This window comes from Dipteris shenzhenensis, chromosome 18 (genome assembly GCF_047967505.1).
Source record: "Dipteris shenzhenensis isolate YYH24624 ecotype China chromosome 18, Dip_SZ_1.0, whole genome shotgun sequence".
NCBI lineage: Eukaryota > Viridiplantae > Streptophyta > Polypodiopsida > Gleicheniales > Dipteridaceae > Dipteris > Dipteris shenzhenensis.
The window spans coordinates 32,642,984-32,706,248 of record NC_141613.1 but is presented as its reverse complement, the minus strand read 5'-3'; the positions used below and the strand labels follow the sequence as shown (position 1 = coordinate 32,706,248).

The 63,265-nt window shown below is 40.8% G+C and overlaps 1 protein-coding gene across 2 annotated transcripts; it reads right to left on the bottom strand.

Moving 5' to 3' along the window:
- Nucleotides 1–5,926: 5,926 nt before the first annotated feature.
- Nucleotides 5,927–16,789, bottom strand: TAF15B (TBP-associated factor 15B). 2 transcript variants are annotated; one of them, XR_015542582.1, is made up of 7 exons: nucleotides 16,424–16,789; nucleotides 16,227–16,323; nucleotides 15,483–16,128; nucleotides 8,910–8,941; nucleotides 7,667–7,817; nucleotides 7,501–7,585; nucleotides 5,927–6,416 (listed from the first exon to the last, which is right to left on the bottom strand). XR_015542582.1 is itself a non-coding variant. In XM_087389339.1 (6 exons), the coding sequence occupies exons 1-6, from the start codon at nucleotides 16,533–16,535 to the stop codon at nucleotides 6,323–6,325; spliced, it is 1,185 nt and encodes a 394-aa protein (XP_087245465.1). In that variant the 5' UTR covers nucleotides 16,536–16,784; the 3' UTR covers nucleotides 5,927–6,322. The 2 variants fall into 2 exon arrangements, 1 of the variants encoding a protein (XP_087245465.1); XM_087389339.1 differs by lacking the exon at nucleotides 8,910–8,941 and having other exon boundaries at nucleotides 16,424–16,784.
- Nucleotides 16,790–63,265: the final 46,476 nt, after the last annotated feature.

Sequence of the window (63,265 nt, the reverse complement as noted above, 5' to 3'; positions counted from 1 at the left end):
TTCATTTCACGTGCTTATCAATTCTCCAAATTAAGTATTTAAATTGTCTAATTAATCATTTCATTACTAAGTGCTTTGCTTGTTCCTTTATGATTTCATTGTTATTTTTCCTATGTGCAAGTTATGTTTTGGTTCAATCATTTATTTTTTCAAATTGTTTTGACCTTAAATTTCCCAATCATGGGTGTGGATTACCCTCCATCATCATTCAATAAAAATAAAGAGACATTTTGCTTTTCCACAAAGATGTGGCCCCCCTTGTCTTTTTTCAATAAAGAGGTGGAACATCCCTTGGTTCTCGTTAAATTGGTAATAATTGTTCGCATATCGTCTCACACACTTTGGTGGCAGGGTGATGATGGAATTGTGACACTGATTGTACATATAACATGGTATTTGCAAAACATTGATATTTGTGAATCTAGATGGATGTCTTTGTTCCTAGGTATAAAGATCATGATGTCTCCTCCTACGAGGGTTCCTACAAGGGTTTCCATACTCGTCGGACATGCGACATGATCCCATGTCTAATTTGGGGGGATTGGACAAACGTAGACACAAACACGAAAACAAAAAACAAGAGCGGGTAAGAAGTGGAAAGCATACGAGGGAAAGCATATGCATAAGAGAAGGAGAAGCATAAGAAAAGGAAAAAACATATGCATAAGAGAAAAAGAGAGAAAGCATATGTTTGAAAGAGGGGAAAAGAGATAGAAAGAGGAAAAAAATAGATTGAAAGAGGGGAAAAAGAAGAGGTGAAAAGAAGAGAAGGAAGAGGGGAAAAAGAGATTGAAAGAGGGGAAAAAGAAGAGGGGAAAGCATAGGCATAGGCATAAGAGAAGGAAGAGGGAAAAAGAGCATAGGCATAAGAGAAGGAAGAGGGAAAAAGAGCATAAGAATAAAAGAGAAAAAGAAAGAAAGCATATGCTTATGCTTATGCATGAGCATATGAGCATAATAGAAAAATAGAGAGCATAAGCTTGTGCTTATGCATGAGCATATGGTCATGCATGGTCATGCATAAGCATAAGCATAGGCAAATACATATGCTTATGAAAAGAGATTGAAAGAGGGGAAAAGAATCAAATATGCATAAGAGAAGAAAAGAGAGAAAGCATATGCATAAGAGAAAAAGAGAGAAAGCTTATGCTTATGCTTATGCATCAGCATATGTGCATATGCTCATGCATAAGCATAGGCATAGGCATAGGCATAGGCTTATGAAAAGAAGACAAGGGAAGGAGAAGGAGAAGCAGACATATGCTCATGCATAAGCATAAGCATAAAAGAAGAAAAAACATATGCATATACGAAAAAGAAAGAAAGCATATGTTTGAAAGAGGGGAAAAGAGATTGAAAGAGAGGAAAAAGAAGAGGGGAAAAGAAGAGAAGGAAGAGGGGAAAAGAGATTGAAAGAGGGGAAAAAGAAGAGGGGAAAAGAGCATAGGCATAAGAGAAAGAAGAGGGAAAAAGAGCATAAGCATAAGAGAAAAAGAAAGAAAGCATATGCTTATGCTTATGCATGAGCATATGAGCATAAGAGAAAAATAGAGAAAGCATAAGCTTGTGCTTATGCATGAGCATATGCTCATGCATAAGCATAAGCATAGGCATAGGCATATGCTTATGAAAAGAGATTGAAAGAGGGGAAAAGATCCAAATATGCATAAGAGAAGAAAAGAGAGAAAGCATATGCATAAGAGAAAAAGAGAGAAAGCTTATGCTTATGCTTATGCATAAGCATATGAGCATATGCTCATGCATAAGCATAGGCATAGGCATAGGCATAGGCATAAGCTTATGAAAAGAAGAGAAAAAGAGAGGAAAAAAGAAGAGAAGGGAAGGAGAAGGAGAAGCACACATATGCTCATGCATAAGCATAAGCATAAAAGAAGAAAAAACATATGCATATACGAAAAAGAAAGAAAGCATATGTTTGAAAAATAGAGAAAGCAATAACACGCCAGGGAATACATGCATTACCTGTCTACCCAATTGAAACTATAATGTTCTAACATCTAGTTTTTCTTGGATGGTGGGAGATAAGTGGACCCTAATGTTGGAGCCTAGGCTACTTGACGGATTCAACACTTTTGTAGCAACTTTTACTTTATGTACACCCATATATTAATACACTGTTTTATCCACCCTTATTTGAGCTTCGTGTGCCATGTTATTAAAAGGTTTTATTTTTTAAACACACACTTCCTATCCAATGGTGCATCAGCACACTATCTGGTAATTCTTGGAAGGACTGCAAGTCTGGACACCAATGAACATCCTCAGGAGGAGACCTTGGTGGGGATGGTGGAGCTTCGTCATCGGCAAGCGGCATTGGCTCTATCTCTTGGGGGCCTGCAAGAGTCGCAGCGTCGATGCTTTGTACAAAATGGGTTGCTTTGAGCAGCATGTTGAAGGCTTCGTCGAGGAGGTCGACCGGAGCATTGGAGGTGATGGACTAGGAGGGTCCATGCTGTGCAGTGGTGGTGTTGGAGGCATTGGACGAGTACTCAGGCAGTGTCGTCCGAGCTTTGCAGCATGTTTGATATTTCCAAACAAACAAAGGTTTCAAAACACAAATGATACAAAATTTTCATGCCATAGTGTAATAAGATGCTTTGATTTTGATAACTTGTAGTAAGAGCTCTCTAATTAGAGTTGTTGAAGTTAAAACATTCTACCAAACTTGGCTCCTTTAGCAATGATGGCGCTAGATTGTATAGCTCTCTAATTGTTCACTGAAGACTAATTCAATATATCATTTAGCCAACTTATAAGAGACTATGTGCCATTGCTAGAACATAGAAATCATCTCCATTGTTGCAAGCAATATCTTCATTTTTGTGAAATGGCCTAGTTCTAATGGCTTCAATGTGATGTACAGTGTTGTCACCTATGATCACATTCTCTTTTATATTTTGGTTTGGATGCAATCTCAAAAGACCATTATTTATCATGGGTCATTTTGAACTCACACTAGAGTGAAATCTCCAAACACATTCATCATTGTTTTGTTGTATTGGAGTTTTTGTTGTTGCATACTAATAAAGAGCTTGATGTTAAACTTGCTTTGATCATTGGCATATTGCATTAATTACCTTTGTTAATTTTGCTTTTGCCTGTGCTAACTCTATTGTACTAGCCATTTGAAATGTTCTTTCGTTTCTTTCTACATTCAAGCTCCCAATGACACAAAATTAGCTATTCTTTTTCCCTTGAATGGTCATTTGATAAACTCTCCATTGGAATTAGCTCCATTGATAAACTCCTCCATTGGAATGACCTCTACCACTAACGTTTCATGTAGTCCTCTAAAATGTAGAAACTTGATGACAAAGATGACCTAGAAAGATTGGTAACCATTGCCAAGGCTATGAGAATAATTTTCTTTGGCTTGTTGATTGTCTCTTCCACTTAGATTGTGCTTACTTTCATGGATGTCTCTTTGTGAACCTCTTCCTTTATTATTGAGAATGTCTGCTCTTGTTTTTTTTAAGTCAATATTGGTTCCCCTTCTCAATTGCTCTAACATAATTTCAAAGGCAGGTGGCCCTTGGTAACCATAGTCCTTCCTAGCTCTTAACAAGTTTTATAACTTTCAAATTCCTGACCAATCAATGTCAATGTTAGCTAGCCTGCAATGTCTTTTAGCTTGATCAAATAATCTAGAGATGCCTTTATTGTTTTATACCAATTTTCTAGCATTATGATCCACAACATGTTTACATTTCATCTACAACTATTTTCTTGCTTTGTCAATCAAAATATTGCCATTTGCCATATTAAAATTAAATGTCATACCTTGTTCACCTCAAGTATGCTATTTTTCTTTTAGTTCTTTCATATCATGAACTATCAAGTTGGTGTTTAAAGTTTATGCTAATTTTTATACTCTTGTTTTTTAATCAAAATATCCCATAGCTTCTTTGAGTAGCTCAAATAATCAATTGCTAAATTTATCAAGAACCATGAAACCACTATGCTTTGACATCTTGAACCAAATTAAAAATGAATAAATTGATTCTTTAAAATGTGGTAGAACAAATAGTTGAGAGCTTGAAAAAATGAAATTTAATGTACTACATGACAAAGCTAATCTACTCATGGCCTTTTGAATATGCAAGAGAAAACAAGTGCAAACAATCATTGAAGAACTAAGAATTTTACAAAATCGATCAAAATATTAGCAAAAGATTAATAAATATTTTATTAGCTATTATACACAAAATTGTATGAAGTCTTGTAGGGATTTTTAACAAGATGCAAATCGACCACCTATATGTAGGGATTTTTAACAAGATGCAAATCAACCACCTATATGGTTTAGAATGAGAAGCAACCAAGCATTTCATTCAAAAAAGTTGATGCTTAAATAACCACAATTTTTGTTGTAAGATTTTCTTGTAAAAACTTCTTAAGAATTTTATCTTTCAAAATTGACCACTAGTTATATTTGGTGTTGATGTCGCAAAGATACCTACACAACCTACAAACTTGGACACTTGAAATTGACCATTAACATGATTCAACAACATATAACATAGGATCGAAGCAAATGTAGTGATTCACTAAATGGATAAGATGTCAACCATCATCATGATTGTTGATTATGTGAGACATGCAAGTGTAATTCATTTGATGATGTGACAATGGTGGTAATCAAGCACCTCTATACCACTTCAAAAGACAATCTTTGATTGACAATACAATAGACGCCACACTCCATCACAAACACAAATGATGAAGTGACATTTTCATGATGAGATGTGAAATGTCAGTTGCCATTATTTTTTAAATGCATGCCGTAATTTCGGTGCCACATGTTAGCTATGGAGCTTATACAAAGTGGGAATTAGAGAAGAAAGAAAATACAAAGGCAGCTTGTGGGAATTAGAGAAGAAAGAAGCATACCAACAAGACATCAACCAGCCATAGCAAAGGCATTAGAGCACGTGGGGTTTCAATGGTGAAATGCAAATCCTGTCTTCCAAATATAATATGCTTCTTAAGATCCAGTTATGACTCATAATTTTAAGGCAAAACCTCTGCACCCTATTTCCACAGCAATTCACGCTGAAAAGCCTTAGAAACTTGTAAACCATCCAAGGCTGGTTAGCATGTAGTCAGAGCATGATTTACACTCACAACATACGGGTCTACAGTCCAACTTATCAAGAACCTATCCATTTTGTTTGTAGTACCAATGATGCTTCTTAGCTTGGGTAAATTACAGTTGACATATTTAGCACATCCTTAAATAAATGACACAAATAATCATTTTAACTGATGAGACAATCTTTTGTATCATAGTTCATCAGTCAGATCAGTCAGACAGCTAGAGACCACTTTCTTTTCACGCTTCAATAGGGAGGCAGGTACGATGACCTTGTAAAGCTCTTTCGCATCTCTAGTGTTCTTTCTAGTTGGTTGAATTGTTCACGGCCTCCATGTAGATGCAAAAGAGCAATACAAATATCAAGTGCTCTCTTGCCAAAGGGATCGCAATTTAGAATCCATGCGTTAGGAGCAAGCTCAACAACCAAAACACAAACCAAGGATGCAACTTAACGAATCCCTGCATGCATTCAATCGAAACCCAGTTCCTCGCCACATGCCATCTATTGCCTCAGGCTGTGACACTAGTCTTCCAAATTTCACTCAAAAGAAACCTCTGTAAAAACTACTTTTAAGCCCCAACTTAGTCCCTTGAAAGTACAGAGTCTCCTAGGGAACTCGACAAATCTAGTCTCAAACATATATTATAAAAAACAGATCATTTGTTGAAAAGGCATGATAAATCAATGAACTTCACATAAAGCACTACTTGCTTTCACAATCCACCAGCTGGCATTGTCCATCTTTGATCATACAATGCACCAGAGACATTCAAACAAACAATCAATATAACTGAATGATAGTTCTCACATGAAGCTAACTTTCAATCGCATACAAGATTCCAGAGATCTGATTACATGCAAACATCTACTGCAGAAACTACCAAGGTATTCCCCACCTTAAATGAGAACACCCTGACTTCCACATCAACTTCTAGGTTAATAGTATTCAGTTATTTTATCTACAATGCTGATTAAAATATGACCCGGAACTTCCTATCCCAGCGGCTAAAACATGTCTGAGAACGTAACAAACCATAACAGATTACCCTGCCACTCAGTTCTAGCTTCCACCGTTGATCCGAGTCTCCCAAAGAGTAAAATTGTCCAAAAACCTAGAAACTAGTATATCACTTAGATTCCGCCTCTACCCTGAAAAGATCCAGGAAAACTTCAATTTTATTGCAATGAAACCATCAATAAAAATTTTAGTATGGCCGGGAGCGATGTCCACCGCCAAAGCGCCGATCTGGACCGCCACTATTTTGGCCTCCATAGCCACCACCTCGATCTCCCCCAGACCTGGAGAACACACATTCTTAGTCCAGTTCGAACAGAAATCTTGCCACCTTCTCGACCACCATTTTACTTCCCTTTTTACTCTGCCAGAAGTTTAACTTCTACACTGAGAAATAGGATTGTCAACTTCAATGATAGTAGTTTTAAAATCAAAACAGATGTGCGGATCAGCCTTAATGGCAGAGATTATTTTCAGCTAGCCGATAAACAGTTTTTGCCTTACTATATCAAATAAAACATTAAAGTCTTAGTGTTCCAGTGCAAAGCAGCAAGCACCAGCACCACCAAAAGACCAGATCAAATCAAACACTATCAATATTCAGTATTTCCCTGCTGCCTACGGGCCTCTTACTGGCAGCAACCAACAGATGATGCAAGGTCTTACTACGGAATTTCTGGAGCTAAAAGACACCCGCTCATGATGAAGGCCATGAAGAATCAGAACTTGCTCACATTCTCACTAAGCTAGGGTGACTACTTCACAAAGACAACACTGTTCCATTTAAGCAACTCCTAAACAAACAGCAGTTAGTAAAAAAGGCTTAGAAAAGTTACTGATAGGACCAAAAAATCACACACTTCAAAATATACAAACAGTACAGCTACAAGGTGAAATGTACTCGATGTCCAATATGGTAAGAGAATACATTGAAAATGCACAATGTGTTCACCCCCAAGAGCCCCTGAATTTGGACTCTAGCATTGTGTTTGTAAGCAACTGTTTGAGCACTTCACCAGTCAATGGGAACACCGATTGTGATCTGTGCCTAGCAATACAGGATAACCAAGAACATGCAAGTTTGACGTCATGGGAGCATCTGCCTGCACCACACAAACAGCAACAAGCACTTGACAGTCGACCACACACACACGGACACAGACATGCACGCACAAATGCAAGACGTTCGGATTGATTCATGCTGTTGCTGCATGCTAGCACGAAAGACGAATGTTAAACCCAATATGCCACAAGGGTAAGGGGCAACCGACAGATATTAGCTTGACATGTGCAGCAACTGTGCAGGCAATGTCCCAGTTGGCAGGAGTTCAAAATTTGCTAGGAGAAAATAACATTTGAGAAGCTTACCCCTGACCATAACCTCCAGCGCTGGGCCTTGGAGCAGACTTCTCTGCCATTGACACTTTAATCTTGTGACCTCTCATCGTATACTCTGTCACAAAATTCAATGAAAGAAGTTAGAGCCACTGTTTTTAAGAAGGTACCCCTCTTTTTTCCAAGAAAGAATATATACCATTGAAAAATCCACCAGCAGAATGTGCTGCAGACGGATCTTCGTATGAAAGGACTGCATCCCCTTTGGTTTTCCCTGCATCGTCCCTGTAAATCTTGATGTTCCATGGCCATTGATCTTTGTACCCACGCTTCTGCTTAATTCTTGCAACCTATAATCAAGAAAAGCAACAATGCCAAGCCCTGCATCTTTCAGAGGAGCAAGCAACTCAAGAGAAAGACAAAAAAATCAAAAACCTGGCATCATTGCAAGCAAAAATTAGCATATCAGACAACAGAGGATCAATCCAGGACAGTGTGATTATAATTGAAGGGCAATAACTAGTCTGCATTCCACAACAGTACAAAACAAAGCACCACACATGCATGCTGCTAACAAATAAGTATTTCTTCCAAACAAAACCGAAGATGCTCATAATCTAGCCGTCTTGATTAATCCTCCTTTTTTGCAAGAGCATAACCAACCTTTTCTTGCACGGACCACCGTGTACAATACAAAAAGGAAAACAAAATACTGAAAAAAAGAAAATATACTATACTAATCCTCCTTTCAAAGTGAGAGGAAACGTACTTTTTATAATCCACAAGGAACAAAGCCACTTCCTAACAGACCACAGATTTGCCATGTATCAAACTGGACATTGCATTAGAGTCTAGACAGATGCATACTGGAATAATAGTCAGAACTTAAATGCCCCGTGTTGCAAAAATATTGCGAGTGATGAGAGATGCGGGAACCATTTCAAGCCAAAACATTGCCAGTGATGAGAGAAGCAGAGCCAAATAATCGTCACATGGATCTACCACTTCCATGCGTTTTCTTTCCCACTGCAATGCAAATAGGGGAAATTTTGACTCACCTACCTTCATCACTCACCTACATGGTGATGACACTTCTGAGAACAAACCGTAGCATCACCGGCATTGAGCGCACGCACACAGGCAATCAAAGATAACATGCCAAACTCCTGCAAGTGAAACAATTTCGACTGAACCAGGGATAGGCATTGTAAGCGGAAGCACAAAGCAAACCAGTAAAAATCTTGTACCTTGTCTCAAAACAGACAAGGTAAATTATAACTTAACACACGTGAATTGGAGGTAAAGAAACGCCCTCTTCAAAACCCAACATTAAGCCATAATGACTGTATACAGGGCTCAGGTAGTCCCCACCATACATAAATGCATTGCTTCACCAATGCACAGATCAAAGGTTGCGGTTTCTACCAACCTGAATCACTTACATTTGCCTTATCCAGAAGCAGGATGCAAAAATCTGCGAGGTCATGAGCAGAGGTCAATCATAATAAGGTGTTCCAGAAACCAACCATAAGCAACACCATGTAAGTAATTTGAACAACCCGCGCTTTATGATGCAATGAATGCGGAGAAAAGAGAATGTCACATTTAGAATTTATCATTTCCCATGTCAAAGGATCCAATCATCAACTCAACATGTTTATAAAGATATAAATTTTCAGAGGCAAACGAAGGAGAGCAATTATGTATTGGCACATAAACTGCTAGCAGTTCTGGTAATGTGATGCATATGCTTTGACAAATGAAGAAAACCATTGTATATGCCCATGACCTCAGTCGCAGCGCATTCATAAAAGAGGCAAGCTGAGCCTACAAAACTGGACCAAATATTGAAGCACAATATGCAGTGGAAGCTCCATTGTAAAAGAGAGCTTTCCTACTAAGATTCATAAAACTTAACCCTGCTTAGCTTCTTCCCCTATATGTAAGCCTTTTTGTGAAGGGTATGGGAAATAGTTATCACATGATCGTGGAACATAAGTCTCACCCAGGGCACATGCAAGCTCGTGCATACATGAACATGCAGTTACAAAGAGGCATACACGCTGACTTTCTGTCAGAGGTCCAAAGTTAGATGGACTATGTCATCATCAGCCTCAAACATAGAGAGAAGGATAAAAGAGACTGCACTTCATTTTGGTCTTTTATACAACAAATTGTTTCATTTGAATGCCTTCCAATGGAATACAACTTTTTAGAAAAGGTGTTTAATAGAAAAAACATAGCTGATAAATCATAATAGAAAGAACCATCAAGATATCAAGCACCAGGTACTTTGACAGACATTTATACTGATAAAAAACCCGTAGCCCGAATGCTGGTGTCTGTTATTTCTCTGAAAGCACAGGCGAGCCATGAGTTGATATCAACATGAAAAAATCACAGCAGATGATCGATCAATCATGTGATCACAAATTCTAAGGACAAAAGCTGTCACATCCTTGACATTCAACCAACAGCCAAACAACTAGGACTCAAATAAGACAACTTTGTGAAAACATGAAATCCGTGGCTCTTCACAGGTTGATACATAGGGAAGTAAGCCCTCTTGCTAGATTATCATCAAGAAACAATCAAGAAGAGAACCGAATAAAAAGTGTCAGTAAGGAAAATTGAAAGGAAATCTAATAAAAGAGTGTCGTCAATTGTAGCACTAATGAGAAGCTGCAGCAGCACAAAAAGATGATTATAAGTCAGAAACAACTGAGTGAGCAGCAGCGTGCAATATGAGAAAAATGGGAAGAAGCCGCCTAGGTAGGAGCGTACATAAGTTATTACACCCAAATGATACGAAGATCCACAGTGGGCATAGTATATCCCCAAAGCGACACATGCAACAGGACTGTACACAAAAGCTCATACCTCAACAGTACAATGCATGAGCTGAATGTGAGCCATTGTAAAATTATCAGCTCTACTAAGCCTGGTCAAGATGATAGGGCACTTATTGAGCATCTTGCTTCAAAGAGCTATCTTCAAGAAGCCCAATCACACCACTGGAAATCTCAAACTAATATGTTACTTCCCCAACTTTGCCAATTATCCTAAAGGGGAAATCTGTTCTTGTGGAATAATAAGACGGCAAATCTGTTCTTGTGGAATAATAAGACGGCAAATCTGTTCTTGTGGAATAATAAGTAGACGATACCTCCTATGATCATTTGCATACTTCATTTACTTTATTGGTGTCAGAATAAAAATGCGAACTTAAACCTAGACTTAACAAGCTTGATGTAGTATTTAAGAGATTCCTTGGGGTAACAGTGAGCTTTAGGGGGAGAGTGTATGACAAAGGTAATGAATTTGGGAAAAATATGGAGAAAAAAAGAAGAGATATGCAAGAAAAAAAAGGGTTTAATGAAATCAATAAGATGGTATGTGGAAAATTATGAGAATTGGATTTTGGAGAAGGATGGGGTAGAAAGCTTATAGACTTTGCTTCTTGTCCTCTAAGACACGTAGCAAATGGTCATCTTAGCCAAGGACAGCCATTGCAACCGCTATCCCCATGGTAGCATCACCACCACAAACATGGGAAGCCCATCTTCAGGTGAGTAAAGTGATATCTCTTGAAATGCATGCCAATTTGTTCCATTTGTGCGAATAATTGCTATATCGATGATCATGTCCTCATTAGCCATGTTTTGCGTCGTGTATTTTCTATGACTTCTAGTGAGCTATTTATGAATGCGCAAGAAGGTGCATAGGGGGGTGAGGGTGCAATGGGGGTGACAGTGCAGAGGGCCCAGATCCAGCACCGAAAGATTCAGCAAGGGAAGATCTCACTTTTCCCAGCATCATAGTTTGTGATGCTATGTTTGAATATCGACGAGTAGTGAGAGAACAAATGGCTTCTTGTTGAAATTAATCACCTAAATGCATCGCTCCAATAATCTAGACATAGGCAAGACATCAAAAATGTGTAGGAGGAGCAATGCCAAATTTTAGCTGCACATTATCAGCAAGCACGAGATGCACATGCTGCACTTCAACATATTGAAGAAGAAGTCTGTGTTTGTAACTCGGATCCAAATTTTGTGGGCCTGGATGTTAGAAAATTGGTCATCTTGCATGTTCTTTTTAGCTAATTGCAAAACAGTACCCATCTTCTCCAGCTCATCTCAAGATTGTTGATTTTTCAAAGCCAAATTTGCCACTGAGAAAGGCATTTAAACTTTGCATCTATGTAGACATATACCTAATAAGACTAGAGTTTTCTATAAAACGAGCAAAAGAACAAGAGAAATAAGAGACAAGGAAAGAAGGGGGTTTGTAAGAGACATCAAATAAAAATTAAGAGTAAAAGAGGAAAAAAAATAAGAATAATTTAGGACCTATTCCCATTACTAGCTAAAAAGGACTAGTTAAGGATTTTAACGGAAGTGTGCATTCCAATTCATTTCAAAGGGGGTCTAGTTATATTAGATCCCTTAACGGCATGGCCAAGATGCTTAAAAATTTTAGCCCCAAGAAATATGTACTTTAAGGACCTTTTGTGAAGGGATACAAGTTGAAATATGGAAAATAAGGGTTAACTATGGACACTCGGAATGCTACTTTACTTAAGATTTTGTTAAGTATTTTCAAGGATCGAGAGCAAACCAAAACTTTACAACATGAGCATTTGCTTGAAAGCTCTTGAAAAAAAAGAAACATAACACAAGGTAGCAATAGATAAGCCAACATAAATAAAAGAAAACAAACGAAACACCAACAAAAACTTAAGGAAACAAGTAAAATAATAATTGACTTTAAAGAATAATAAATTTAAAAAAAGAGGGCGTTGGACGCGTAGCAATCCAAAACAGTACATTGCAAAAATAGTAAAACCTTGAGCAAATGGGCTTTGAAGACCTCTGATCATACCTAAAGCCGAAATTCCAAAACATAATGACCACATTGTAGGAATCGAGTTTTTACATTAATAATCTTGTATTATAGCCCTTTCGAGCGATTAATACGATTAATTACTGAAGTGGGAGATAAATCCCTCTTAATGTGAGACATTCGTATGATATTCAACATAGAATACTCAAGATGTCATTGGTTATAGATATCAACTTCTAAATCTAAAGAAGATTGAGTAAATAGTTGTACAATTAAGTTCACAAAGCTCATGAGGATAAATTCTTCCATCGAAACGTATTGAAACATTGTACATAAGAACGATTGGACAAGTCTCAAAAGCAATCAATACTTGCATAAACTCCAATTCCACAGTAAAAAGGTAGAAGTTTGTGAAGAAAACAGCCCATGGGAATATAAATTGTTTGAATAAAGAGTCATCTAGAGTTATGAACAAGGCCTTTCATTCTTATATTTCAAGCAACAAAAATATGCAAGGCTGATTTTTCCATCTACATTTTTCACATTTGTAATGTTAAAATCTTGGGAAACAAGCTTTCTTGTTTGTGACTTCAAATCTTCTTAGTATAAAAAGTAGCACAATCAAAATTCCAATAAGATTGGAGTACACCTCTTCTACACTTCATGAGGAGAGAAAAACATTATTACTAGTAAATTCCCAGTAAACATTCAAAATCTACTGGAACGGAACGTCAATAGGTTTCTCTGAAGCACATAGACCATGGGTATCATGGCCTTAAAGCATACCTCAAACCAAATTGAGACATGTTAGAGAAGTGCTACAAGCACTTACAACAAATCTAGGTTTCCTAAAGCTTTTATGAATAAGCACTTGTGGAAATGGGAGCCAATGTAAAATTACAAGGGGTTTGTTCAAGAAGGATCATTAGATCTAGAGTTTAGCACTTGGCCCTTCACTTAAACTTCAACTAAAAATCAGTTCTTCTAGTTTAGTCACATGAGAACCAAGTTCCCTTAGTTTGGTTACATTGTAACCAATGCTATTTAGTTTCATTACATCATAACCAAGTTGTAACCAAGACCATCCAAGTCAATTACATTATAACCAAGGTTACATTATAACCACAACTACATTGTAACTAAGACCATCTAGTTTGCTTACATTGTAGCCAAGATTGTCCACTTCAATTACATTATAACCAAGACCATCCAATTCACTTACATTGCAACCAAGGCCATCCAATTTGTTACTAAGACAATTCGGTTACTCTAAAACCATGGTTTTACAAAACAATGTTCCCAAACCATAAGAACCAAACCTATGAAGTACGACGGAAATGTGAGCAGAAACTAAGAGCAGAACGAGCGAACTGAAACAACAAGGGGATAAGAATGGAGACAGATGGAAATGCGCGAGAGATGTCAGGGAAAACTCAGCATTGACTACTGAGAAAAACTTCAAATACAAGACAGTAGGGATGGCGAGAAGACACCCCCCCAAATGGGTGGGTTTATATAGCGCACTAGGTCCATCAATCTCGCTGACCAGTCTATGGCTTTATGCTATGTTGAGCAACCCACCTACCAGGTTGGCATAGACTCCCCTTGACTACCTAGCGACCAAAGACTGGCTAACCAGTCCATGGACTCCCCTTGACTACCTGCCAACCAAGACTAGCCGACCAGCCCACCCTCAGGCCTACATGCCCAATCCCAGTTTGCACACCTATGCCTGCCTACATAGTGTCACTCCATTCATCTGCCCCACCAAAAGCGCTATGCATAGCAACATACCTACCCAATACAAGGGCATGAGTGTGACCCAAGAGATGCCTAGCACCATGTCCAATGGACATGATCTGGCCTTTTGGGTGGATTTACTAACGAGTGAGATGGATGTATGAACGTTGTCTACATGGCAGCCTTTTTACCTCACCATTCCCTGGGTCCTCCAAGGAGTTATTTCCAGCCAAAACAAGCATATCACCGCATCCCTAGTAATCAACGAGGTAGAGATTCAGAGCCAACGACATGGCACACTCGACAGAGGTAGGACACACAGTTCAAGGTTGGGGACATATCCTCTATGTTCAAGACCAAGACATGATCGACAAGGGTTACCGTGGCCCTTGTCAAACATAAAGCCATCACCAAGAGGCCACGTCGGACCGTATCCACAGATAACTGCCGCCAGCATTCTATCTCTAACCTCATACCAACACGGCCCCAACCGCCATCGGATCCACTCTTGGGCCTCCAATATCTGTTGTAATTGGCATCGGATTGGATTTAATATGATGATGATGATTATGATTTATGACTATGTAGTACTTAGCATTTAGCATGGGTGATGATGCTCAAAGTGATGAGCACAAGACGGCCTTCAGCAGAGTTCAACATGATATATTGATTAATGCACCGGCCACCTTTCACCACAAAGATATTGCAGGCAATTCTATTTTGATACGTGTTGTTCTTTTAATGACATCTTCATTTACAAGCTACAGCAAGGTCAAGCAGGAGCACATCAAGCGTTGCATCAATTCTATGCTAAGGCCAGCAATTGTGCTTTCATGGCAGAAAAAGGTTGAATATCTGAGGCATATTGTGGGCAGCAATGGGATCAGAGTGGACCCCTCAAAGGTGAAATGTAAGAGGGCATAGCCCCAGCCACACAATCCCTCAGCTGAGAGGGTTTAGGGGCCTTGCCTCATTTTGCTTGCATTGATTTCCTGCCCGTACAGCAGTACAATGAAGATGCTAGCCGTGAGTGAAAGCAAGCTTAAGATGAAGGCTCAGGAAAGGGCTCTGATCCAATGCTCTGAAAGGGTTAGCTCTGAAGGAAAACTAGAAGGGCGAAAGGAGGGAGAGAGTAGCAGAAAGGAAGGCAGAGGGAGTGAGAAAGGGAGAGCGCAGTTTTAGTCTTTCCCCCTTATCCTCCTAATTAGCCATCTAAATAGTTTCCCCGAGAGCTAACCCCAACTAATTCATTACACTACAGCAAAATCCTCAAGCCATGGAACTAGCAACAAGGACTTGACACGCATAATCACCTCATAAGAGAACAAATCAAATTTTGCAAAAATTCCAGAATTACAGGCTACAGCACACGGAAAACCACAAAATAAAAAATCAGGTTGAAATACTATCACAGAGGGAAAGGAATATACCTGGCCGATGCCTCCGAACAGGTCTCTCAACTCATCTGTTGTGACGTCCAATGGAAGTCCAGAGATGTAAATCCTTGAATTATCGCAAGTTTCTCCACAGTGGTCATCACATTGCTTGATTTTGGCAGGTTCTGATCCACCGTAGTTGCTAGCCGACCTTGTCTCCTCTCTCCCATAATCCCCACGTGTATCCTGGTAGCTAGACCCTCTTTCGGATCCGTAGTTCTCAAAACTTCCTCTGCCTCCCCTGCTGTCGCCGTAAGCCTGGCCACCATAACCTCCGCCAGCAGCACCCGTCTGACCACTGTATGCATTGCCAGCCGGAGGAACGTTACCTGAGGGATGGCTTCCGTAATTGCTGCCACCACCACCAAAATTGTTTGCCGCACCGTATCCCCCTCCGCCACTTTGACTTCCATACTCGTTCGCAGCACCATAGCTACCGGGCGCACCTTGGCTGCCATAATTGTTTCCCCCGCTGTAACCACTATTACCGTCGCCACCTCCATAACCACTGCTTCGATTACCCCGGTTTCCACTACCCCCAAAGCCGCTGTTCTGGCCCGTTGGAGGACCTCCACCAGCCGGCTTTGCAGTCCCGCACTTATTGCACTCAACTCTTCTAGCGAAGTTCACATTTCCACAACTAACAAGAACCAAAAAGGATCCATCACCTTTTTTTTACCAGCTGCTAACCAAAAACCTAAATTGTACGTGCCAAGAAAAAAACTTCACACTACTGACCTCGTATTGGGGCAAACCCAGTCTCCTTCTCGCTGTCCTCCACCTCGGCCGCCAGGGCGTCGGTCGCGACCGGCGTTGCCCCCACCGCCATAGCCTCCTGGGGAGGGAGTTCAAGAAAACCAACCATGAAACGCAATAACGTCGGAAAAGACGCAGATCGCAGAGGGGATTCGAAATTCTGTTGCCAGGAGCTTTACCTCTGCCGCCAAAGGAAGGGGGAGCGAAGCCTCGACCGCCACCGTCACTGCCAGGACCACCATCGTCAGCGGGGGCACCAAAAGCGACATCGGAACCGATCATGCCAGACATTCGGAGCAGCGGATTGAATCAGAGAGCAAATAGGGTTAGGGTTTGAGAGGAAGCGTAGAAGATACAGAGAGGACAAGCTGCAGCAGGCCTCTGAGTCGCTCGTATTGAAACTAATAGGTATATAGTGGGACTACTCAGTTCTTCGTCGTTCCACTCATATATGTCTACTCCCTTAACCTATCGATTTTTTATCTAATGGAGACTAATGGAGAAGGAGAATGGTCGTAGGGTAGCCTAGCACCTTCCAACTCATCACTTGAACATGGAGGTGAAATCTATTTATGTTCCCGTCGCCCGCCCGCCCGCCTGTGGCAGAGAACATAGAATTGCAGGATGGCCGCCGGTTGCCAGCCCACAATCATCGGACGATCAGTCTCATCGGGTGATTCAGTGATCGGAGGAGTCGGACATGGAATGTTGGGTGGCCTTCATGGCCCGCACATAACAAGGATGGCAACCCTTCACACCACCTTTTGGAGAATGGCCAGTGGGTCGGTGTGAACCTAGCCTGAGGCTAATCGTGGGGATTGAATGGACAAAATCGCAAGCCTCAATGATCCAAGTAATCCCTTGCGCTACTTACATGGAACGTTGAGATCCCAAGGGATGAAATGTGTTGTTGCTCAAAGAAACCTCCTAAAGAGCTTGTCCACTTCCAACTAATGAGGCTTTCTAAATCCCCACATCGACACCAAGAACGAGTCAAAGTGGCCACCCAAAATTCGATTGTGCTATGAAAATGGTTGTCCAAGGTTTTGGAGTTCAATGTGCCGTGAGTAGATATAGATAAATGGTACATTGATGGTGAAAGAGGTGTAAAAGTTGGCTCATGGGGCGATATGGGTTGGTATTCAACGTTAATGTCTTTCTTCCCTGTAAAATTAAGGGTTACGGGTCTAGTTGCAGGTCTGGTTTCAGTTTAGAAGAGTATCAGGTTGGAGGGGATGAAAGGAGTTCATGGAGATGCTAGTTTGTTAGAAAATATATGGCAAGGGAGAGTTGTAACCTGGGATGGTAAACTGTTTGCTTAGCTTTAATCTTCCTAAAGCGACGAAGGTATGCCGTAATAGGTATAAGACATTGGACCCAGTTGTGGGATTGGAAGTCTTTGGAGGTCCTTAGGGTCAAATTCCGGCTGAGAGCAAGAGGAAGGTCATGAGTTATGTGCCTAACCTATGGCCAGCAAACTATGTGGTGAGTTCTTGTCGCCCAAACATGAGTGTCATTCTCCAAGCCAAGATCTCTTGGTATCTTTACACTAAGACTATCCTTGACATTCTACCACAAGTTAGAATCTATGCCTCTAGGCCACCTTACCTACTTAGACTAGCCATGTGTGGATAAGAGTAAGTAATCAAGTCCTCACTAGGTTCATTAGAGTTCTTATTGCCCTATTAATAAAACTCATCTCTCTCCCCTATTCACTCAATCTATAAATAAAACTCGTCTCTCTCCCGTGCAAAGGATACACCAATGCAGCGCTCCAGCAAATAAATACTCCACGATCCAACCACTACTGACAAGTGGCACACATGAAGGTCTTTCTTGACTATTCCACCCATGCAACCATTAACCTTAGTCTAAAAAAACTTAATTTAATTAAACACACACCCGTTAGGCTAACCCCCACCCACACTCACCCTCCACAAATACTAATACGATATTTTGTCTAATTGGGGGAACCTTCTCAACTTTTGCACGCTCATCCTATTCATTTTCTCCTCACACTTATGTTTTGGAGAATGATACGCTTTCTACAAATAGTTCCTACATAGTCAGAGTTGTCGATCCTAGTGGTCTAAAGGTCTACACTTTAGAGTAGAGAATTATGCTGAGGAAAATATGGTTCTTCTTTTTGCCCTTCAATCAATCCCAGTAAACATTCCGACCACTTTCGATCTCAATAGCATCCAGTATATGCTCTGGACAAATATTGAAGGTCACAATCCACTTTTGGATGCTGACAATTACACAGTTGTGGCTTCCACAGGTGAGATTTTGTCAAACTGTTTGATGTTGCTACGAACCGGTCCTTAGGCAGCAAATGATTTGCAAGAGATGATTGATCTCACGTTTTTTGTACTTATGCAGGTATTCGGAGTCCAAGTTTGGATAGTTGTATTCTGTTTTACACAAGTAGAATAGAGTAAGTTTACTATTGCACTGTTTGTGCCCCAATCGGACTGAATGATACCCTTTAGGGAGTTGATTGTCTAGCTCCAGATTCATCAATCTCACAAATGAATTAACTTATCGAACTGTGTTGGAGAATCCAATTTACCATGTTTTCTCTCCTTGTGGCTCTGTTGTCTCTCTTGCTCCCTGTCGATGCAACCATCACATGTAACGCCGTCACTTCTAGCTTGGAACAGTGCCTCTCCTATCTCATCTAGTTCCCATGACAATGTGAATTAGTTCTTAATAACCTATTTTTCTTTTCTAAGGACCCTCCGTAGATGTGGAAATGCGACTAAATTCGTGCTTCTACCTTCCCTCAAAGGGAGCACAATGCCAAAGCAGCGAGAACTCGAAAAATCTACTCTCAATTTCTCCGATCAAATGAAACTATGGTATTTCTCGTCCATTGATACAGAATGTTGATCACAGCATTGCTTTGATCCACCCAAACAACCACGGATACACATCGCTCAAACTGCACTTTGCCTCTTTCTTGAAGGCATCGTACCAGGTCGTAAAAGGACCCACGCTTGCTCCCTCGAAGTAGGGACTCTCCTTTGCCACTATTTAAAAAGCTCCTTCCAATGTAGTAAGATTTTCCTTGCACTATTGTAGCGCAAACTTTTGCTCTTGCCTTGCTGTTTTGATCAGGAAGAGCGTTAATGCATCAATGACCTGGCAAGAGAGCAAACCAATATGATTCATATCAGGCCTTGGAGATCTGTGAAATGCAATTTTCTCGCCGTAGGATCTCACAACAGAGTTAAAAAACACGAAGTGTAATGGCATCAACCCACAAAACCAAATTGAACCTAGTAGGCAAAGCACCTTCTTATCAATGAAGTCAGCCCAGAAGCAAGCGACGGCATGATGGTAAGAGTCGGTGGAGGAATAGAGGTGCGTTATGGTGCGTGAGGAATGTCCAATGGGCATGCCAATCTAATTGCTTTGCATGGAAACTACCACGTGTGCAACAAAATCATCCAACGGTCCATATTTAGTTCATCTAATCTAATGATCTAGAATTCCCCAATCGTCCTCCCCCAAAGCTCTCCTTAAGAGAGAAAAATATTTATCCCATGAGGCTACATGAAACTAGTCACCTAGTGCTAGCACTTGATGCTTGATGCTTGATGCTTGATATTGATTACATAATTTTGATGTGTTGTTTGGCATATGATACTTGACAATCTTCCCATAGAGAGGGTTACATGTCCTGACTTGATATGAGTGCAAGAAACCATAAACTCTCCCTTAAGAAACATTCCACCAAATACTTGATGTCTTTGTGAATATAAATAACACTTGATATGACTTGACAAAAGTGTTTTACCCCACTTAGGGCCTTCATATATGCTGTTCAACTAGTTAAGGTACTATGTGATTTTACATAACTATTGAATGAGGGAGTACTACAGCGCAAGATTTTCACAAGCTTTTCATAATAACAATTACTTGTGCAATACAAGTCTAGAAAAGGTATAGTTCCCTTTTCTCCTCCATAATACTTTTTCGGCTCATCCTAAAGTGACATGAAGACTTTTAACTTAATTGTTCTTCAACTTACACTACTTTGTAGAATTACTTCCAGTCAAATGAGACTATTATGCACTTTTAACGCCTTTTCTTTGCCTTTGAGTTTCACTATTTTCAAAGGATAACCTCCACTTAAATGAGACTATTATGTACTTGGACACACCTTTTCTTTGCCTTTAGTTGTTGCAAGGACTTTGTCAATTACTCACGTGAACCAAATCTAGTCATTGTTGCTTGATTGGCGACACTTGTTTTGGTAGTATCATTCCCTTGATTACAATGGAGTGGAAAAGCTAATGTTTCCCAATAAAATACCCCCATCATTGACTAACATTTTGGAACTTGAGTTGAGATTACTTGTACTATATGTATTCTCCTCTTCCAACAAATTGACAAACTCTATGATCGTTCTCTCTTTATTTTAAAAAGCAATTTAGAACATCAAACCACGTACATCATTTGGCCATTAATCGTTGGTAGTTAAATCTTCAAGCTCATCTACCTCTTAAGGGATACTTCTCAAAGATATGAATAGTACTCAGATAAATCTAACCAGCCTCCCTATAAAATAGAGCCAAAGTTTTCCCATTCCAGTTAATATAACATTTCATTACTTAACAAGAAAGGCAAGCTCTTTCGATTATTATCATATTAATCCAACCATATTGACAAACATGAGCATCAATCTTAGTGTCATATGATGTAATGGAATGACAAATTCTTTCCATTACTGTCATATTCAATCTAACCATATTAACAAACATGAACATTAAATTTTAGTGGCCTCATGGAATGCATTGCTCCCCATACCACTTGTACCTCTAATAACAGAATATTGGCAGTTGTTTCTTACCTCGAGTCATGCAATCTATGGCTACAACAAGGGGAGGGAATTACAAAGGGATATAAGGACAACTATTTCAATTACCATTCTCACAACAAAGGTGTCTAAAGACTAATAGACCTCAGCTTGCAAAGCCCAACAATTTTTAGTAGGTAGAGTTACATGCTTTTTAATCTTTTCAGTTGATGGAAGTTCAAAAAAACCTTAACATTCCACTAATGTCTATTGAATATAAATGACCCTCAACATGACTCAACAAAAGTGTTTTACCCCATTGAGAGACTTCATCTATGCCATTTGACTAGTTAATATACTACATGACTTTACATGACACTTGAATGCAAGAGCTATACAAAAATTTCACATTCTTTTCACAATAACAATTACTTGAACAATATAATTTTGAAAAGGTATGGTTTCTTTCTCTACCCCACAGTAATTTTCAATTTATGTTGAAGTGACCTAAAGACTTTTAACTTGATCGTTCTTGAAGTTTCACAAATTTGATAGGGCTACCTCCACTCTATGCACTTGTATACACCTTTCGTTTGCGTTTAGTTGCAAGAACTCATCAATTTCTTACATGAACTAAATCGAGTCATTGTTGCTTAATTAACAACACTTGTTTTGGTAGTGTCATTCCCTCAACTACGATGGAGTGGAAAGACTAATTGTTTACCTCTAGATACTAATTGTCATTCCCTTAACTACGATGGAGTGGAAGACTAATTGTTCACCTCTAGATACTAGTTCAAATAAGGATTTTCATTGACCTAATTGAATGGCCCCATCCTTGTTTGGCATTTTGAGGCTTGATTTAATACTACTTATACTTGAAACCCACAAGCAAACTCATCATCTCTTTTGACATCAAGGTATCCAATGGGAAGACTAGCATATCAAAACTTGAGGGACCTGAGATAGCATAGCCAAATTCCCTTTATACCCCAATTCTTTTTATGTGGCACATGCAGCCTAGAAGCCAAGGGTTCCCATGAGTAAGGCTAGCACTAGATATAGTTCACAATAGCAAGCAAGAAGATGTGACCCACTCTTGCTATTGCATAGAGAAAGGAGTTAATAGATGTAGAGGCATGAAGCAATGTCCTCTTAAAGGCACCCAAATAATACTTGGAGCAACACCATATTGGGAGATATGCTCAACTAGCCAATGAAAAACTTTCTTGCAACCTACATGACAAGTGGATTCTAGAAGGTTGGAGCAATCAAGGGGCTAGCATACTTTTCATATATTACTTAATGTGAAATCAAGGGGCTAGCATCCTTTTCATCTATTACTTAATGTGCAAAAAGGAAATATTGTTCTAGTGCTACCATCAACTTTGTCCAGCCTTACAATATTAGTTGCACCATTGGATGTAGAGTTGTATCCTTTTCATGATTAGAATAATAATGTGTTGCTTGATGATATTTCTTTTGTGCATTCAAAATATTTGTTCTCATATATAGTCCTCCTTATGGCCCCAAGTTATTATGACAACTAGGTACGCTCATTCGTACAACAAATGGATGAAGTGTCCTTTGCTAAATTACAATCAACTTCATGTGTATCACTTGATTTCCCCAAGGTTCCACCTAATGTGGATGAATGCTTTCAACATCCACTTTTCACCACTTCATCAGCCATTTGTTGACAAAGTTTGACTTGGGGTAGTCAAAGTTTTCATTTTTGTGTTCTTCTTCCGTTAGAAGATGAAACAAAATATCATGAGATGGAAGCCTTTCTTGTGGAGACAATCTTGTTTAAAACAAGTTATCCTTTACTATCAATTTATTTGATTCTTTCAGACTGACACTCCTAAAAGCACTTGTAACATTTTCTAGATCATTGATCAAAGCCTTGGTACTAGTTTTGGCTTGTACATGGCCCAAAACTGTCTCCAAAGTTGGCTTAATGTGCACTTGGTTGAAGCTTCATTTTGTACCCAAGAACCTTAAAAAATGGTATTCTTTGACATGAAAATATTTACCTCAAGGCAACTATAAAGATTATTTGAAATTGGATTCCGAACAATATTTAAATTCCCATTTGATGGAGTTCTAAATCTTGAAACCAACCCAAGAGACATAATCATACCCCTGACTGAATCTTGGTGGCTCTAATTGAACCTAAATGTAGTGGGGTCCTAGGAAACCCATAGCTACATTAGGATGCTTGGGGTCATGGTGTCAGGGAAGTTTTCTTGGGGGTGATCATTAGGGAGACATAAAGGTTGACTCCACTAGTAGTAGATCTCAGTTATGCTCTTCGACCACTTAGCCCCTTCGCTTTACACTTGTTCAAGCTATGCTTTGAGTGAGTTACCCTTCTAGGTGAGATTAGTGACCTATAGATCTCGACCACTTAGCCTCTTCGCTTTACACTTGTTCAAGATATGCTTTGAGTGAGTCACCCTTCTAGGTGAGATTAGTGACCTCAATGTTTGCAGGTTTGCTACTTCCTTTGTTTCTAATTGCTTCATCTTCTTGTTTTGTGTTTCACATTTGGTCCTAAATGAGAGATCTCTACTTTCAGGAACTACCTTTGAGTGTCACAAGTTGTGTAATAGGCATCACATTTGGAGATTGCATAGCTCTTGAATAAGCTTGGTTATGTGGTGGTCAAGTTTGGCCTTGCATTGCTTGGTGCGGGAGTCATTGAATCTTGCATTGCTTAGTGCGGGAGCCATTGAATCTTGCCACCTATGACCCATTGCCATGCAAATGTGGTTCAATGTATGATAGCTTAGGTGTCTTCAACAATAAGGATGTCTATGCCTTTTACATTTAATAGAGTAAGATGCCTTCCTCTAAGAAAAAAAAGCTATCAAAGAGGTCCTCAAAAGGGCATTCATTTGGGGGATCAGCCTACATCTCGATAGAGGGCTAGTGTCACTTACGACTTGGTCATCTATTGAGGTACTTCTGGGTTAAGAAGTGTTGTAGGGCCATTTAGTTGCTTATGCTATAGAAAGAGGCTCTCCATTGTGCTCATGGTAGAGTTGGTAGTTTTTAGTAGGGTTGATGCTCTTGTGGTCGTTGCTCTTGGATTGACTCATTGATCAATGTCATGTTCTATTGAACATCAATCTTGGGTTTTGACATATCTTGATTCCAAGGCTTTGAAACTGAGGGTAGTCATAGGTAGAGGGGATGGGTGCTAGAAAACAACAAACTTCTTGGCCCACAAATTTGCTATAAGACGTAGAGGTGGGCACCAAACTTGCAATGACTTTGTCCTTGGCACACCCTTTCAATTGTGTTAAGAAGATAGAATAGAAGGGCATCACCCAATTGGCGTTTCTACTTGCTTCAACTACAATGGTTTTGGCCACAGAGGATATTGAAACGTTGCTAGTGCTCTTTTTCAATTCCACATACTCGGCTAGAAGCCTAAATGTGATATCAATATGAAAGAAAGTAACTTCTTGGATGGAATAAAGAATCACCCAATTGGCATTTCCACTTGCTTCAACTACAATGGTTTTGGCCACAGAGGCTGTTGAAACGTTGCTAGTGCTCTTTTTCAATTCCACATACTCGGCTAGAAGCCTAAATGTGATATCCATATGAAAAAAAGTAACTTCTTGGATGGAATAAAGAATCACCCAATTGGCGTTTCTACTTGCTTCAACTACAATGGTTTTGGCCACAGAGGCTATTGAAACATTGCTAGTGCTGTTTTTCAATTCCACATACTCGGCTAGAAGCCTAAATTAAGGGTGCGATATCCATAGGGAAAATGGAATAAAGAATCACACTATGCTATGACAAGTGGGATGCTCATGCACAATGGAAGGAGTTGAAATATCTTCAATAAACTCCTTGGTGATAATCTCCTCCCAAAAAATCTTGGGAGGGATGAGAGAGGAGAGTCAAATAAGCATGTTATATACAAGGCCCCCAAGGGGGTAGCAATGCTTATAGGATTAATTCCCACATATACCATCTTTCCATGCACAATTGAGGGGTGAAGGCCACCACCTCCAACACCCCCCTGTGGACAAACCCCGAGCTAAACTAACCTCCAACCAAACCAAGGAGGCGCCAACTACACAAGGTACGTGAGACACAACAAATTCCGCGTTACCAAACTACCACGAGTAGCTAGCCACCAAATCCCATAGGAGGAACAAACGAGCATGCATCAAGGAGTTATGAGAGCCATCGTAGCCGGTCATAATGTTGCACTTTGAGCCGCCGCACAGATAGCAACAATCCACTGCCATAGAACTTGTAACCGCCATGTGTTGTCCACGCGAGGGCCGCAGATAGTAATAGTCTGTAGGTATGATCCTTGTTCTGATACCATGTTGGCATGCACAGAGCATGCCATGTGTCAAAGGATGCACCGAGTACAGGGGGTCCCACTCCCCTGCCTCCTAGCCACACAAGGCCTCTCTCTCCTCGCAAAAAATTCTGAGAGGGATGAGAGAGGAAGGTCAAATAAGCCTTTTATATCCAAGGCCCCCAAGGGGGAATCAATGCTTATGGGATTAATTCTCACAAATACTAGCTTTCCATGCACAATTGAGGGGTGAAGGCCACCACCTCCAACAAGAAACACCTTCCTCCCCTTGACTATAAGATTGGTGTCGAGGTCATTGTAGTTGATGAATGCTTGAGCACCCTCTACATTGAAATATACTTCCCATTAATGTTGCACAAATGACTCCAAACCATTGCTATGCAGCAATAAGTTCTTGATCACATGCTTAGCCGGTGAGATAGGATGCATGAGTGTGGCTATTGATTTCTCTTCTTCTTTGTAATAAATGAAAGGGTGGCCATTTGATCCACAATTTTTTTAATCTAAGCTGGATAAAGAGCAGACGTGTTTCCTAAATAAGTTGTAGATACTATATTAAGAGGTCACTTGAAGCATGCATGGTAAAAATGATAAGAACCTATGTGGAGGAAAAAGTGCATGCATAATAGAGCAATAATTTAGTTTTGATTTGCTTTATTTGTGAGCTCACAATAACTAAGAGATTTGAGTGGATCTTTGTGTGATCTATAGCATGATTTCCAATTATGGTTAGTTGTAATGCAAAACTCCCACATGACGACTCCACACATGCCATTAATTATCCCATTGTGTGAATTTATCATGTATTGGATACCCATGAGTGGATGACATGGAAGGCAACAGCATGGTATGGCTTCACTTTGTTGCCATTGACTACCTTGGGTGTATTATTGCCTTATAAATCAAGCACTTGTACTGTGCCATTAGTGAAGGCATCAACTAGCTTAAAGGGTCCATTCCAACTAAGTTCTAGGTTGGACTTCTTGGGACTAAGTTTGGAATTATAAAATGTTGGGGTAAAGGGCAGTGTGCCCACCCACTTGTACAGTGCCCATGTATACTCATATATATATGATAGAGGAATAAGCTGGAGTAGCTTTTGCTCCACCACTTTTGGTGTCTCCTATCCCTTTGTGTGTGCTCTCCTCTCCCACAACTGGTATCAGAGCAGGTCGTGGTGTTCGATCTGCGGGGATCTTCGCGAGGGCTTGTGGTGTGTGCGAATCGAGCATTCAAGGAGCTTTGGATCGATGTCTCTCATGGAGAAGACGGGGCAGCCATAGCTATGCTTATCTGCTGATCTAAGCTCCCGGGAGCTCGAGGAGAAGAGCCTGAGGAGAGAGTTCAATGCAGCCATCGAGGGAGCCCAGGCTGTTGAGGCACCCATGAGCGTGTGTTGCAGGACACTGTTGTAGAGCCGTGAGTAGGAGTGGTTGGAGAAGACATCATTTGGGAGCTTCATTGCCTCGTTGATGGAAGCATTGCTTCGTAGATACTTGCTGGAGATCGTTGACATTGGTGTTTCGTAACTCACGAGTGGATATTGTTGGACCTGCCCGTATGGCGGAGGAGCTGTGGTTGAAGCGTATGTGCTTGGAGCTTTGAGCGATGCACTCTTGAGGCTGAGCCTTCATTGGAGAGCATTGTTTGGAGAGAGCTGTAGGGAAGCTCTTTGTAGATGCAGCTGCTGCAGATGGCTCGTGAGCCACTGCGAGCTCTTAGATGGAGTAGATAGGAGTCTCTTTCTCTCCATACCCTTCTCCTTCCCGTGAGCAAAGGAAGAGCAGCCCAGTGATAGCAACAACATCCACTTTGGAGAAAAAGATTGAGTTCTTTGTTTTTAGTCTGGAAATATGACAGTATTTCAGACAGTAAAAGAGAGCAGAATGCCATTTTCGACAGTAAGTATTTGCAAATCCATAAGGATTTAGGCTCGGTGCCCAACAAAGGAGTCGGAGAACTTTGGAAGGGCTACGTTTTCTCTGTTGACAGCTTGGTCATCCGAGTTTACAATACAGAGTTATTTACTGTCCAAAATAGGGACAGTTCGTGATCAGTGTGCAGATAGCCATTTTGCAGACTGTATATCTTTTCACCTGTGCAGAATCTGCCATTGCGTTCAACTAGAGAGTTGTAGATCCTTCAAAACACTATAACTTTGCTGTTGGAAGCAAGTTGATCCAACTTTTGGATCAAAAGATATTGCTGTTTAAAGACAGTGACAGCACAAGTACAATGCCATTTTTCTTTTTGCAGATGTCACAAGGGTACAACGGATGCATGATATTGTCGCTTACTTGGATGCACAAATGATATAGTGGTACATGCCATTTGGATGCCATTTTGGTTGTCAATTGACACATTTTGGATGCATCATTCCTCACATGTTGTGAGAGGTCTCAAGGTTGAGCAGAAAATACAGCCTTGGTAACATTTGTGAGGTGTCTTGATGCTGAGTTCAGTGACATTGATGGTCACTTTGCACTAATTTGGTTGGGCATTGTACTTGCCATTTTGCTGGTGTTGCAGTTGACATATGGGGTGATCTGCTGGATGTATTTTGACCATTTTTTGGGGCTGTTTTTTGTTGGAGCAGATGAGTGCTGTAAAGGGCAGCAAACATACAAGGAAGCTGTTGTTACTGTTTTTATGACAAAACAGTCATTTTCAAGGACTGAATATCTCTTTCCTGGTGCGGAAGTGCACTTTGTGGCAAACTGGAAAGTTGTAGTTTACAAAACATATACAACTTTGCTTTTGGAAGCAAGTTGATCCGGTATAAGCTGCAGGAGTTACAGCCTCTGCAATACCACAAAAAGTTGCAGTCTACTGTCTATCTGTGACCAATGTGCAGGAAGCTATTTTTCAAGTGAGAATATCTGAGAATCCACAAGGATTTGGCCCTTGAGGTCAACTGATAAGTTGTAGATCTTTTTACAACCTACAACTTTTCTGTTTACAGCTTTGGCATCCGATATTTCAGTGAAAAGATATCGCTATTCAAAAACAGGGACAGTGTGTTATTTTGCCCAAAGTGGCTGTGAGATATTGTTGTAGGAATTTCTCTTGCACAACAGTGAATTGGGAACTCACAGTAAATTACAGAAAGTGATTGGGATCTCACTTCAGTCCAAGGGCATTATTGGCATTTTGGCAAGTCATTTTGGCACATTTGGCAAGTGGTGAATGCTTGATTTTGTTGCCAAACAATTGCGCGCTTGAGGTGATGCATTGGTGATGCAGTAAATGCCATTTCGATGCATTATGGATTTGCATTGGTGGATTCCGCACTGATGTTTATGGATAGTTGAGCTGGGCTCCTATTGCCATTGGTTGAGCAGGCATTGCTCATTTGGTTTAGTGCATTTCTTACTTGGATTGCTAGGCATTGGCAGGTTACTGGGCTGCATATATTCTTGTTTATGCCTCTTTATGGCTGAGTGCTTTTGAGCATTGGATCAGCCAATTTATTTGGAGACCTGATTGGTCTGGACAACACTATATTTTTTGGTCATTTGGGTTGCCTATTGCACTATACTGCTCTTTGGTTGTGACCTATTGTGCCACAAATATGGCATCTATAGCTGGTAGTGCCCTCTTTGATATTGAGAGGTTGGATGGATCAAACTTTCAGTATTGGAAAGAGCAGATTTATGATGTGTTAGTGCAGAAGAGGCAGCATAAGCCCATTCAATGCAAAGGTGTCAAGCCTAATAGCATTAAACAGAGTGATTGGGATGACATGGATGAGCAAGCATGCTCTATCATTCAGTCATCACTCTCGAAGTCAGTCTACTTGCAGGTACAAGATGGTGTACAGGGTGTAGACTGCCATGCATATGAGTTCTATACTCGTATATGCCAGATGTATGACCATGATAGTGGTATGTTACAGCATGATGGGCTGAAATGTCCTGATGGGCTGAAATACAGCCTTGATATGCACTCCAAAAGTCGATCAATTGGTAGAAACAGGTCATGTTCAAGGGGGAATTCTAGGAGCAAGTCTAGCTCTCGGACTTGTGTTAGATGTTTCTATTGTGGAAAGTATGGCCACATGAAAAAGTATTGCTGGAAATGGCTGAGAAAATACAAGAAGAAGAGCAAGGTTAAGAATGACATGAAGAAGGAGAAGAAGCATGTTGAGCTTCAAGGCATGGATGCCAGGGTTTCCACTGACAGTAGCAGTGATGAAGGCATTCTTTTGTCTATGTCTGACACCTCCTTCTTGGCCACTGATGTACCCATTCTCGGCGATTGGATGTTAGATCCATGTGCTTCATGTCATATGACCCCTCATAGGTCATGGTTCAGTGCATATCAGGAATGCATTGTGGAGAGTGGTTTGATGGGCATTGATCATTCTATGGATGTCTATGGTTATGGGGATATCCACCTTGTTATGCTTAGTGGCTCTATTCTTGTTCTACAGAGGGTTAGACATATACCATGACTTGCTACAAGCAAGATCAGTACTAGACAGTTGGTTGATGTAGGTTATCATGTCTCTTTGGGTGATCATGCATGGAAGATTGCTAGAGGCAATCTGGTTATGGCTAGGGGATCACGGGTTGGATTCTCTTATGCATTGCATGTATCAGGTGTCCAGGATAAGATGCTTATGATTAGTAAGCAGCCATCAGCTAGTTTATGGTATGCCAGACTTGGACATATGTCTACTACAGGTATGGAAGCCCTTACAACATTGAGATACATTCCTGTTATGGATGTCTCTCAAATTTTATGTCATGATTGTGATGATGGTCAGCAGTCAGGATCCTCTTTTGTGAGGAAGACAATCAGTGAGATGTATCTTGAGCCATTGCAGTTGGTTCATAGTGCAGTTTGTGGGCCTATGCCTACCGTTTCACTAGGTGGCGCCTCTTACTTTGTGACATCTATTGATGCTGCTACAAAGTACATATGGGTATATCCGATTCGGCAGAAGCATGATGTATATGATACATTTCAGCGCTTCTTGGGTAATGCTGAAAATCAGTCAGGAAAGAAGCTATTGAGCTTGATGACTAATGGTGATGCAGAGTTTACCTCTCCTAGATTTCAGCATCTATGTGATACACTTGGTATCAGGAGGGTGTTAACCACTCCTCATCTTTTTGCTCACGATGCCTTGGCAGAAGGCATAAATCGGATTCTATTGGACAGGATTGGTAGCATGCTACGGTATGCAAGTCTTACCGAATGCTATTGGGCTGAGGCATGTAAGACAGCTGCATATTTGCTTAATAGGTCACCCAGGAGATCTTTGAATGGTAGAGTGCCATTTGACTTCTTGACAGGCAGGGCACCATGTTATGAGCATTTACGTGTGTTTGGTTGCGAGGCTTATGCTCATGGTTCTCGATCGAGGAGGTGTATCTTCCTTGGATATAGTGAGTCTAGTAAGGACTACAGGTTATGGGATTCTTCAACTAGAGAATTGATACGCAGCCATAATGTCTATTTCAGAGAGGATGCTATGTTTAGATAGCCCAAGACTATGGATAGCAGGAGAGTGGTATTCCAGGAGGGTGTAAGTGCACTGATACCTCCAAATTCTTTGCAGGGGCAGCCCATATCCCTTGGAGTGGGAGGTTTTTCCCATGGTGAGCAGGTTATAAAGTTGGGACAGCCACGATTACTTCCTAATTTTGGTCAGAGACGGTCAGATGTCTCAAGTATTCCACAGGTTTATACTCCTATGGAGATTGTTGATGCATCTTCTATGGACAGTTATAGTTTACTTCCAGGATGCGGAGTGCCTCTTGTAGATGAGGATGAGGCTATGCATGGTGAGGAGGATACCTTGGCTAATGATGCGCGGTATGATCCATTGGCTAGTTATGCCAGGACAGATGTGGTTTCTGCAGTTATTGACTCGGGTCATATTGCGCATGGGCAAGAATCATTGATATGTTTACTTTGTAAGTGCCTTCATGGCCAGAAGCAATCCCCTCGAGCTTGGCTTCATAGGTTTGATACCGTTATGAGAGCTCAGGATGTGATGCGCAGTGAGACAGGTTATGGTCTCAGTATTCAGGAGGTTGCTATCCTTCTGAGGTTACTTGCCATATGGTTCCTTATGGACAGGGATGCTTTGCAGTGGGCGTTGCATGGTCTTGATGATGTTTGTCAGATACTTGGTTGTTTCAGTATGGAGAGGGGGAAGTTACTGAGTACTCCATTGCCTGTATTGGCTCCATACTTGAAACACAGCAGGTTTGACGATCACAGATCAGTTGAGCAGCAAGTTATGGTTGATATGGCAACCATAGTACTTCATGCATCCATGACTGTGTTGAGACTTGGTTCTCACATGTTTGCCATTGGGACTACACTTCCGGTTCTTGCTTCCGTTGCAGTGGGAGTTGGTAGCATGATTATGGCAGATTTTGGCAGTAGGGAAGCGGTTGTGGACATCACGTCCTTATGCTTCCAGGAGCAGCATGCAGGTGATGTAGGTTGGGTAGATCAGCAGAGGTCTATTGTAGGGCATGTGCTTATGGTCACAGGTGGTACAGAGACATTTTCTTTGCACAGTGACAGTTCGGGTGCTATGGACTTAGCACAGGAGCACGTGGTGGTGAGAGTTCACTCTCCCAGTGAGATTCTCCCAGTGAGATCTGGCATGAGATCTTGGTTGACAGGCATCTACAGCTTGTCATTTTCTATCTTGCAAACCTGATGTCTGCTAGCAGCTTATCCTCTATGCACTTTGCACATTGTAAAGTGCCGATGGGCATAGGATGACGGTCTGGTTATCTTGTTTTTCAGCCTATGGCTAATTGTATTATGTGTACTATACTCCCTTAAAGGCACACTGCCTTTAAGTGGGAGGTTGTTGGGGTAAAGGGCAGTGTGCCCACCCACTTGTACAGTGCCCATGTATACTCATATATATATGATAGAGGAATAAGCTGGAGTAGCTTTTGCTCCACCACTTTTGGTGTCTCCTATCCCTTTGTGTGTGCTCTCCTCTCCCACATAAAGAAGCATGAGCATATCTTCTTGAGATGTTTGGGCATGACATGGCAGTTATGCCATGCTTTATTCCTCCTTTAAGTCATCTATTGTGCCCATGCTACTTGTTAAAGGAAAGAGAGCTTGAAAAGGCAGCAAATGCCTTTTTAAGGAAACAAATGAAATGGAAAGAAAAGGGCTCCAAGGAGATAGAGAAGAGCGATGGAAGAAGTGGAATCAGCCATTGCGAGATGACTTGTTGAAAGTAAGAAATTTAGCAAGCGAAAGCACATTGAAGATCGACCGACAAGTTCTAAATGATCATGCATTTGGTAAGCCCATTCATTATTGTACATACTGTAAACTTTGGCAGAGGATTTGTGAAAGTTCTGTAGATTTTGTTTCATCCTCATCTTCATCTTTGTCTCTTCAACCATCGATCTCTGCCATCTCTCTTAGCTCACATCCCCACATCTTCTGCTGCTTGCTCTCAATTGTTTCCCACTCCACTCACTTCATCACCATGGGAACCCCTCTCCTCTCTTAGCTTCACCAATTTTGATGCCATTCCATGGCTATTCCTCCTTGCCCTCATCGTCAAACACTGATTGGAAGGCATCGTCTTCTCACACACGTGAAGTTTTATGGGAGGAGAAGGGTATCCATTTCACCACTTGGGGTCCAAATGATGCTGAGATATGGTCTGCCAGAGGAGATCTACAATAATTTGCCAAAGATCAATCGATCAGTTTGGTGTTGATTCCCGTGGAAATCATCTACTACTCAAAAAAATCACGCAACATTTCTAGCTCAAATCCTAGACTAACTCAGCCATGCTTCATTTTTTGGAGCCATTGCTCCCCACCTACTTTTTCAACGAGAGATGTTGGTGAAGACGGAGGACTCAAATCCACAGCTTGCATCAATACACCGGCTATGAGGTAGCATGGTCTTGTTGACAAGCCTTGTACCATTTTGAACAGATGCAATTGGAGGGTATCTCTCCAAATGCTATCACTTTTTTTTGTAGCTTGAAAGCTTGTGGCAGCATAGGGGCCATAGACAAGGGCCAAGAAATACATGCTGAGATTGCCAAAAAGGGGTTGCAAGGAGATATGTTTGTTGGCATCACGTTGGTGGATATGTATGCCAAATATTTCTCACTTGCAAAATCACAAGAAGTGTTTGACAAGATTCCAATTCGAAATGAGGTCTCGTGGATTGTACTGATATGCAGGTTATGCCAAGCATGGGTTTCTTAGCTTGAAATCTTGTAGCAGAGAAGGATCCATAGACAATGGTTGAGGAATACACATTGAGATTGTGAGAAAGGAGTTGGAAAGAGATCTTTCTATTGTCAGCATCTTGGTGGAAATGTATTCCAAATGTGGCTCACTTGTAGATGCAAAAGAATTGTTTGAAAAACTTCTAGTGCAAAATGAGGTCTCATGGACTGCTCTAGTTGCTAGATATGTTGCAAAAATTGATTTGCATACAACATATGCAACATGAGGTTGTGTCTCCAATTGCTGCCACATTTGTTTGTAGCTTGAAAGCTCATGGTAGCATAGGAGCAATAGACAAAGGCCAAGAATACACATTGAGATTACAAAAAAGGAGTTAGAAAGAGATATTTTTGTTGGCAGTGCCTTGGTACATATGTATGCCAATTGTGGTTTCTTGCAAAAGCATAGGACCTATTTGATAGGCTTCCAGTTTTAGATGTCTTGTGGATTGCACTAATGGCTCATTATACCAAGCATGGTCTTGGTGAGGAAGCACTGGAGTGTTTCAAACAGATGCAGCTTGGTGGTGTCTCTTCAACTATGATCACATTTCTTTGTAGCTTGAAAGCTTGTGGTAGCATAGGAGCTATAGACAACAATCGAGAAATACATGCATTGTTAGAGAGGGTTTGGAAAGAGATAGATCTCATGGCTTGCGTTAATTGTAGGATATGCTGATGATGAGGGGCTCCATGAGGAAGCTTGAAGTGTTTCAAACAGATGCAACTTGAGGGTGTGTCTCCATATGATGTGGTAGCTATGGTTAAGAAGAAGCCCTTCCCTCCTATCTTGTGGTGTAACACACTAAGTTGGGGGCTTGTAAAAGATGGGTCATGTGGAACTTTAAAGATTAGCCTTTGAACATGAAATGCAATTGGATCAAAAGGATGTTGCAGCTTATGTCTTCATGTCTAACATCTATGCAGATGCCCACATGCAAGAGGATGAGAAGAAAGTTGAAACAATGAGAGTGAAAGAACAAGCATGGTTGAAGGCAGGACAATCTTGGTCAATTGACATTGGCTAGGTTCAAGGTAAGGCAATGCATGCTTGAAATGACAAATCCAAGTAGGCTCTTGAAGTTTTTGATGAGATGTAGAAAAATGGAGTAATCCAAGAAGAGTTACTTTTATTTGCATTATCAATGCATGTACTAGCCAATTACTTCTAGCTGAAGGCAGCAGGTGGGTCCATGAATGCATTCTAAAGAGTAGATTTGACCCAGATATTGTGGTGGGAAATGGTTTGATCCATATGTATGGGAAATGTGGAGTCCTTGAGGATGCACAAAGGACTTTTTAGAGGATGAAAAAATGGGATGTGGTATCTTGGACTGCTATGATTTTAGCTTATGCCTTCCATGACAAGGTTTGAGAGGCTGTCCAATTGTATTTTAACATGCAATTATTAGATAAGGTGACTCTCATTGTAGTTCAGGCGGCATGTGCAAGTGAGGCTTTGTTACCTCAAGGCAAGTGGTTGCATTTGTAGATCTCAAAGCATGGCATCTAGCCACATATTCTCATGGGAAATGCTCTTGTCAGTATGTATGGAAAATGTGGATGTTTAGACCATGCAAGGGAGGTTTTTGACAAAATGCCCAAGCAAGATGTAGTTACATGGACTATTCTGATAGCACCCTATGGTCAACATGGGCTAGGAGAGGAGGCTTTTCAACTATTTGGTAGAATGCATAAAAAAGGAATGAAGCTAAACAATGTGACCTTTGTTTGTGTTATCAATGCATGCATGGGCTGTGGAGCATTAGTTAGTCAACGAGTGACAATGCATGCATTTTGGATCTTGAATTGGCTCAATATGTTGATGTGGGGGCAGCTCTTATGAATATGTATGCAAAGTGTGGTAGCCTCCAACAATGCTTCTGCTCCTACATCTCCTCAAATTTGGCTAGAACTATGCTAGAAATGACCAAATCTAATGCATGTTGATGGGCTGCATGTAGATACTCCTAGAGGAAGTGATGCATTGTTGTTGGTGGAGACTGAGGGAAGGGCAGTTCTGAGGGTGGATCTAGGAGGTAGAGGAGAATTGCAGTACAAGATCACAAAGTTGAATGTATCAAGTGTAAGGATTGGAGTTGCTTTTCGTATGTGAGGTAGGTTACAGAAGATCATGATAATGCAACAATGAAGGGGGTCATATAGATGCAATACTACTGGGTATCACAAATGTTCGACACTACAGGGCATCATGCTGATGCAACAAATGGTCATTCTTGTCATAGTTCTTTAATAACATTGCTAAATCAATCTCACTTCATTCTTTGCAAGGAAGGATCTCTTCTTGCGGTGGTGAACTAGTTGCTCCAGTTACATGGTAGTATAGGCTAGTTTTCAAGGCTATAGGGTAGTGTCAATTACTCCAGTGCCAACATTACAACCTATAGGAGTACTTGTATAGCTTTTACAGTGACCTAGCCATGTAGAGATAAGCTTATGTACTAGATTTCTATAAGCAATGCTGGATAGTTAACTCACTATCCCAACTCTAAACAGCTTTGCAACTATTTGGTCAATTGAGGTAAAAGGATTCAAGCCAAAAAATACAACCTTCATCTCTATTATCACTGTTTATAGTCATATAGGTTTGATTGTTGATAGGAGATGATAATTTGCCTTAGCCTTGGGTAGTTGTCGGGATGATGTAGGTCTACTTAAGGATATTTGTGATGCTTCTATTTCATGTTTGTTCGTGTCATTGCATTAATCTATGCTATCATCATTAGTTGTAATTGCATTTTTCTTTTGCAATCTGCTAGATCTATTTTTTTTGAAAACAAAACATGTGGTTATTTAAAAAATGCAAAGTGTTATTTAATTACATAATACAATAATCAGTTGTCTCATTTCTAGAATTCAAAATCAAGATTATATTTTTCCAATTCCACTGTTTGTAAAATGTCTTCAATTTTAGGATATTGTTATTTATAAAATGCACAGTGCTATCTACTTATATAATACAATAATTCGTTATCTCATTTCTAAAATTTAAAGTGAAGATCACATTTTTGAATTCTTATCTTTCTAAAATGTCTTCAAATGTATTTTGGAGCTCTATTCAATTGGTAATTTGCAAGGTGTTCATTGGACTATGATCTAGGACAACAGAAATACAATAGGTACTTCTACGGTAGCATTTAACTAATTTCACAGTAATTAATCAATAAATTTCTTGATCAATAGAAAATCTCTTAATTCATTATGAAGATCCTATTTTGTGTCTTTAATAATAAAATATATTTTAACATTATCACTTAAATGAAAAGTCCTATGTACTAAATGCAAAGTTCTATATGCCAAATTCAAATTGCTACATGCTATATGCAAAATACTATGTGCAAAATGCAAAATGATATGAACCCAAGGAAGAATTTGATGTACTAAATGCAAAGTTCTATATGCCAAATTCAAATTGCTACATGCTACATGCAAAATACTATGTGCAAAATGCAAAATGATATGAACCCAAGGAAGTGCACGTTCCTTGGTCTTATAATTTTTGGAGAGGAAGTGTGCCAACTCTCCCCCCAAACTATACGTGTGGTTATGTGCTAAATGTGAAGTACCATGTGCAAAATACGAAGTGCTATGTGCAAAATTCAAATTGCTAAGTGCTAAATTGAAACTGCTTTATACTAAGTGCAAGTTGAAAGTAATATGTGCTAAATGAAAAGTCCTATATGCCAAAATACTATGTGCTAAATGCAAAATGATATGAACCCAAGGAAGGGCACATTCCTTGATCTAATAATTTTTGGAGAGGAAGTGTGCCAACTCTCCCCCCACAGTATATGTGTGCTTATGTGGTGATAAATGCAAAGTACTATGTGCAAAATGCAAAGTGCTATGTGCAAAATTCAAATTGCTAATTGCTAAATTAAAACTGCTTTGTGCTAAGTGCAAGTTGAAAGTACTATATGCTAAATGAAATGTGCTATATCCCAAATTCAAATTGCTACCAAAAATATATGAAAAATGCTATGTGCTAAACACAAACTAATATGAACCCAAGAAAGGGCATGTTTCTTGGTCTTATAATTTTTGGAGAGGAAGCGTGCCAACTCTCCCCCCACACATATGTGTGGTTATGAAAGTATTATGTGTGATATGCAAAGTGCTATGTGCAGAATGCAAAGAGCTAATTACATGTGCTATATTCGAACTGCATATGCTACATTCAAATGCTATATGCTATATTCAAATTGCTATCAACATAAAGTAGAGGTGTTATAAATTCTATGTATGAAATATAAAGTTTAAATTCATTTTGCTACATGCTATATGATATGTGCTAAATGAAAACTTATATGAACCCAAAGAAAGGGACGTTCCTTGGTCTTATAATTTAAGAGAGGAAGTGTGCTAGTTCCTCCCACACAAATGTATGGTTATATCTGAAATGAAAATTTATATGTGGCACATGGAAAGTCTTAAGCATAAATTTAAATTCCTATGTACTAAATTTATATTTATATGTCTTGAATGCGATTTGAATGAGCCTTAGAAAGTGCACCTTCCTTCGTCCTATAACTTTTGGAAAGAAATTGTGCAAACACTATCCCCACAAATACAAAATACAAAATACTATGTGATCTTATAAATTTTGGATAGGAAGGGTGGGAACTCTCCCTCCACACTAATGTGTGATTATGTGTAAAATGCAAATTGCATATTTGCAAAATTCAAATTTAACAAAATTTATACAATGCTATCCTATTACTCAATGAAGTAATTAGTCATCTTTTTTAAAAAAAAACTTTACACAAACCTACCTTCTTAAGTCATTTTATAAATTCAATCATCTTTTTGGGCAGATAGAATTTTGCCATAAAATGACAATTTGAGCTCTTCTTGGACCACATGTCAAAGTTTTCTCAATAGCAAATATCAATACTACATTTTTTGGGAATGAAAAGCAATTCATTTGAAGTATATTCCAACTCAATCCAGCTACCTGCCTCGAACTAGTTTGAACCCCCTCTTACTCACATGAATAGGCTCATATATAGAGATGGACATAGCATAATTATATTACAAAAGTATTTTTTGAACCCCCTCTTACTCACATGAATAGGCTCATAAGTCCCTGAGACTAAAAAATTCCTCTTTCATTAATGAACCCTCTAAGAGTTCCCTCTATACATGTACATATGGCAAGTATGTTAGATAAGTCATTTTTAAACCCCCTCTTGCCCGCATGAATGGATTATAAGTACTCCATATTAAGAAATTCCCCTTTCATTAACGAACCTACTATGTAACATGAGGGTAACACGTTGATAAAGTTATTGGGACTAGTCTAAGCTAACATGTTGATAAAGATATTGGGCCTAGTCTAAGATTAAAAATTCCCCTTTCATTGACGAACCTACTATGTAACATGTTGATAAAGTTATTGGGATAGTCTAAGATTAGGACCATTGAAAGGAATGCCACATGGGAAATGGTTAATCCTCCAATTGGGGAAGAATATTGTAGTTACAAAATAGATCAGCAAGGTCAACTATAACTCAAATGGTATAGTAAAGGAACATAAAGACCATCTTGCATATGCACATGAATAAGGATTTGATTATGAGGAAACTTTTGCTCCAGTAGCAAAGCTAACTACTACTTGTTTAGTTATTTCCATAGCTGCAATGTATGGGTGGTCAATTCATCAAATGGATAGATATCAAATTTGACTTTTTGAATGGGGAGCTTAAAGAAGAGCAGCAAACCCAAAGTTTTGAAGCTTAAGGACAAAGGAAAAAGGTCTAATAAAGCACTTTGTAGGGTCAAACAACTTCCACGTACATGGTATCTAAAAAGCAAATTAGTTTCTCTTATCTAAAGGCCTTGTGAATGCTCCAACCAACAAACTCTGTATGTTCTACAAGCAAGGTCTGACTTAATCATCCTTGTATTCTATGTTGATGATACTATCCTCATTGGCAATAAGGATAAATGTCAGAAGTGCAAGCTATGCTATCCCATGTTTGATATGACAAATTGGGGATTGCACTATTGTTTGGGCATAGAGTTTTGGCAAACCAAGGAAGTTAGGTGCATGTATAAAATAAAGTATGCCAAAAAATGAAAAAGAGAAAACCCATAATTGGTCCACTTGAGAAGGCCTCATGATAAGTGTCATATGGCTAAAAAGTCTACTGATACTAGTAGGTAGCCTTGTCATTTCTATTCCATAAGGCATGACATTGCCCTTGCTATCTCTTGTGAATTTTCCAATAGTCACACATTGAATGTAACCAAAAGGGTTCTCAGACATGCACATGTTTTACTCGCATTTAGTTTGAATTATGCTCATAGTTGTGACCCTGACCTTCATGGTTACACAGACTCAAATTAGTTTGGGAACAATGATGTTAGACACTCCAGATCTAGCTACTATTTATCTTGGAGTCATCTTGCATCTCAATCCAAAGCCTTTCTTTCATCTAGTGAAGTGTCTTGTGAACTATAAGGCAACAAATGCGATGCATTGCTATTACAAACAATCTTGTCTTTCATGCTTGCATGATCTACATGAATACATGGTCTACATGATTTATGGGACAATGTGGCCACTCCCACTTACCATGATAGTTAATTTGTATTCCTTTTATAGACAACCTTGTCTTTCATGCTAAAAAATCATCATCATTGCATTTGGGGTTGTATTGAGGATGGCTTTGGACAACATGGTAGACATATTCACCAAAGCCTTTCCATAGTTACATTATGTAGGCTAGTCATATTCTAATTAGTCTAGTTTAATTTATTTGCTATCATATGGGTTTCATATATAGACCATTCTTTCTACCTTCATTAGTGAATTGTGATGGAGTACACTTTCACTGCTTTGGAGTTTTCCCCACATGCATTAGGCATGTGGTCTTATTTGACAACAAAAATTCTTTTTCGTTCACATAGAACTAGTTCAATCACATCTATGAGAATATCTTTTCTTACAAGGCTATCACTCCCAAGTAGTCATTCCTTAATTGACATGAAAGAATGAATAAACTACATCCTTCATAAGTAATTTCAAAATCCACTAAAGTATCATGAGCTCCATGTTGGGCATATATGTTTGCATGTGTTGGCTCTTTCCCACGGCTTCTACAGGAAGAGCAAGGTATTCTCAGTATGCAGGGTTCCGAGGCTTTTTGTCACCTACAGATATATTGGGGTTATCGTTTGTAGTATATGTGTAGCTTAGGACCTCGAGTCGTATTCCAGTGAGAGATGTAGGCTTAAGTGTGGGTAAGCAAACATATTGCATGCATGTGTAAAAGGAATGTGTATCATCATGGTTGAGGTAATGAAGGCTTTCACCTTCATTGGGGGTTGCAGGGTTAGAAGGAGGTTCCAATGTTTAGAAGGAGATTCTAGGTTTAGAAGGAGGCTCCAAGGTTTAGAAGGAGGTTCCAAGGTTTAGAAGGATGTTCCAGAGTTTAGAAGGAGGTTCCAAGGTTTAGAAGAAGTTCCAGGGTTAGAAGGAGGATCCAAGGTTCAGGGTAGAGTACGTAGTGGAGAACTCGTCTCCCTCGTAGATCATGGAGGTTAAGGGTTAAGGAACTAAGGGTCTAAAGGGAGCATAGGAGTGGGAGAGGAAGAAGGTATAAGAGCATGGGGGAAAGAAGAGAGAGAAGGGAGAAGGAGGAGGAGGAGGAGGAGGAGGAGGAGGAGGAGGAGGAGGAGGGAGGAGGAGAAGGGAGGAGGAGGGAGGAGGAGGAGGAGGGAGGAGGAGGAGGGAGGAGGAGGAGGAGGAGGAGGGAGGAGGAGAAGGGAGGAGGAGGAGGAGGGAGGAGGAGAGGGAGAGGATGGGCTACAAGGTTGGAGGAGAGGGGAGGAGGAGTTGCAAGGTTAGGACATGCTTTTGGACGTGGAGTGCAAGGAAGCATGGACACTTGAGACAATTGCTTGGAATACCAAAGTAGAACTCAACACAATGCCCCAAAGAGTGTGGGCTTCATTCCATTATGGGATATTTATACAAGTTGGAGAGCTTCTCTTTCTGCATGTAGGAATTGTAAGACCTTCTCTCTCTACATGTAGAACTTGCATATAGAAGTTGCATGTAGGAGTTGCAAGTTGCATGTAGGAGTTTCATGTTGCATGTAGGAGTTGCATGTAGAACTCGCATGTTGCATGTAGAACTTGCATGTAGGAGTTGCATGTAGAACTTACATGTAGGACTTGCATGTAGGACTTGCATGTAGGAGTTACAAGTAGAAGTTGCAAGTAAAACTCGCATGTAGGAGTTGCATGTAGAAGTTGCATGTAGAACTTGCATATAGGAGTTGCAAGTAGAAGTTGCAAGTAGAACTTGCATGGAGGAGTTACATGTAGAGCTCACACATAGAACTTGCATGTAAGAGTTGCAAGTAGAACTCGCATGTAGGAGTTACATGTAGAACTCGCATGTAAAACTTGCATGTAGAACATGCAAGTTGGATTTCTAAGAGGGATTATTTCTAGCCTTATGCAAGTACAAATATGCAAGTACAAACGGAACTTTGCCGCTACTCTACACACACATTCTATTCTACCTAAGTCCATGTTGGCATAGAGACAACATACTCCCAAATCCATTTTATTACCCGTCCTCAGGTTATGGCTTATTGCAAGCACGTAGCTAGATTGCCATGCCTTTAGTCCAATGCTGTGGAACTTGTGTCATGCTAGTCGATGACCTTGCTGTAAAGCCTTGGCACCATACAATTTTTGCTCAGTTTCCAGGTAGCATGTGTCCACCATTTGTTTGAACAGAGATATGTGGTGTGCTTATAAGAAGATCACTCTTTGATAGAGTCGGCTTGCAATCTAAGCTCGACCCATTCATTGGGATTGAAACTCAATCGAGGCAAATGGGTATCAATGTAACATGGGACCACTAGAATAAATTCCAATATTTTGTAGAAGATAGCACTTAGGCGAAGGAAGCGATCAATGTTGCCGTGCATTATTTGCTCCAGAGTATGGTTTGATCATTGGCCAATTAATGGTGCGATCTTCATCCAAAGTGTGTATGTTGGCTTCCCATTTTTTATGTCGTGGAACTGCATAGAATTTGGGATGAGTTTTGAGACATGGAGGTGCACGTAGGTACTCTTTCAAGAAGATTACATCAAAGAGCTTGGGATGGCACCAATCAGGTTGTAGATCCAACTTGCTTATCCAACCTTCACTAATTTGACGCTGACAAAGGTTGGTAGGAAAGTTGTCCAGGGTCCATCCACCTCGAGTTTTCATATCATGATATTTGCTTCAAAATTCCTTGATGGGGTTACTGGGAAGTGGTATCTCATCAAAATCATACCCATCATTGGAACTTGGCATGGGAGTACGAATTGGATTATCCGGATCCTGATATTCAAAATCAAATACTGTGTCATTTTCTACTAATGGAAGCACAAGTAGTGTCACAGGTGATGATGGGGCAAGGAGAGAATCTGGGGACATGGGGGAGAAATATGGAAGAGTGTTAGTTGTCAATGACAATGGGTGAAACCCAATCATTGTGCTCTATCTCCTAGATGAATCTGACATCTAGAAGTTTTTCCAGCTCATCATAAACCATGGTGCCATACTTAGGATTTGTGTGATAAGGTCCACATACCTTAGGGTGAGCACCTTCCCTTATAAGTATCATGTGTACTACCACGTCTGGTGAAATTCATTTCATCTCTTTGTATGACCATGCTAGGCAGTCACGGTATTCCATTAGAAGTGCTTTGAGTTTGGTTTCATCTTCCTATCGAAGCTGTTTCCCAATGAAAACCAGTTTTTCTTCCTCCCCTTCTAGGGTGAGGTTTATTGTGCATGTTTTTGCTGGTCCCTCATAGATTGGAGTTTCTCCAATGCTATCGGTTTCTTGAACTTCAGATTCTTTTAGTGGTCTTAACATTGCTATTGGGGCACTGCCATGTGTAATTCTTGAAGTACAACACTTCTCAAAGATTGGCCTCTGATGGTGTTGAACTAGCCTGACATGTGCCATGTGTACTGGGTGGCATAGTTTCATTTACCAATTTGTTAAGCTCTTTTTGACTTTCTTTTTCTGAAGTCTCTTGATCGAGCTTCATCCGCACATGTGGCTTATATTTCCAAAACTTCTTATGTTGGGAACTCTGGGGTAACTTTTCCACTGGTAAGGTGTTTCCCAGTAAGGGTTCATTTGCTACACATATTCCTTCTAGTCCCTCAGGGGACCAAGAGGTGGTGGTTCTAATTTTGAGGGAGCTAGCTTTGCAAGATACAATTCGACGATCCTTGTTTGGACTCATTCGAATTCATTGAAGTGTGTGGCCTTGGTTTTTTTGTGATTTCCTCCTTCAGCTTTCTTGCGGTATCTTCTGTTGCTGTTATTCAACTTTGGAGGTTTAATTTTTGGAAGCTTGACTGCCATTAGGGCATGTAGAATGGCTAAGTCATTGTCCATTCTAAGTCATTGTCATAGACTTGGTCTTCAATTTCAGCATTCTCAGCCTCAATTTCAAGGTCCCAAGGAAAATCTAAGTCATCATTGGTATGGGTACCTTCTTCAGGTTCATTATTCCACTCGAGGTCAGCCATAAAGAATGGCATCTCTAGATCGATTGATTCTTCATGTGTGAGTGGAGGATCTACCTGTATCACCTTAGCATCTATATGTGAGAAGATGGGATCTAATGAATGGTAGTTGTCGATGGTTGCTAATGTTTGTATCTAGTTATTGACATTGCTTTGTGAATTGCCCACTATGGCATGCTGTTGCAAGGGAGCTGATCTGCTTGAGATTGTCATTGAAGATGTGTCATCGAACGCTCTAGGCACAATTGATTTTATAGCTCCTATCCCCACATTCATCCTCACTGCGGTGTCGTGCCTGCGAATGTTTACTCGTTACTTGAGATGCTTGTCTCCCCGACACTGGTGCCAAATGTTGGCTCTTTCCCATGGCTTCCATAGGAAGAGGGAGGAGGAGAGGGAGAAAATGGGTTGCAAGGTTGGAGGAGAGGGGAGGAGGAGTTGAAAGGTTAGGACGTGCTTTTGGACATGGAGTGCAAGGAAGCATGGACACTTGAGACAATTGCTTGGAATACCAAAGTAGAACTCAACACAATGCCCCAAAGAGTGTGGGCTTCATTCCATTATGGGGTATTTATACAAGTTGGAGAGTTTCTCTCTTTGCTTGTAGGAATTGTAAGATGTTCTCTCTCTACATGTAGAACTTGCATCTAGAAGTTGCATGTAGGAGTTGCATGTTGTATGTAGGAGTTGCATGTAGAACTTGCATGTAGGACTTGCATGTAGGAGTTGCAAGTAGAAGTTGCAAGTAGCAAGTGGTGGGTCTGCATCGACTATAAGAAACTCAATGCAGCCACCAAGATACCAAACGTACCTGGTGTCTCCACCAAAAAAATGTGACATGAAGTTGGGGGTAATAAACTTCATGCACCTCTTCACTTCCTACTGCTTTTGAACTGAGTGACAAAGATATTTATCACTGAGAAAGGGACATTAAAAAGAAGCTTTTATGCCAAGATACCACACCATACTTTTCTCCCTTAGATGAGAATGAAGATGGTAACATCCCAAGTGATGTTGTACTCAAGCATAGGGAGAAGGAAAGGATCAGCAGAGGCCATAATCTCAGCAAGCCGGTTTGCACCAAAGTGAAGAGCGATATGTTGTTGAAAGAAAATCTTGTGGCTCAACATGACATGAACTGATATATATCGGGGAGTTTGAAGGGGCTGATTGGGTCAGATGGGTAGGTTTCGAGGAAACATTGCACCTCCTTCATAGATACCTTTACAATTAGCTCAAAACACTCTGCTAATTGTCCTTAGGCACAGAGGCCTATAACTTTCAATAGAGACATGATCTTAAAGATTCAAACACACATAGAGATGTGCCTTGAGATGCGCTTCACACTGATATATGTTTCGTTAAGAAACAAAGAAGCTGCCAGAAATTCATGGGCAGTTTACTAGACGGGGGTAAAAACTATCATGAAAACAGACTATCAGACATAGAGACTCATAACTATTTTTTCTAGTATTTGATTCAAGGTCTAATTACATATAGACATGCATCTTGAAGAGAGCTTTGTGTTGATATATGTTTCGTAAGAAACAAAGAAGTGGCCAAAAAGTTATGAGCAGTTTACTAGACGGGGGTAAAAACTATCATGAAAACAAATTGTCAGACACAGAGACTCATAACTTTTCGTTGTTATATCCGATTAAAGGTCTAATTATATAAAGATATGCATCTTAAAGAGAGCTTCATGTTGATATAAGTTTCATCAAAATTGGACTACCAAACAGAAAGTTATGAGCAAAGAACTAATAGGGGGTCAAACTATCATAAAAACTACCCTCCACCCATGCTAATTTCGCCTGAGCAGGATGCTCCCTCAAGACTCCACCTTCATCAACGATCCACCACTCATAGATTTCACCTAGAAGAGGGTAAGTGACTCCCTTGGTGGCTCGGGAAATGGATGGACCATGTGTGTGCAATGAGCTGCCGAATAGAAAGAACTTTTAAGGCTTTGAAAGAAAGAAAAGGGAAGAGAGACTCAAGAGAGGGAAGACATCATTCTTGAGAAGGTAAGTGGTCATGAGATGTATACTTTCTGTGATGGTTACTCTGGGTTTTATCAAATCAAAATTGCTGAAGAAGATGTGCTTAAAACCACATTTGCCACACCCTGGGGGACATTTGCATTCAAAGTAATGCCATTTGGCCTCACCAACGCTCCTGCCACCTTTCAAAGATTTATGCAGATCGTGTTTGCTCCTTATTTGGGGGATTTCTTGGAGGTGTTTTTAGATGATTTTTGTATATTCTCATCATGTAAGGAGCACATCATGAAGGTTATATTGGCCTTCCAAAGGGTCGATGATGCGAATGGTAGTCTCAACCCTCAGAAATGCACCATTGGAGCCACTCAAGGGAGGTCACTAGGACATATTGTCTCATCTGAGGGTGTCAAGCCTGACCGTGAGAAGGTAGAAGCCATCCTCAAGCTCTCCCCACCAACAACCAAACGTCATGTACGCTCATTTGTCAATCTAGTAGGATACTATCACCGCTTCATTGATCAATATGCTACTTTGACATGACCCATGACTATGCTATTAAAAGATGGGGTTGATTTCTCTTGGAATGAGGATTGTGATCATGGGTTTGCACAAATCAAGAGTGCTCTGGCTTCAGAACCCATTCTACGCAATCCTGATTGGTCAAAGACTTTCTATATCAATCGTGGGTTTGGTGAGCACACTCTGGCAGGTATTCTTCTCCAGCAAGGGGAGGATCGGTTCATGTATTCTGTTCGATTTGCTTCTCGACAATTGCTCGACACTGAGCGACGCTATTCAGAGGCTGACAAGCATGCCTTGTCTTTGGTGTTTTGCATTGAGAAATTTAAGCATTATGTGGCTGGAAAGTCCTTCATTATACTCACTAGCATTGGTCTTGCAAAGCAGGTTCTTCAATCACCAAATACCATGGGCCGGTTGGCCAAATGGTTGGCAGTTCTACAAGAATATGATTTTTCTTTCAAAATTGTAAAAGGGGGTTGTTCCAACTTGAAGAATGCTTTGATTGATTTAGAGGAGTGCCTTGATGTAACCCTTGTAGCGGCCTTAGAAGTTGGGGATCCATGGTATGGTGGTATCTACAGGTTTCTGACTGCTTTCTCCTTTCCTCCAAAAAGTACTAGCTATGAGAGAAAGAAGATCCGCAGAGATAGTAGGCGCTACACCCTCTTTGATGGGGTGTTGTACCATCAAGGCATGGATGGGGTACTAAGATGGGCCATTGATGCAGATGAAGTACCTAAGGTATTGAAGCATTATCATGATGGATTTTGTGGAGGCCACTATGCTAGTGACTATATAGCTAAGAAGATTTTACATGCTGGATACTATTGGCCGACCTTGTTCAAGGATGTCACTTTGTATTGAAAAACCTGTGAACCATGCCAATTCTTTGGTAGGAAGGATTTGCATCTTGGGCAACATCACCCAGTGATGTCCATCCATCCGTTTCAGAAGTGGGGAATAGATTTTCTAGCATCTATTATCCAGCATCCATGGGTCAAACAAAGCGGACCAATGGCCTCCTTTGTAAAACCATGGGAAAAATGGCCACAGGAAACAGGAGCCAGTGGGATCAAAAGGTCACTGAAGCTGTGTGGGCTTACAACATCACTCATAAAGTGTCTATAGGTCACACTCCTTTTGAGTTGGTGTATGGAACTGAGGCAGTTTTACCACTAGAGATAGAGATTCCGGTTGGCACAAGAATAGAGGATGACAGAAGATGAAAATGAAGAGGCCAGATTGGTGCAACTTGAGAAGCTAGATGAAACCCAATGCCTTGCACTACACCAAACAGAGATCTAAAAGAATCGACAAAAGGCCTGCTTGGATGCTAAGATTCACAAGGGATGGGAAAGACGCTTTGTTGAGGGGGATGTTGTGCTATACTTTGATAACAAATTGGACCACCAAATGGATAAGAAGTTTCTGCCACTGTAGACCGGTCCATAGAAAGTCATCAAGGAATGTAGCAATGGGTCTGTACAAGTTCAGGAGCTGCATGAGCCATATGGCAAGAAGGTGATCAACAAGCATTATCTCAAGCCCTTCTTTGTGCGTGATGGACCCACGCATGGAAATGCTATGCATTCCCTACCTGGGGGGGGAACTATTATGGATAAAATTGTCTAAGGAAAAAGGCATTAATATGTGTGTGTGTTTGTATGTGTGGTGATAGTATAATAAAATATGGTGTGCATAGGGCCCAGGGTTGAGGTGGCAGGGCATGACCACGTGCCACCCTTCCACGTAAGAGGACCCATAAGGTGTGATGTACATAATCAATGGTAGTAATATTATAAAATGTAAGGTGGCATGGCTCCTCCATGTGCCACCCCTCCACCTAGGCTGCATTTAGTGAGATATGGCTCAAAGTCCATGGGAGAAGTAATATAAAATAGGTGGAGATGGATATTATATTGGGTTATTCCCTCCATATAGGATAGGCTCATGTAGGGGATGTTAGAGTTAGCTCAAATGTCCACCTCTCATGTAACCCACCAATATTCTGTGTACCCAATGTTGTAAGGCCCCCATATGAGGAGAAGCCATGATGGGTATCGAATATTGGGAGGGATCCCTAGTTTAGACACTGGAAGGGGTCTTAGAGTAGACCAGATGGTTATGAGACGGCTTAGGAGCCAAGAGTAGATACCCGTTTGCAAAAAGGGGGGGTTCGGGGGGGTGATAGCCCCCCCGATAGCAGGGGGTCCAGGGGGCGCAGGCCCCCGGTGGGGGTCTGGGGGCAAAGCCCCCAGCGACAGGGTCCGGGGGCTGTCGGTAGCGGCAGGGCCCGACGGTATGACCTATGCGCGATCCTTCATCTGCCCGCCGGCATGTTTTCTGAAGGGTCAGCTGGTCTTCCAGGCCGACTGTCTATTAGGCCGACTGCCTATTACAAGGTCGACCGTCAAATGACTTACACTATATAATAGTGGCCACCCCCTATCATCAGATCACCAGTTCTTCACGCTCATAGTCGTCCGTTTAGCATCTGTCTAGATCACCATCGAAGCTCTGTCTGTAGAGCACATGGGTGGACAGCCAACCATCAGTTGTATCAGCAGTTTGGTATATCAGAATTTTTGTATTCTCTCCAGCTTTCCATCGTGTACTTGCGTTTTGTTGTTATCTTCCGTTGCGTACTATTTTCTTACAGGGGAGGTATAGAAGGTCCAAGAGAGCAAGTTAAATAATGGGGAAAGTAGGATGAGGTGGCAAGATTCCTTGTGCCAACCCTCCACTTGTCCTCCTAGAGGTTTGAACATATTATAAAATTGGGGAGAGACCAAGGGAGTATCATAGACTTGAGATATGGGGCTTGATTTATGTGGAAAAATGAGGCAAAGGGTTATCGCACACAATTGAGCGTAACTGCCTAGCCCACATGGGAGACTTTTCCACACACACCATACATGTGGGAGGATGCATTTATTGGGAGAGAGCCCCTCTCTTGGCTATAAAAGGAGGGGGCTATTCCTTGATGAGACACACTCATTCTTGTAAAGTCACCTAGCTAGTACTTTGATTTCTCCCTTCCCTTCCTTTCAAAATAAAGCATGGTCCTCTTCTCTTGATGTCTCCATCGCTATATTCCTCCTCCCATCATGTACATGCTTCTCTTCCCCCTCTCCCTTTCCCCTTGTGTCATAGTCTCCCTCTTCATTCCCTCCCCTTCTAATTCCTTTTCCCCTCCCATAATAACGTTTCGCCCTCACATTCTCCTTTCCTCCATGGCCCTTGAGCGTCACCATGCTTAGCCTCTATCCTCTGGTCCTGATTTCTTTTCCGAATAATAGTAGTGATCCAGTAATTGTCGCATCCATTTGCAAAAACAAAAAAATCATAGGTAATGCCCCCTTAGCTCATGTTGTGAGAGGGGATCAAGGGAAGGCTACTTGAGTACATGGAAGAGAAATTGATTCTATGGTAAGGCACTTCATACTCTCAGATTTTGCTGTAGTAGATTTATGGAACCATAAGAGTTTCATGCCATGAGGCATAGAATCTCTACGATGCCACATCCTCAACTTTTGTCATCCTCCATGTGATCCTTACCCTTTTTGAAGTAATGTGTGCTATGTCTCTTGAGATTATCAAGAGTTTCCCTAATTGTCATAGGGACCTCTCTGTAAAAAAATAATACAATGTCTGTGCTCAACAAATAACAAGATCTCGTACGCAAGAGAGAAAACAAGATAGTATGGAGAATCAAAAATTTGATTACTGTAGAACTGATACAATAGATGGTGCTGCCTCCCAACCGTGCGCTCTTGTGAAAGAAGCTTCGATGGCATGCTGGAAATAGTAGAAGACGGAGGCAAGCTCAATTGGGTGACCGACCCAGTCCACCCAAAACGGTCGACGGGGGGTCGAAATAGGCCACTGACCATACGATAGAACCGGTACACAAAACAAAGAAACTGACCTATAGTTACCGTTTGGCCCATAGCCATCCGAGATCATCTGAGGCTCCAAACGAGCCCTGCAACCCGAGAGTGGGTTGCCCCGGGAAATGCTCCGTCTACCCTCAGTGCGGTCAGTCAAGGGATGCCTTCTCGCACTTGCATGTAGCCTAGTTGGCGATGTGCCAACTCTATCTGAAGCCGTCCAACCATCAGGCCACACATGGCCCCCATCTGGTGTCCAAACCAGGACCTACCAAATAACCGAGCTACTCAAATGCCTTCTCATGGGGGGGCTTACAGGTAGAGTTAGCTGGTTCCCACATAGTTACAAGAGAGTGGAGCATTGATATCTAACACTCTCAAGCTCTGATTGAATCACTACTCTGAGCAATAGATAGTGAGCTAATACTACTCAATAATTGCACCAATAATTGCACTCTAGGGGCACCACCCAAAGACTCTCAAGATTCCTCCTCATTAGTGGAAGAAACCGTGCATTAAAAAGTTAATCTCTCAAGATAACCAAAAGATCTAAATTATCCATGAGAGCGAGAGGGCACGAGGAAAAGAGAGTAACTAGATTAGAGGGCAAGTAAAGACTAAAAGCTAAGAGTAGGAAGCAAGACTAGGGCAAGGGCAAGAGGTAAGAGAGTAGAATGGTAGACAGAGGCAAGAGGGACCAAATTAGGGCTAGAGGCAAGCACGAGAATGGGAAGAAAAGATGTCAATCTACTCACAATGCTCTATTAGTGATGCGAATTTGCATTATTTTGTTATGCTATTTATATCTAAGCCTAATTTGGTCATATGACAACAATATTTGTCTTTTCATATGCCAAGATTACTAGAAAGCATCACTTTGCCCTAAGGCAATAGTTGAAAAATATTAATCACAAATATAGCCACGTTAAGCTAAATAAGAGAGACTCACATCATTTGACTTCATTTTGTGCTACCTGCTGTTGCTACTACAAACAAGAAGTCTTGATTATGAAATTTTAAATGAGCATAACTTAACATGATAGGATTAGAGAATCAATTCAAATATAGATGCTATATACCTACAAGTAAAACTTGCAATAGATTATGCACACATTAAATAATTTGACTTAAATATTTGTGAGATGAACTGAGAAAATTAATTATGTGAAAACTTACCACTTCACGTAGAAAATACATTTACTCCTTAAGAGGGTCTTTGAATATTGACGTATAGATTTATTCCTTAGGTGCACAAGTTCGACAACAATACAAGTCATAATACAAATACAATAGAGTGATATTTTGAGAAAACTACATGGAAGCATGAATCAATAGAGATTCAAAACATGGTTTGGGAGATGGCTTCTCTCTTAATCCCTCTGCACTTCTCCCCTCCTTCCTAGCTTCTTCCCACCCCATTGCTCTTCCTCCCACCCCTCTCGCATGCCTAGCAGTAGCCTCTGATTGTGTGGGCTGGCCCTTGGCCCTTGGGCTGCATGCAATCCCACAAGGGGCTCGTGCCCTCTAGTCTCCCTTTCCAAGTGCATGGGCTTCAACCCCCCCTCTTGGCTTCATGGCACAGTAAGTAGCTATTGTGCAGTAGTTGCGTGCTATCCTAGGCTTCCCCTATGTGTGGTGTAGCAAGGTGCCAACTTGAGCTAACCCTTGGATCTCCCTTTTGAGGGCTCAGCCCTCCTCAGGTGGATAGTTTTGAGTAAGCAACCCCCTCCCCTTGTGATTATTTTGGGGAGTGGAGGCTCTTGCCTTTTGGTAACTAGTGGAGCGTAGCTCAATCCTTTTAGGCCCTCAGGTTTTCCCCCTTATCCCACGGTTGATGATATGGAGTCAACTCATCACTTAACTCGATTCCTTGTGACACCCTAATTCATGGGGCTCCCCAAGGAGTACAGGTCCATTCTCCACTCCATTGGGGGAGCCTTTGGCACAGTGTTGGAGCCACCTCCTCAGATGGCCACTTCATTGGTTGCAGATGACGGGGTCCCCAAGCTCAAGTTGATTGTGGAGTTTCCGAAGACTCTCCCAGAGGAGATATTTCTATAGACGCTAGATGGTGGTAAGTTCAAATAGTGGATAGAGATCTCAGGCTTGCTAGGGTAGCTTTTTACATTGTAGATAGATGGGACACCTTAGCCAGAGATTACTAGAGAGGGTAGAATAGGGATGCCCCCCAGCCATGCCCTAGGCAGTAGATTGCTTACTCTTAGAGGGAGTCAGTAGGGGAAAGGTCAGCAGTAGTAGATGGAGTCCTCGACACCTTGGATCAACCCTTCTAGAGGGCTTGGATCAAGGTGAAGTGGAAGAAACCCAATAAAAATGCCCTAAAGTAGCGAAGACATCATGACAGGTAGTGAGAGGGGAGGAGGATAGAAAACCAGGCCACTTCTCTGTCGCAAGGGAAGAAGCCCTCCCCAGCTAAAGGGAAAGCAAGTAGGGGTGACAAGAGTGGGTCACCCCATTGCATAGGAGACAAAGACTCTAGCACCGTAATTGCTCAGGCAATTCCATTGGCTTCAATAGGTTAGGGTCCTTAGGAGTCGACTAGACAATAGGATCAGAGGGATTTAGCAACATCAATGCCAATGATCCGGATACCTCTTCCTAATGGCCACGATAGCTACTACTCTAGCTTGCCCTCCCCCCTGGAGTGTCCCCTCCTCCTTCCTTCCTCCCCTTTCTGCATCCTCCTCCCCTCCGGGGATGAGCATTTTCCGAGCGAAATCTTCCGAGCGTCCGAGCGAAGGAAAAAAAAAGCTTCCAACTATGCAAAAATATGACAAAAATGGATCAGAAGAAAACATAGTTTCACTTAGAAATATGAAAAGTATTATAGGAATGTCTATTTTATACACGAATATTTATTTGAATCTTTGGGAATGGTGAGAACATAATGGGATGGCTTTTGAAGAAACCCACATGTAGATTACCTTATGATCCTTCTTACAACTTTTTACTTAATAGGGGGTGACATTGAAAAACCTCTCTCAACCTATCTTCATGAAAGGGTTTCTCCAAAGAAAACTCATTGAAGCAAGCCATCAAGATAGTTTCGCCAGCGAAACCCCTTTGAACAAGGTCTTTTAAGGTAGTTTCGCTGGCGAAACTACCTTGGACAGCACTTTTAAAAGTGACATAACTTTCACATCCAATGTCCAAATATAGTCATTCAACCACTCAAATTGATCGGAAAACCCCATTCGAGCACATCTATGGGGTTATATTTTGGAAAACCTTGCATATATAGTATTAAATATTACATGTATTTTATGAGAGTGATATACAAGCCTAAGTTAATACTTATTTATAGTAATTTAAACTTCTGTAGAAACATGTCCATAAATATCTTGTTATTAATACTATAAAAACACTTGAAAGATATTGCCATATGATATAAATGTGTTTAATAAGTAATTATTTATGTATAATATTATTATATCGAGAGTGATTATGAGGGACGTTTCTTAAATGAATTATTTTTCAATACTTTTTTAAGGTAATAACAAGGGTACAAAGGGATGTCTATGAATAAGAAGATTTATGTTATGTAAAAATGAATGAGTGACTAGTCTGTATATTTTTATGATAAAGGGATCTAGTTCTAATGAAAATAAAAGTGTAAAAACCATGTTTCCTAAAGAAATACTATTTTAAAATCTCTTGAAAAACACGCTCGTATAAACCTGCTCATAGGTTTTTGCTCGTAAAATTGATGCATCCCTCCCCTCCCCCCTCCTGCTGAGGTAGGGCTGCTATAACTTTTACCACCTACTCCTTAGTTATCAACACTCCCTCCCCCCTTGCTCCCCCTCCCACTGAGGCAAGGCCAGTGGTGGGTGGTTACTTCTTCATCCTCGTGTCCCCCCCCCTCCCCTAGACCCAAAGCCTCTGGGCAAGGTTTTGATAGAGCCCCCCCTCTTCTCGGGATGCAGCTTCTTCAATCTAGGTCTCAGTCGTCCACTCCTCTATAGGACACAACCTCGGCACAAAAGACCTCTTTAGGAGACTCATCTCAAGTCTTAGGAATGATGCCTCACCTTGGGAAGCCTTTGCCTAGAGACTCCTGGGGGATAGGTCCATGGAATACTTGGAGGTACTCAATGCATATCCTCCAACTTTTTGGAGGTGAGGATTATCATATTGCAACCTCACAAGGGTGGCTCGATTGGGGTGGTAGTTCCTACACCCCTTTTGGGGGTTCAACTTCACTACATCTGGAAAAGAAAATGGACCCCAATTCTTTGATCGGAGGATGCATAGTCAAATTTTTAGCATGATGGAGGAGTGGATGGGTCCACACGGGGTGGACGTTTGGCTCAACCATGGTAACATGACCGCTTTTTAGCTTGTTTTTCCCTTTAGAGGCTTGGCATAGGGTACACCACAGGTGTTATCCACCTTGGATTGGAGATACATTACTCACAAGTCACTCATTGTTCCTTACACCAGTGTGTAGCTAGATTGGAAATTGAGGTGTCCTTGATGCAATGGGCCATCAAGGTTGGTGTGGAACCTATTATGCCCTTGATTCAATGGTGCGTAGATATGGATTACTCTCCATCTAACCCCCCTCAAAATATAAAAAATAAGATACAGCCACGTCGTCTCCTTCTCATAAGAGTGCTCTATTTACTCAAGCTTCTTCTCTATGAATTGGACACTAGTGAGTTGGAACTTGCATGGACTTTATGAGACCATGCATGACAGTAGCCACATAGTATGTGATCCTTGGCCAGGAGCTTTGGAGGTGGATATAATTTTGATCCAAGAGCATATGCTTTTAGTAGAGCAAACAATTTCTAGCACCACCATCTTTTGCCAGGGAGAGGCCTAGAGGTGTGGTCTCTCAGAGTAGGAAGGGGTGGGGGAGTTTCTCAGCTTCATAGGCAAAGACAGTGGATGCTTTTGGCCAAAGAGAGGTGATGATGGGTAGGGCAAGGGTATTGTGATGCCAAAAATTGATATTTTTTATTTGGCATTGGTATTGTTTTTCTCTATGTTTGATAAGAGTTTATCAAGTGATAGCCTAGCAGCTCTCACTTATTTCTATTTTCTAAGATATTGTATGGGATTGAAAGGATGAGTGGAATGGATCATTGTAAATACCATGTGTATAAATGATAAATACCTTTGTATGGGGTGAGAGTTATTTGTGTATGGGATATTATGGGGTTTTTAGAAAATAGTAAGAGTCAGTCATATAAAGAGGTGGGCTCATATCCATGTGTTCCAATAATATAAGAGAGATCATATGCCAAGCATGTGGAAGGCATGTGGAGGAGTGTGGAGTCAAGAGGAATCCTTCTAGAATTCCTATGTGGAATAAGGAGGATGTGGACATATGGAAAAGAGAGGGTTCCTATGGGCTCCATGTGGGGAGACTCTTGACTTTCTCAATATTTTAAGAGTCTTGAGCATCTTTTGATGCAACACATGGCAAGAGTAGCCAAGAAGGACATGGATGGTGACATACGGGTTTATGTGATTGATGGGGAAAGGAATCTATAGGCAGCAATTGTAAATGGGTGAAGGAGGGTGATAAAATCTCTATAAAAGAGGCCCTCCACTCCCTTTTTCATCATATCTTCCACCATTAGGCCTCATGTTGTTGTAGCTCTAGTCTCTTCAAGCCTCTTCCATGAGCCTTCTCTCCCTCTTGTAGATATTCTCTTATGTAGACTCTTGAGTCCACCTCTCTATAGTTCAATCTCTCTCTATGAGTAGTCTTGGAGCTTTCGCTCCCTCTTGTATGTAGAAACCTCTTCTTCTCCCTTGTGTTTGTAGTATTTTGAGTTGCATTGGAGTGGAGTCTCACTCTATTGACAATGATTATCACTTCGTATTTCATCCCACCTTACTAAACGGTCTTGGTTGCATGTTATGCCTAGTATAGGCATGTGTTTTCTGATGTGATAAAAAAGATGCTTGGAAAAACTCTGTTAGAAGAGATTGCAGCCCGTTTAAGAGAACTAGAAGATTGTGAAGGTGATGCTCAAGCTATTTGCACGGTCATCATGATCATATCTTTTATGTTTGCACTCTTAAATATGTTGGTGAATTGACAACACCGATAGAAGGCACAATGATAGATTGGGGATTGTTTCATGCACTGGTAGCTTGGTGTGAAGAAGAGTTGAGTGTTTGGGTAGTTTTTGACTATAATAGTGGAGTGGTGATTCTCAATGCTTTCAACTTCTTTTGCTATGCAAATGATGAAGAGTACAATATCTTAAAGTTGTTATGTGCACTTCCAATTGTGACAAGGGTGATTCTTGAATGCATGTATACACAATGTTTTCATGGTGCTGGTTGGTTACTTATTTTTGAAGATTTTGTTGAGGATCATATTGTGGAGGGTTTTCAACAAGTGGTTATGCATAATAAGTTGGTCTTGGTATACTAAGGCTCTGTGGGATCTTATTTGGGATATTATTTGGATCTTGGCATTTTCTTTTTGTATTTCATCATGGTGAAGATTTTGATGTTTCAAGGGATCCAAGGGGAAGACCCAGAGTCTTATCTTTGGGATTTTGTTTGAGGATGCCGGCTTTCTAGATGGTCCATGAAGGATCGGGCGGAGATTTTTCCTAATTTTCTTGAAGGTGTTGGCATGAGGCCTTGCCGGACTCTACTAAGGAGGACCGGGACCAAGTGGTGGTTGCTGCAATGAAGCAGAGATTTGGGGCAGTGGAGTCACCAAATGCTTTGATGTTGCAGTTGGACCAGTTCTGTCAAGGAGAGGGTGAGATGGTCTTTGCATTGGCAATTTGATATGAAACTTTATGGACAAAGTATGAAAGAGCAGCTTTGTGAGCTATGGCATCTACATCATCGACCCCTCAAAGTTTCATAGGGAAGGAGCACTTAAAGATGAGCAAATTTGTTATGGCTTTGGAGCCTCATCTTCGCTCAAAAGTAATGAGTAAAGATCCAACAACATATGTGGAGGCACTTCGCATTGCGACCAAGAAAGAAGCTTCTCTAAAGATCAAATCCTCTTTTGTGTCTTCAATAGCTTCAACTTCTAAGGTGGAGATAATGGGCACTCCTCAGAGGTACCAAAGTCCTTTGAGTTAGATCACAATATCTCCCAATTGATGGTAGAGTTTGCTGATTTGAAATTGCATTTGGTTAATGCACAACAACCTAGAGCACCAAAGAGTGAGGATAAGCCTTGAGATAAGAGTGGGGTCACTTGCTATAAATGTAATAAAAAAGGTCACTATTGCCCCGAGTGTCTTAGATTGAGAAAGAAAGAAGAAAAACGAGTATCCTTGTTAGAAGCTTCTTCAAGGCATGTGGAAAGAGAGGTAATGATGGCTAAACGGGGGCATGGTAAAGCAAAAGAAGAAGAAGAAAGCAAGGAAGAAGTAGATGAGGAATATCAAGAAGAGGAACGCCATATTAAGAAAAAGAGGGCATCTAGAAGGAGAATTAGCCAATCAGACTTTCCTTTAGGACAAGGCATTGGAAGCTATGACTTGTTGTCTGACCTTAAAGAAAAGGAAGCTCATATCACCTTTGGTCAATTACTTGCTTTGTCTCCAAAACTACGAAAGGAAAGGGGAAAGCTAGCAAGCACAAGAGTGTCAAAGAAAAAAAGAAGAAAAGTGTTGTTCTTGTTGTTCAAAAGGTAGATATAGATGTTGGTGATGATGTACCTATGGTTGATGTGATCATTGATGGTCAAGTGATTTCTAATGTTTACATTGATGGAGGTGCATCGATTAATGTCATGAGTGAGAAGACCATGATAGATGATTTAAAATACTCTAGTACTACCTCTCCTTATTGCATCAAATTAGCTGACAACATTAGGGTAAAGACCTTGGGAGTTGTGAAGAATCTAGAAGTGGACGTATGTGGAATTTCTGTGCCGACTACTTTTCAGGTGATCCCTACCAAGCCAAATGCACGTGCCTATCCATTGATTTTGGAAAGGCCTTGGCTACGCAAGGTGAAGGCTGTTCAAAAGTGGGATACTGGAGAATTGATTTTATAGGGAAATGATAACAAGGTGCGCTACAACATCAGAAGTCACAAAAAGGAAGTTGTCAAGGAGGAGTCTTCAACATAAGAGAGTTTGAGCTCTAACTTAACTGATGAAGAAGAAGAGACAGGGTGTAGCTTTGAGGAGTCCAGCTCCAGGGGGAAGGAATGGCCTTTGGTCTTTGTCTTGGTGCTGATCGGGATGAGTCAGGAGGGAACAAGGTGGTGGTACAAGAAGATCCTATAGAGACACTTCATGTGGAGGATGTGGAGCACACTAAACAACGCCAATGCAATGAAGAGCTTCTTGGTGATTCTCTATCAGGTAGTGAGAAGCTCCAGTACTTAGATATGCTAGATGATTTCCCATATCTCTTTGCAACAAGCTATTCACAAGTTTGAATAGTCTCTCTTGTGGAGCACAAGATTGAGTTGAAGCCAGAAAGCAAGATAGTTATGCAATGCTTAAGGCGATTGGGGGTGATCCAAGCTGAGGTACTAAAGAAAGAGGTAACACAACTATTTGAGGCGGGATTCTTTCCTATTGATGATTTAGAATGGATATCTCCTGTAGTTGTCACACCAAAGAAAGGAAATAAGTGGTGGGTTTGTGTGGACTTTCGTCCTTTGAATGCATGCACTAAGAGGGATCATTTTCCTTTGCCATTCCAAGATGAAATACTAGACCAAGTAGTAGGGCATGAGATGTATTCTATATGTGATGGGTATTCTGGGTACTTTTAAATTCGTATTTGGGAGGAAGATCAAAAGAAAACATCATTTGTCACACCTTGGGGAGTTTTTGCTTATAGAGTTATGCCTTTTGGGTTGACCAATGCACCAGCTACATTTCAAAGGTTCATGAGTCAAGTGCTCGAGCCTTACTTGGGAAAGTTCATAAGGGTGTTTTTGGATGATGTTTTTGGATGATTTTTTAATTTATTCTCGATGCATAGATCACATGGAGAAGTTAAAGATGGCCTTAGCTAGGATTGATGAAGCAAAAGGGTGTCTAAATCCTAGCAAGTGTCATATGGCTCAAACAAAAGTAGTCTTGTTGGGGCATATTGTGTCTGAAGAAGGCCTGCAAATGGATCCTGACAAGGTTCAAGCAATATGGCATTGCCAAGTCCTGAGGGTGTCATTGGTGCTCGTAGAATTCTAGGAAAGAGCAAGTATTATCAATGCTTTTGTGATGATTTCATAGAGATAGTGCATCCCATGAACTTGTTGACAAGAAAAGGAGTTCCTTTCCAATAGGGTGTGGAGCAATAGGAGTCTTTTCAACAACTTAAGGAGGCCATGAGTAAGGGCCCAATATTGAAGCCCCCTGATTGGTCTAAAGACTTTTATGTAAATCCACGTGTATCTTTGCATTCAGTTGGTGTTGTATTGCTAAAAAAAGGAGAGGCAGGTAGAATGTAACCCATCTATTATGCCAACCGACAACTTACAGAGGTGGAAACAAGGTATGAAGAAATGGAGCAGCAAGCCCTCTCTTTGGTGTTTTCAGTTAGAAAGTTTCGCTCCTATTTATTACATCGGCCATTTTTCTTCCTTACCTCTTTCTCTTTTGTCACTGAAAATACCACTAGGTCCACCATGGCAGATTTGCTCATAGGAGGGCAGGATCTAAGAGAAGAAAAGGAATATAAGGACATTAATGATGAAAGGGAGACACCACCAATAGCTTTTGTCTTGTATATTGATGAGGCTTTTAGTCCTTCATGCCAACAAGGAGTTGGGGGGATAGTCTTGATGAATTTTGAAGGTCAAGAGGTGTGGGCAAGAGGACAAGGGCTTCCAAGTATTACAACTAACAATGCAGTTGAGTATAATGCTTCAATTCTTGGTTTGGAGGGTTGTCTTCCAAGTCAAGAGGAGATTCTCAGCTTATTATAAAGCAAATGCAAGGGCATTACAGGACAAAAAATCAAAGGGCAGATGAGTTAGCTACTCAAGCCATTGTAGTATAAGATCGGGGGGTGGTTTCTTTGGTAGACACTAGATGGCCAGAACTGCAAGATGTTTAGCAATATGTGGAAGAAGGCATGTTTCCTTGAGGGTTAACTCCACAATAGAAGCAAAGATTGGTAAGGAAGGCTTGTCCCTATACTATATTCTTTATAAATTGGGAAAAGATAAGGTGCTCTGTCCGGTGGTCCATCCCATGGAGACTAGGAGAATCCTAGAAATGTGTCATGAATGCTCCGGTCATTTTGCTTCAGCAAGCACAACTTGGAGAATTCTTAATGTAGGTTACTTTTGGCCATGCCTCCATAAGGTTGTATATGAATGGTGTCAAAGTTGTAAAGTATGCCAAAAGTTTGGAAGACGACAGTTGATTCCTGGGCCCTTGAAGACTATTCCAGCATATGGACCATTTGAGATGTGGGGGTTGGACTTTGTGGGACCACTCCCTCACAAACATTATTTATTGGTGGCGACAGATTATGCGACTCAGTGGGTAGAGGCCAAGGCCACAGTCAATAGCAAGGCCAGCACAGTTGCAAAATTTCTCTTTGATCAAATTTATTTATGCTTTGGTTGTCCTTTGGAAATTCTCAGTGATGGAGGAATCTCTTTTAGAAATGAACTAATTGAAGATGTGGTGCATAAGCTAAAGATAAATCATAGCATGTCCACGCCATACTATCCCTAATGTAATGGCTTGGCTGAGAAAACAAATGGATTGTTGTGCAATTCAATGGGAAAGCTTGTAGACACCAAGAAAAGGCATTGGGATAGGCACTTGGCAGAAGTTTTATGGGCTTACAAAACCACACACAAGCTAGCTATTGGGTTTACACCATTCCAACTAGTGTATGGAATAGAAGCCATTTTGCCCATTGAATTGGAGATACATAGTCTTTGCACTGCTGTTGCAAGAAAAGAAGGATAGGAGGATGCCTATGCTCAATGCTTGGTATAGCTAGAAGCCTTAAATGAATGCAGATTACAGGCCTTACAAAACTTGGAAGCTTCTCAAAAAAGGTGCAGGGCCCGTTTTGACACCAAATTACGCAAGAAGAAAGATATTGCAAAAGGAGATTTGGTCATGAGATTTGATAGCCATTTGGACAAGCAGCTAGACAAAAAGTTTATCAACCGATGGGAGGCACCATATCGATTCAAAAAGAAGTTCACCAATGGAACCTATCAGCTTCAGGATGTTCACGGCATGGTGATACCCGGACACACCAATGAGTATCGCCTTAAATTCTTCTATGCTCGACCACCTTGAGGGCCAGCAGACCCTCTCTATCACTAGAGAGGATCTGCTGGGGGGGAAAGATGTGATGCCAAAAATTGATATTTTCTATTTGGCATTGGTATTGTTTTTCTCTATGTTTCATAAGAGTTTGAGTATCCAGTGATAGCCTAGTGGCTCTCACTTATTTCTATTTTCTAAGATATTGTATGGGATTGAGAGGATGAGTGGAATGGATCATTGTAAATACCATGTGTATGAATGATAAATACCTTGGTATGGGGTGAGAGTTATTTGTGTATGGGATATTATGGGGTTTTTAGAAAATAGGAAGAGTGAGTCATATAAAGAGGTGGGCTCGTGTCCATGTGTTCCAATAATATGAGAGAGATCACATGCCATGCGTCTTGAGACTCTTGACTTTCTCCATCTTTTAAGAGTCTTGAGCATCTTTTGATGGGACACATGGCAAGAGTAGCAAAAAAGGACATGGATGGTGACATACAGGCTTATGTGATTGATGGGAGAATGAATCTACAGGCAACAATTGTAAATGGGTGAAGGAGGGTGACAAAATATCTATAAAAGGAGCCCTCCTCTCCCTTGTTCATCATCTCTTCCACCATTAGGCCTCATGTTGCTGTAGCTCTAGTCTCTTCAAGCCTCTTCCATGAGCCTTCTCTCCCTCTTGTAGATATTCTCTTATGTAGACTCTTGAGTCCACCTCTCTTTAGTTCATTCTCTCTCTATGAGTAGTCTTGGAGCTTTCGCTCCCTCTTGTATGTATGAAACCTCTTCTTCTCCCTTGTGTTTATAGTATTTTGAGTTGCATTGGAGTGGAGTCTCACTCTATTGACAATGAAGATCGCTTCGTATTCCCTCTCTTGAGTCTCTCTTCCCTTTTCTTTCTTTGAACGCCTTAAAAGTTCTTTCTATTCGGTCGCTCATTGCACACACATGGTCCATCCATTTCCTGAGCCACCAAGGGAGTTACTTACCCTCTTTTAGGCAAAATCTATGAGTGGTGGATCGTTGATAAAGGTGGAGTCTTGAGGGAGCATCCTGCTCAGGCGAAATTAGCATGGGTGGAGGGCAATTTTTATGATAGTTTGACCCCCTATTAGTGTTTTGCTCATAACTTTCCGCTTGGTAGTCTGATTTTGATGAAACTTATATCAACGCAAAGCTCTCTTCAAGATGCATGTCTCTATGTGAGTAGACCTTGAATTAAATATAATAGCTAAAAGTTATGAGTCTCGGTGTCTGATAGTTTGTTTTCATGATAGTTTTTACCCTCGTCTAGTAAACTGCCCATAACTTTGTGGCCGCTTCTTTGTTTCTTATGAAACATATATCAGGTGAAGCTCTCTTGAAGACGCATTCTCTATGTGATTAGACCTTGAATCAGAT

Bases quoted from the DNA above. Each gene is read 5' to 3' on its own strand.
- TAF15B (XM_087389339.1), bottom strand. From the start codon at position 16,535: ATGTCTGGCATGATCGGTTCCGATGTCGCTTTTGGTGCCCCCGCTGAC. The intron at 16,129-16,226 runs GTCAGTAGTGTG...GGTTCTTGTTAG, and splicing joins TGGGTTTGCCCCAATACGAG to TTGTGGAAATGTGAACTTCG. The intron at 7,818-15,482 runs GTATATTCCTTT...TCTTGATTATAG, and splicing joins TGTTCGGAGGCATCGGCCAG to GTTGCAAGAATTAAGCAGAA.